The sequence below is a fragment of the Macaca nemestrina genome, chromosome 15 (genome assembly GCF_043159975.1).
Source record: "Macaca nemestrina isolate mMacNem1 chromosome 15, mMacNem.hap1, whole genome shotgun sequence".
NCBI classification, from domain to species: Eukaryota; Metazoa; Chordata; class Mammalia; order Primates; family Cercopithecidae; genus Macaca; species Macaca nemestrina.
Genome location: NC_092139.1, coordinates 106033236 through 106094698, shown reverse-complemented (window position 1 = coordinate 106094698; position 61463 = coordinate 106033236). Strand labels below are relative to the sequence as shown.

The window sequence follows — 61463 nt, the reverse complement described above, 5'->3', positions numbered from 1 at the left end:
GGTCCCTCCAACAGGGCCACCTCGGACTCCTGGAGTGGGGTGCTTCGGGTCCTTAACCGGCGGTACTTCGGGAGAGTACGAGGACCGCCAAGGAGAGGGGCCGGACTCCGTGGGACCCCAGATGGACCAGCTCCCACCCATCCCCTTCCCGGCTCAGAGGAACCCTCTCCACCTGCCCCCTGGGGGGGGCCCACAAAACCCGGGAGCGGATCCAGGAACGGGTTCTGGGAGGAGCGCTCCTGGGGTGAGGAGGAAAACCCGGGCAGGATCCAGGGCAGGAGCGGGGCCAGCAGCCCCCAGCCCCAGCCCCTGCTCAGCGCCGCTGGCCCCGCAGGAAGGGGCCTGAGGCCGGGTTAGGCCGAGGGGCGGGCAGGGCGGGTCCCCGCGGGCCGCCGGGGCTCCCAGGATGGGGGACGCGCGGCCTCCGCAGTGGGGCGCGGGTCACGTGTGAGGAGGGGCGAAAGTCTCGCAAAGCGGGGCGGCGTGCCGCGAGTTGGGAGTTCTCGGCGCGCCGCGGGCGGCGGGAGCTCGGGCTCCCGGGCGAGCCGGGGACGCGGCCGAGGCGGGGGCCGGGGTCCGAGACAGAGGGGGCCGCACGGAGAGTGGGAGGGGGAGAGACAGAGAAGGACAGAGGCCGCGAGGGAGACGGACAGAGACTCGCAGGGGAGAGAGGCAGCGCGGGCAGAGGGAGGCGGGAGGAGGCCAGGGGGCGACCGCGACGGAGACGGAGACCCCGCGGGCAGAGGGCGAGCGGGGCCGCAGGAGGCAGGGAGGCCGGGAGAGGGACGGGGACGCGAGGGCGGCGGAGACCCCGGCGGCGGGAGAGAGACGCAAGAGCGGTCGGGGAGGTGGCGGCAGAGCCCGGCCGGCGGGGGCGGGGAGGGCGACCCCAGGCCGGGAGGCCGAGGGGTCGCGGGGCCGGGGCCGAGAGCAGCGGGGCCGGGAGCGGAGCGCAGGGCCGGGGCCAGAGCGCGCGACCAGGAGCGGGTAACAGCGAGGGAGCGGCGCGCAGCGGGGGGCGGCGGCGGGGAGGGCGCCTGCGGCGGGGGTGGGGGGCGCGGGCGGTGGGGCGCCCCGGGCCCCCGGACCCCCGCGCTCTGAGCCCGTCCGAGCCCGACGATGCTGACGCCGAGGCGGCGCCTAGGGCGCGGCGCGGGGCAGCGCTGAAAGTTGGGCGGCCCGCGGGGAGCGGCGCGGGACGGCCGGGACGCGCGGAGACCCCAAGACCCACGCGCAGACCGAGCGGCAGCCGGGGAGGGGGGCGCGGGCCGGCCGGCCGAGTTCGGAGGCAGGAGGCACCGGGACTCCCCTCTCCGCGCCCGGGACGCCGCCCGCCGGATCCCGCCGTGGGATGTAGCGCTCGCTCGCCGCCTCCCGGACTCTCGTCGGACCCTCCGCCCAGCGGTAAGCCGCGCTCGCCCACCCCGGGCGCTGTCCGTCAGTCTGTCCGTCAGTCTGTCCCGCCGCGTGCGTGTCTGTGTGTCCCGGGCCCGCCGCTCCGGCCCCTCCCGCTCCGCACCTGATCCGGAGCTGGGTCCCGGCTGCCCGGCGCCGCGCGCGCGGTCCCGTGACTCCCCGGGAGCGGGCGGGCTCTGTCCGTCTGGGAGCGTCGCGGTCTGGGTTGTGTACTGGAAAGGGGGAGAGAGGTGGGTGGAAGGGGTCTTGACCTCCTGCCCCGGCCATGACCTTTCCCTGCCTCCACCCACCCCAGTTGTCATGCCGGGGAGCTTCAAGGCAGGTGACTTGTGGCAAGGTGGGGGATGGCGCCTTTCCGCCTCCCCAGCTGCAGCCTCGTTGCAAATGGCCCTGTGATCTGAAGAACGAAATCCCACTTCTCATGTTTTGAGCGCCTGCTTTGCGCCACACGACCCCAGGGCGCAGGGGCAGGGATCGGTAGAGGAGGCACTGCACATTCATAGTGATAGAAACTGTGGCTGCGGAGGGAGGCAGAGGCTGCTTTTTCCTCCGAGTGTAGGGAGCACCCCAAGGCAAGAGAGGTCTCAATGAGCCTCCCGCAGGGAGAACTTCCCCTGCAACCGACCAAATATACCCCCACCAGTGTCAGCCTCCCTGCCCCCTACCCACACTTCTGCCCCCAGTGTCCCCGCTTCAGGATGGAGAGGATGCAGGGAGTTGAGAGGTGGCAAGCTGGGTGGGGTGGAGCAGAGGGTATTAGAGGCAGGGCAGCCTTGCCAGCTGACAGAGCAGGGCCTCAAGAGCAGTAGAATGTTCAGCAGCAGGTTTGGGGGAAGTGGGGAACTCAGGGAGGGAGGCCCAGAGAAGGGTTGGAGCTGTGTGTGTGTGTGTGTGTGTGTGTGTGTGTGTGTGTGTTCGTTCTCCCCCACATCGAGTCCCATGACCTCCATGGCTTCAGGCCTTTTGGGGGCAGTTAGCAGGACTTTAGGGGCCCAAGAGCATTGCTGTCGCTCTGGCTTGGCCTGTGATGAGGGGAGCAAAAGGTGGAACAGGGCAGCTGGGGTAAGAGATGGGTGCAGCATGGTGGGAACAGAGACTGTTGGCCACTGAGCTGACCCATATCCCAGCTGGAGTTGGAAGGGCTGAGCCTAGAACATTCCACTCCATTCTCATTGGGAGGAGGGACTCTTTCTGGGGTTTTCCACACTGGGCAGTGGGTCTTATATGTCTTCCATTCAGGCTCCCAGAAATTGGCTCAGCTGGCTGGGAGAGCAGCCCTCTGGGCTGGTCACTCTCCTCCCAACTGTCAGCTTCCATGTCTGTGGCATGGGGACATCACTCCCTGCCCCAGTGACCTCCAAGGCGGGCCCTGGGCTCAATGAGCAGAGGGCTGTTCACAGACTGGGGAAAGCGCTGGGGAGATGGGAGTAAAGACTTACTTTACCTTAAAAGACAGATGAACAGCTAGTGGGTGGAGGTGGACATGGGGCAGTGGGAATATGGTGGAAATAGAGAGCTGACCAAGGAGGAGTGTCCAGGATTAGAGTGGGAATCTGGGGTACTATTCCTCATGGCCCTTTGGGTTATCCTTGAAAAGAAAGCTCTTCTCTCAGAAAATCCTCTGGAGTGGCTGTGACCAGGCAGAGCTGGTTGAGTTTCTGCTGGGTGACCTTGGGTGGGTGGCTTGACCTCTCTGAACCTCAGTTTCTTCAACTGGAGAACAGGGATGATGATACTGACTTCATCAGGGTGTTGAGCACTTTCCAGACTGTGTCAGGTCTGTGAAAGCCGCGTGCGCCAGCCTGGAGCATAGTAGGTTCGTAGACATTTGCGAAAGAGAGAATGAAGTAGCTCTGGGAGATGCTGTGAGAAGATGTCTTAGCTTAGGATAAGAAGGAAGGGGAGGAGGAACAGTGTAGGCTTACAGGGCGGGCTGCTTCTTAATGTGGATCTGGGGGAGGCGGGGGCGAGTGCTAAGGGGGGTGTGAGGAGGAGGGGGCCCCTCTGCGGGGACCACTGAGTCACGAGGACATGTAAGCGACATGACAACCAGCAACATGGTAACCAGGAAACTAGCGGCGGTGGGAAACAGAGCTGGAGCAGTGTGGGGTGGGGGTGGCGGGTAGGCCTGGCAGCGCTGGGCTCAAGGGGTCCCGGGAGCAGCCAGGCTGGTCCCTCAGAGTGAGGAGGGGAGGCCCCAGGGCCAGGCGAGCTGGGGAAGAGATGGGGGCCCTGAGAGGAGGGAGGGGAGGCACCTCGGGGCTGTAGGGCAGGGGGCTCCTCCTGCACCACCCCAGGCTCCTCTGCTCCTCCACATCTCCACTTTTCATGCCTCTCCCCCTAGGATGCCAAATTTGGCTCACGCAATCTGTCGTCTCTCTTCTGAGATTGGCACCGGGACGAAAGCCGAGTGCATTACATCACCACCGCCGCCGCTCCCCCTGCACGAGGAGAGCAGGAGGGGAGGGCCAGAGGGCCAGGGGCAAGTGGCCAGCCCTCAACTTTCTTTCCTGTCTTCCTGCTCCCTCTTCCCACGTCAGTCCTAGATGCTGGGGGGCTTCTGGGGGTAGCCAAGCAGGGGCTAGAGGCAGGACGTGGGCTCCAGTCTTAGGGAGATCCCAGGACCAGAGCAGAAAGTCAGGTCATGTTGCCAGCCCCCTGTCTGGGTGGAGCCTGGGGGCAGGGGGGGTTGGTTCAGGACCCTGGTCTGTCAGTGCCTTGCTGTGTGACCTTGGGCAGCCCTTTGCCCCATGCAGAGTCCACATAAGTATAGAGAACGGCCGGTCATTTAATATCTTGGTGATTCTCCTGAAAGAAGTTGCCCTTAAGTTCTGCGGCTCTCCTGGGCCCAGAGTAGGGAGCCCTGGATTTCAGATCACCCTCTGTGACCTTGAGCAATTGGCTTCACCGCCTCATGCCTCCATCTCCCCACCTGTAAAATGGGGATGACAGAATCCTCAAAGGCAACAGCTATGAAAGCAGGAGACAGGGATAGAGATAGAGCCTCTGACCCTGAAACAGACACTCAGGGGCCCGTGGATCTAGCATGCTGGCCAGGGGGTGGACATGGTAGAGTGGGAGGGTGCCTGGATTCAGACAGAAGGTTTGGAGCTTAAATCGCTGGTCTGATGCCTTTGTTTTACAAAAGTAGAAACTGAGGCCTGAGGGGAAAGTGGACCCACCAGGGTCACAATGATGGTTTGAGGGTGGAGGAAGCAGAGCTAGGGCCATCGTTTTACAAAAGTGGAAACTGAGGCCTGAGGGGGAAGTGGACCCACCAGGGTCACAGTGATGGTTTGGGGGTGGAGGAAGCAGGGCCAGGGCCTGAATCCAGGGCTCCTGGCTCCCAGCCCCACCTGGAAGCAGACGGACAGATGTCCCTATGTAACACTGTGGCAAGCCCAGACAGGACCCAGGAGCTTCGAGGGCCCAGCTCTGACTTCGGCCGCCTCCTTTCTCCCTTCCTTCTCTCCAGATCCCCTCACCCCCACTGTCCTTGGGCACTAATCCCCTCCCTCTATTGGTCTCTTTGAAGAACTCCTTTCAGTCTCATTTTAAAGCCAGTTTCAGGCAGTCCCAGGCAAGGACAGGTTGGATTTGGGGTTAAGCTGGAAGCTTATGCTCCATTCTAGAAAATTCCCAGAGCTGGAGGTGGAGAAAGATGGGAAGCAGCTGTGGATGTTTTGTCAGATAGTGAGCTCCTCAATCCCAGAGGTATTCAAGCAGAGCCAGATGAGCACCTGCCAGGTGATTCTCGCCTTACGGGTGAGGCCGAATAACATCCCCACTTCCAAAATCCTAGGAGCCTTTGGTATTTCCCAAAGAGGAGCTGGGAAGCAGTGCTCATCACTTCCCTGCTTCCCAGTGAGGAAACACATTTGCTCGCCAGGCACTGGGCTAGGAGCTTTTGCAAATTCCCATTTAATTCTCCATGGCAATGTTGATTTGATGTCCCCATGTTGCAGATAGGAGAGCCACGGCTCAGAGAGTCTGTGTGATTTGTCCAAGGTCACACAGCAAGAAAGCAGAGGAGCCTGGGTGTGAGTTCAGACTAGTCTGATTCTCGGGGGCTGTCTCTGGGGCTTCCCTGGGGAAAGAGTGGAAAACGTTCCTCCCCTGGGCTGGGGCTTGGCAGGAGATGGTCTAGTCGCCCCCACAGCGTGACACCCCCTCAGGGATCCTCTGGCTCCTCTGGGGGCTCCATTCTGAAGACAGATACCACCATGCATCGTAGGGGAGAACTCATTTCATAGATGGGAAGACTGAGGCTCAGAGACAAGGAATGACCTGCCTCAAGGTGCCCAGAGAGTTAGATTAGGGCCAGGCTGCCTGTCTCCTGGCCCAGGGCTCTGTCCCCTGTGCCAGTGAGTGAGGAGGGGCCTTTGGGCTGACGGTGGTGGCATGAGGTGTGAGGTCGGGGATGCAGAGGGCTGAGAGAGGGCTGGCTGCAGGAGGAAAGTTATCAGCTCAGGGCGCAGGGAGAGGGGAGCAGAAGGGAAATGGCACACGTGTTACAGAGCCTGGTGAGGTCAGTGGGACCTGGCTGGCAGGGGAGGGTCTTGGAGACAGCTTCCTTGGGTGGCTCTCTGTGTGACCTTAGGTCAGTCCTTCACCCTCTCCGAGTAATGTCCCCCATCCATGTGAACCTGGGCTGAACGATCTATTTCCACAGAGTAGCTGTGCTTGGGCTGCTGTTGAAAAGCGCTTCTCCCAATGATGAGAGGACTCTGGGTCCTGGGCAAGGGCAGGCGGGAATCCTGGGGGTTGGCGTAACCTTTAAGCCTCCTCTGCGGACTCAGCCCTCCTTGGGGTGTGGGGGATCGCCAGGCACAGCCCTTCTCCTTTTCATCTTTATTTTTCTCCTGTTCCCTCTTCCCCTTGCTACGTGGGCTGATCGCTGCTCAAACTTTTAATTCAGATGGTAATTGAAATAATAATATGGGCTGAGGCCCCTCTGCTTGTGACGCTGCAGCTGGTGGAGCTCGGCTATGAATAGACCTTGAGTCACACACGCGCGCTCCTGCAGGCGCGCACACAGGCGCTCACGGGGTGGTGGGTGGGGTGCAGCATGGGGAGCAGGGGTGGGCTCACGCTCCGGCTTGCTCTGGTCTTGGCCCCCCACTCCCAAAGGTCTTGACCAGTCCTGGCCCCACAGCCCAACACGGGGTCCCTGTCATGAACCTGGAAGACTTTGGACATAGATGGTTCTCATTTACAGAAGGGGAAACTGAGGCTCAGCAAGGGGAAGTGGCTGGCTGGAAACAGGCTGGATTTGAATGGATGGGTTTTGCCTGATTCTAAGACCACACAAGCTGGGAAACTGGTGGGGAGGAGTGCTAGGGTGTGGCCCCTGCCCCTCCCTCTGCACCCCTTGCCCCACCTGCTCACAGCCCCCTCTCAGCCTGCGCGTGCATGCTCAGGCACAGACACAGACACAGGCACATGCGCATGCGCAGGCATGAGGGCTGCTCAGATGGCTGGTGCCGGTGCTTGGTGGCTGGGGTGAGAGCAGTGTTCTTGGGGTATTGCTGCAGGAGGGAGGCTGAGTGCCAGGCTCTGCACTGGGGTTCATATTCATGATTTCACTTAATTCTCCAGCACCCTGGGAGAACCATCACCCCCACTTCTCAGATGAGAATACTGAGGCTCAGAGAGAAGCAAGGATTGGTTCCAGGCCCCTGGGTAGAAACAGCCACGTATGCTTTGTCCTACTGTGCACCCAGAGCCAGCCCCTCCAGGACCCTCATTGGCCACCTGAAGGGAGGCGGGTACATGTCTGCCAGCCTGGGCCTCCCCTTTCCCTCCCTGCAGCAGCTCACCCACTCCTCCCTGTGGCTGCTGGCCGGTCCCTGACCAGCCCTGCTGCCAACAGCTGGGACGTCTGGCTTCAGCAGGCAGGGGAGGGTGAGGTGCTCCAGAGAGACACTGGCAGGTCAAGAGGTCTTTAGGGGCTACCAGGGAAGGGGGTCCTTGGTGTTCCCGACCCCAGCAGGAGCTGTGAAGGGAGAAGGCAGCGTTGTCATGGTGACCTATCAGCTGGGAGCTTTGGTCTAGGCCTGTGCGGGCCCAGTGGGAGGCCCCCAGCAGGGCAGAGGGGAGATGGGGCATGGGAGGTGCAGTTGGGCAGAGGAGCTCCCTGGGACTGGGATGGAGGAGAAGCCCCCACCAAGCTCCACCCAGCAGTTCCTGTCTGCCCCTGCATTGGCCTTATCTCCATTACCTCTCCTGGGAGATGGAGAAACCGAGTCCAGAGACCACCGGGGTTTGCCCAGGGTCACACAGCAATGGTGGCAGAGCCTGTCAACCCGGAGCTGCTCCTGACTCTTCTGTGTCCTGATGGCCCCCAGGGCTGCCGGCCCCTCCTCTCTCTGACACTCCCCAGAACTATGGGGTTTGCGGGAGGGGAGCAGGGTCTGGGCCTCTTTCAGCGCCCTCTCCCAAGAAAATCCCCAGATGGGAGCGAGGGGAAGGGCAGCGGTCCCTGGTCACAGCAGTAGGAAGGGTGGCCTGAGTCAGGGGCCTGGGATCGAATCCCAGCTCAGCCCTCACTGGCTCCGCATGACCTCGGCTAGGCTACTGTTCATCTGGGGGCCTCTCTTTGCCCCTCTGTGTATCAGGGGCCACCCATGGGGATAGGGGGGCGTGTTCAGCCTTTTCCTGTTTTGCCTGTCCTGGGAGAAGCTCATGCGCCAGCGACCTAGGCTGCAGGGATGGGAGGGTTTTTTTTGTTTTTTGTTTGTTTGTTTGTTTGTGATGGAGTCTCACTGTGTCTCTCAGGCTGGAGTGCAGTGGTGCAATCTCGGCTCACTGCAACCTCCGCCTCCCAGATTCAAGTGATTCTTCCGCCTCAGCCTCCTGAGTAACTGGGACTACAGGCGTCTGCCACCACGCCCGGCTAATTTTTGTATTTTTAGTAGAGACGAGGTTTCACCGTGTTGGTCAGGCTGGTCTTGAACTCCTGACCTTGTGATCTGCCTGCCTCAGCCTCCCAAAGTGCTGGGATTACAGGGGTGAGCCACTGCACCCGGCCAGGAGGGTTCTTTAGCTAGGCCATGGGGTCAGGGGTGCGTGTGCTGTGGGGAGCTGACCCCATTTTACTGATGGGGAGATTCAGGCCTAGGTGAAGGGCGTGCCCATCTTCAAGCTGGTGGCAGAGTTAGCCCCTGGGGCACCTCAGGGAAGCTTTCCCCACCCCGCTGCAGCTCCTCTTCCAGCCCCACCCTAGACTCCCCCAGGAGCCTCCCCTCTCCACATAGGCCTGAGAAGCCCAGGACCCTCTGCCCTGTGAGTGTGAAGGTACCATTCAGCCTGGGAGACAGATGGGATGGGGTCGGCAATTAGGGGCTCCTTGGGGCCATACAGGGGAGGTGGTGGGCACGGGCTGGAGGGGCCCTGGCTGGGGGTGAAATGGAGCAGGCAGAGGGGCTTTGGGCATCGTTCAAACCTCGTGCCCATGGATACCCTTCCGCAGTTATCCTGACAAATGGGCCTCAAGTCCCTCCTCACTGTTCCTCACGGGGAGCTCCCCATCTCCGGGGAAGCCCACTCCCGTCTAGAAGGCTCTGCTGATTGATCCCTGCCTCCCTCTGTCCTTCGCCCTGCCTCTGGGGCAGAGAGACCCAGCCTGCTCTCAGCAAGACAGGAGGAGTGGCCCGCCTCCCCCTCCCCTACCCCAAGGCTCCTCCAGCCTCAGTTGTCCCAGGTAAGGCCCATGACTGGGACACAGAAGATCTGGGTTCCTGTCCAGCTCCACCCCTGGGCAGCTGTGGAATCTGGGGCAGCTTTTTCACCTCTGAGCCTTCATCCCCTGCCCCGTAAGGGTGGACTTTTGCCTCTGTTTCTTTCCTTTGTTTTTTTTTTGAGATGGAGTCTCGCTCTGTTGCCCAAGCTAGAGTGCAGTGGCGCAATCTCAGCTTACTGCAACCTCCGCCTCCTGCTTCAAGTGATTCTCTTGCCTCAGCCTCCCGAGTAGCTGGGACTACAAGTGCGCACCACCATGCCGGGCTAATTTTTGCATTTTTAGTAGAGACAGGGTTTTACCATGTGGGCCAGGCTGGTCTTGAACTCCTGACCTCGTGTGATCCATCCACCTCAGCCTCCCAAAGCGCTGGGATTGTAGGTATGAGCCACCGCGCCTGGCCCTTTGTGTCTGTTTCTGAGGGTGACTGGGAAGATCCTGTGAGCCTGTGAGTGAATGAATATGTCACAGCTTGTTGATATGAACTACTTTGTGGCCCAGCCACTCAAGGGCACTGATGGGCCTGATTTCCAGACCCCCATCACCAGCCACTGCTGTGGGGTATCACTTCTCTGAACAGCCAAGCCTTCCCCGGCCCTCCCTCCCCCAGGCCTCCAGAACTGCTTGGGTGGGGCAGGGCTGGCTGAGTGCCAGCCCCGTCATGAGGCTGCAGAGCCTGAGCCCACTTGACCTTGGAAAGGGCCTCTCTCTGGCTGGGCTCCAAGGCTGCCCCCAAGAGATACCGGGTAGTGGCTGGGCAGCAGAGAGAACTGGGTGGGGCAGAGAGAGAACCGCTTGCCAGAGCTGTCCTGGGTCCCTGAGACAACAGGCTAGAGGACAGAGGAGAACGACCAGCCAGCCACGGGAGGGTCTCCGCTTGGCAGCTACATCAGCAGCCGGGCAGAGCCTACTCCTCACAGTCAAGTAGGCTGCCTGAGAACGGGGGTGAGCGCCCTGTCCTGGGAGATGTGTAAGCAACTGCTCAATGGCCTCTGTTAGGGGGGCAGGCGGGGCTCTAATACAAGACCAGGGGAATAAATTGGACCCAGAACCTAAAGAATCCCTGCTATTTGGGCTGCAGAGTGGCAGTCCTGTGAGCTGGGGGGTCTAACAGACTTTTCCCAGTATTTGCCCATTACATCCAACAATTGCCCCCATGGTTGTGCGTCACAAAGCCCGGGGTCCAAGCACCTCCAGTCACAGCTTCAAGACACACGCTGGATCCCGTTTCACAGCTCCTAACCCCCACTCAGGCCAGTGCTTTAAAAATTGCACACAGGTCCTGCCCCATTAGTGGGCTGGGAAATTGATTTAGTGAGTTGCACTACTTGTTTTCTGAAAATGAAATTAAAAAGAAAATTTCAAAATACTATGCATGTAGTGAGGGTAAATACTATTTTGTGACGCTCTTACTTCAGCTTTAAATATATAACCGGGTGCAGTGGCTCACGCCTGTAATCCCAGCACGTTGGGAGGCCGAGGCGGGAGGATGGCAAGAGCCCAGAAGGTTGCAACTGAGCTGTGATCGCATCACTGCACTCCAGCCTGGACATTGGAGCAAGACTCTATATCTAAAAAATAAATATAAAGTACGTTAAAATAACAAACAGGATGTTTGCTTTTACTGCGGATTTTGGTCAAAAAGCTTGAAAGCTACTGTCCTGTATAGAAATCCAGGAGGTGCCCCATAGAGCTCTGATGCACAGGTTCCTATTTCCCTGGATGTTTGGTTCCTAAAGATGTAAGTGTCACGACTTCCAGGATGCTGCTGTCCTGCCCTCAGAAGTAGCCTGTCCCTTGCTCAGTGGACCACCCAGGTCCAGGGCCCCACGCTCCTCCAGAGTCACCACCTCTCCCCAGGGCCTAGATCCCAGGCCGGGCCAAATTCCCTGCTTTCCGCTCAGCCCAGGCCCAGCCCTGCTCTGTCCTTGTGCTCTCCTGCTTGCCCCCATCTTCCTGGGACCTTCTCTCTAGGCCTTTTTACGCACACACACCCATGCATGCACACATGGATGCATGGAGCTCAGCAAAGCAGGTTTGTGACTTACCTGCTTCCCTTCAGCATACAGTAGGTGCTCAATAAATGTTCACTCAATTATTTACAGAGCGCCCTCCGAGGCAAGGCACTCTGCTGTGTTGAGACACATCTGGCACCTGGCAGGAAGGCAGATCCTATGCCAGCTCAGGGGACGTTTAGGGTGATGAATGAATGGATGGATGGGGGTTGGCTGGAGCTGGAGATTCTCTGGCCTGAGGAGCCAATGGGGAGGTGGTCAGAAGTAAAGAGGTGCACGCAGCCCATGGCCCCCCCATGGCAGGCATTCTGTTAGTGACAGTCCCTTGGGGCTGTGGCCCAGCATTGGGTCATGGGCAGGGGCTGACTCTTCCTCCTGCTGTCTCTGGTCCTTCTGAGGCCTCTGTCTGCCGTGCCTTCTCCCACTAGGTCCTGTACACATGTCCCTGCCACCCATCCTTGGGTGAAGCCAGGACATCCTCCCCCGAGCCCCTGACACCTGGGGGACACCTGGGAAGAGAAGCCCATGCTCCGTGGAGGGTGAGGCAGAGACTTGAGCCCTCTGACATCCTGTCCTCTCTCCCCTCTGTTCATGGCCACTGTGCTTGTGTACAGTGACACAGAGGGTCGTCTGGTCACTGCTCAGAGGCCACCTCCACTGGGAAGTTCTCCCTGACTACTGTGTCAAAAATAGCTTCTCCTTGGTCACGATCTGTCACATGGCCCAGTTAGACCCTTCCCAGGAATTGTGACGGGCTGAGTTATCTTGTCAGTCGTTAGATGTTTATGAAGCAGCTACTCTGTGCCAGGCTCTGGGAGTTGGGGTGAAGTAGGGAGGCAAGGTTCCTGCCCTTAATGAGGTTGCAAATGAAACTGCTTTGGCTGCTGAGGGCTGCCAGGAAGATCTGAGAGCTGGATGGGGAGGGCGGGCCTCGGGGCCTCTTGGGACAGGCAGCCTTTGAGTCAAGATCTGAATGGCAGGAATGCCCGAGTGGTGGAGTCTTGGAGAAGAGAATTTCAACCAGAACAGCCAGTGCAAAGGCCCATCGATATGAACAAACTTGGTGCGTTAAAGGGATGGGAAGGAAGGTCTCTTCCGGTGGATGGGGAGTGGAGGGGGTGAGGTCAGAGAGGGCAGGACCTCCCCCGAGGCCAGGCATTCATCCCGAGTGCCCTGGGGAGACCAAGAGCTCTGATCAGGGAGTGATGTGGAGATGGACTGCGGGAGGTGGGTGGAGGCTGTGGGCTGCAATAGTGATGTGGTTCTTTGGGATGGATGACTGGGTGAGGGGATGCATCCGGGGCCCCGAGGTTCACCTGCTTTGGGCAAGCTCCCAAGTCCGCTGTGGGATGATGATAATAGCACCTGCCTTGCAGGTGTGGACCAGTGAGTGCTTGGCCCTCAGTGAACACTAAGTGCGTGTTAGTTATTATCCCACTGTTATTGCGGTTGGGCTTAGGGAAGGCTGGAGAATGACGCCCAGATGTCAGGCCTGAGCAACCTCCTGAGAGGAGTCACAGACTGAGATGGGGAAGGCAGGAGAGGGGAGGACAGGGGCATGGCTTGGGCTTGGCAGTACCGGGTTTGCGATGCCTCTTTACTGTCCAGCAGACATAGGGAGCGGGAGCCAAGTGGGCTTGTGGCTGCCTTGGGGGGAGGCGCAGGCCGGGTGGTATTTTAAGCCACAGGACTGGATGAGATCACAGGGAGGACTGGGGAGAAGGGAAGGGAGGTGGGCTGGCTGAGCTGGGCACGGCACGGTGTAGGGGCATGGAGAGGCCAGAGGCAGGAGAGCAAGGGGCGACCTGGAGAGGGACCCTCAGGCCTGAAGGACTCAAGGAGAAAGACGAGGGTCAGTCCAGAGCCTCCATCAGAGCTGCTGAGAGGGAAGGGGGCGCAGAGGAGCCCTGGAGGGGGCTGAGGGGAGACTAGGAGGTGAGGAAGAGTGGAGAGTAAGTCATCCCCTTCAAGAAGGGCTGCAGGCCAGGCATGGTGGCTCACGCCTGTAATCCCAACACTGTGAGAGGCCGAGGCAGGAGGATCACTTGAGCCCAGGAGTTCAAGATCAGCCTGGGTAACAAGGAGGGCCTGTCTCTACAAAAAAATTTAAAAATTAGCCAGGCACGACGACACACACCTGAAGTCCCGGCTATTCGGGAGGATCGCTTCAACCTGGGAAGTCAAGGCTACAGTGAGCCGTGATAGTGCCACTGCACTCCAGCCTGGGTGACAAAGCGAGACCCTGCCTCAAAAAATAAAAAAAGAAAGTCTTCTGCACTTTACAGTTTACAAACCCCTGCCCACACTGTTCGCCTTGGCAGCATGCCTGTACGCTGGGTGTTATTCCTTCCCATTTTACGGATGTGACTCAGGGAGGTTAAGAAATTTTCCCAAAGCCACGCAGCCCATAGGTGAAGTGTTCTCAGACTTTCGGGGTCACAGTCCTTTTTGACAACCTTATCAATGCTATGACCATTCTCTGGAAAATATGCATGTGTACACATTAATTTTAAAACTCTTCATGTGCATTTCCCCACAGGTAATACGTTCATACGGTTCTAAAATTCAAAAAGACACAAACGGGAATACAGTGACAGTTCTTCCTCCCACCCTGTCCCCAGCCACCTGCTTTCCCTCCCTGGAGCCGCCAATGTCACCAGCTTCCTGGGTCACCATCCACAGACAAGCAGAGACAAGCAAATATGTGTATCTATAAATTTCTTCTCTCTCCTATTTTACACAAATGGTAGCTACTATACTCACCGCTCATCACTGTTGCCTTTTTTTGCTTAAAAATACATCTTGAAGACCTACATTGCTCCTCACAGAGCTCCCTCCTGGCTTTTTCTGTCTGTGTGCTGTGCCATTCGTGGATGGGCATTTGGGCCGCTTCCAAGCGGCGCCGCTGAAGGCAGGGCTGCTCGTTCCCCGCGTGTGAGTCTTGGGCTGGAGTCCCAGGAGGGCCCAGCAGGCGATACCACCCAGTGGCCTCCGCTGGATAAGCGAGGGAGTGGGGCTCTAACTCAGCCCTGACTGTTCCTCACTCCTCCCTGCTCCCGCGCCACTTCTTTAGGGGGCACCTGCTGGGTCCAGCCGAGCATCCCAGGGAAATCCTGTGTGTGTGTGTGTGTGTGAGTGGGGGACATGAGCCCCCATCCCCCAAGGTGCTGGGAGACACCCCCCACCAGCCAGCAGCCCCAGCTCCTGGAGTCTTGTTTGCTGACAGCTGAGGATGACGCAATGGGATGGGGGAGCAGCAACCACCACCTCACCCCCAGCCCCAGCCCCACCCAGGCTGGAGTGCAGGAATGAGGGCCAGATGATGATCACACCTGGGCTGTGCCGAGGTCACCTCTGCCGCAACTTCCCTGACCCCCGCCCAGCACAGCTCCCGGCCCCTCCCCAGCACCTCCCCTTCTACCCGGCCCTGGAGGAGATTTCGCCCTTGCTGCCTGGGGAGGGAGGGAAGCCAAGTGGAGGAGCAACTCTGCTGAGAGCTCCCTGTCCTGGCTATGAGCCAGCCTCCCTCCCCTGCTGCTCCTGCTCTCTGGCCAGTCCCCCTCATCCGCTCCTCAGCTTCTCTCCCATCTGTAGGGCTGCTGGGGCCAGGGCTGAGACACTCTCTCCTTTTCCATGCCTTTGGCCCAGGCGGTCTTGCCCACCCTCACAACTCAACCTGTCACCAGCGTTCACCGTCTCATGCACCCAGCTCTGCCCGCCCTCTCTCTGGAGACTCAGGATCTGACATGGGGTAGACATCTGCATTTGGACGTTCAAAGCCACTGCACACGGTAAACCGTCGCTCCCAAAACCTGGCCCCGTTTCAGTCTTCCGCCACTACTGGCCACTCGACAACCCCCTTCCACCCCTAAACCCTGCGGACTCTTCACTCAGAATGCGTGTGTCCCAAATTCATCTCCTCTTGAGCTCCATGGCCGCCATCCTGGTAGCTCCAAGCTACCATCATGCTCTTCTCACCAGCCTAATACACTTCATCACAGCGACTGGTGCTGCGCTCTGGACAGTGCAGGCTTCAAAAGCTGGCTGAGACAAGGGCCAGGGTGCCACTGGGATTATATTGGGAATGTTTATCTTTTATTCTTATTCATTATTATTATTATTATTTGAGATAGAGTCTCATTCTGTTGCCCAGGCTGGAGTGCAGTGGCGAGATCTTGGCTCATTGCAACCTCTGCCTCCTGGGTTCAAGCGATTCTCCTGCCTTAGCTTCCTGAGTAGCTGGGATTACAGGCAGGCGCCACCATGCCTGGCTAATTTTTGCATTTTCAGTGGACACGGTGTTTTACCATGTTGGCCAGGCTGGTCTCAAATTCCTGACCTCAGGTGATTTACCTGCATCAGCCTCTCAAGGTGCTGGGATTACAGGTGTGAGCCACCATGCCCAGCCCATTTTTTACGTTTTAGGGAAAAAGTTTCACTATGTTGCCAAGGCTGATCTGAAACTCCTGGGCTCAGGCAATCCACCTGCCTCAGCCTCCCGAAGTGTTGGAATTACAGGCATGAGCCAATACACCTGGCTAGAAATGTATTTCCTTTTTTTTTTTTTTTTTTTTTTTTTTTGAGACGGAGTCTCGCTCTGTTGCCCAGGCTGGAGTGCAGTGGCACGATCTCAGCTCACTGCAAGCTCCGCCTCCCGGGTTCACGCCATTCTTCTGCCTTAGCCTCCCAAGTAGCTGGGACTACAGGCACCCACCACCAGGCCCGACTAATTTTTTGTATTTTTTAGTAGAGACGGGGTTTCACCATGTTAGCCAGGATGGTCTCAATCTCTTGACCTTGTGATCTGCCCGTCTCGGCCTCCCAAAGTGCTGGGATTAAAGGCATGAGCCACTGTGCCCACCCAGAATGTTGTATTTCTTAAGCCTGGTGGTAGATACACAAGGCTTTATTTTATTTTATTTTATTTATTTATTTGAGACGGAGTCTCACTCTGTCACCCAGGCTCGAGTGCAATGGCATGACCTTGGCTCACTGTAACCTCCGCCTCCTGGGTTTAAGTGATTCTCCTGCCTCAGCCTCCTGAGTAGTTGAGATTACAGATGCCCACCACCGTGCCTGGCTAGTTTTTGTATTTTTAGTAGAGATGGGGTTTCACCATGTTGGCCAGGCTGGTCTCGATCTCCTGACTTCATGATCTGCCCGCCTCGGCCTCCCAAAGTGCTGGGATTGCACCTCACAGGTCCAAGCAATCCTCTCACCTCAACCTCCTGAGTAGCTGGGACTATAGGCATGCACTACCACACTCAGCTAACATACATTTTTTGTAGAGATGGGGTTTTACCATGTTGCCCAGCATGGTCTTGGATTCATGGCCTCACGTGATCCTTCTGCCTCTGCCTCCCAAAGTGCTGGGACTATGGGTGTGAGCCACCATGCCTGGCCAAAAGGCTTTATTGTATTAGTCCTTATTCCTATTTGTCTTAAATATTTCACATGGAAATTTAAAACCAGACCAGGCAAAGCCTGACAGCCCGCCAGCCCTGAGGGTGACATCCGCAGCCCTTGCCACCTCCTGCCTCTGTGGCCTCATCCTGGTCCACTCACTCCCAGGCTCACTTCACGGCCACAACTTGGCCTTCCTGCAGCTTCTCAACACCAAACTCAGACTTTTGGAACTTCCTCTCCTCTCCTCTCCTCTCCTCTCCTCTCCTCTCCTCTCCTCTCCTCTCCTCTCCTCTCCTCTCCTCTCCTCTCCTCTCCTCTCCTCTCCCCTCCCCTCCCCTCCCCTCCCCTCCCCTCCCCTCCCCTCCCCTCCCCTCCCCTCCCCCCTCCCCTCCTCCCCTCCCCCTTTCCTCCCCCTTTCCTCCCCCTTTCCTTCCCCTTTCCTTTCCTTTCCGTCTTGCTCTGTCGCTAGGCTAGAGTGTAAAGGCGCGATCTCGGCTCATTGCAGCCTCTGCCTCCTGGGTTCCAGCGATTCTCCTGCCTCAGCCTCCCAAATAGCTGGGAGTACAGACGCCCACCAGCACGCCCAGCTAATTTTTTGTATTTTTAGTAGAGACAGGGTTTCACCATGTTAGCCAGGATGGTCTCGATCTCCTGACCTCATGATCTGCCCACCTCAGCCTTCCAAAGTGCTGGGATTACAGGCGTGAGCCACTGCACCTGGCCCCCCTTTCTTTCTTTCTCTCTTTCTTTCTCTCTCTCTCTCTTTCCTTCCTTCCTTCCTTCCTTCCTTCCTTCCTTCCTTCCTTCCTTCCTTCCTTCCTTCCTTCCTTTCTTCCTTCCTTCCTTCCTTTCCTTTCCTTTCTTTCCTTTCTTTCTTACAGTCTTGCTCTGTCACGCAGGCTGGAGTGTAGTGGCACGATCTCGACCTCCGCCTCCCAGGTTCAAGCAATTCTCCTGCCTCAGCCTCCCAGGTAACTGGGATTACAGCCACCACACCTGGCTAATTTTTTTTTTTTTGAGATGGAGTATGGCTCTGTCGCCCAGGCTGGAATGCAGTGGCGTGATCTCGGCTCACTGCAACCTCCCCATCCCAGGTTCAAGCAATTCTCCTGCCTCAGCCTCCCTAGTACCTGGGACTATAGGCTCCTGCCACCACGGCCAGCTAATTTTTGTATTTTCAGTAGAGACAGGGATTTCACCAAGTTGGCCAGGCTGGTCTCAAACTCCTGACCTCAGATGATCCACCCGCCTCGACCTCCCAAAGTGCTAGGAATACAGGCGTGAGCCACCATGCCCAGCCTAATTTTTGTATTTTTAGTAGAGACAGGGTTTCACCATGTTGGCCAAGCTGGTCTGGAACTCCTGACCTCAAGTGATCTGCCCACCTCAGCCTCCCAAAGTGCTAGGATTACAGGCGTGAGCCACTGCACCCGACCTCCTGGAGTATTCTATGCCCCACTTTCACAAAGATACACAGTTCTCCTGACCGACTCCCACTTACTACCCAAGTCTTGGCTCTGCCACTTTCTCACAGAGGCCTTTGGAGGTGCCCATCAAACCGGAGCCCCCTCCTCTGTCTCACTCCATCTTGCACTTTTCCTTCAAACTGCTTAACGCCACGCGCATCCGGCCACCTGGGATGGCCAATGCCTGCCATCCAGTGTCTCTCACCAGCTCATCCACAAGCCGGCAGAGTCCAAGGCCTGCGTCTGGCCCGCAGCTAGCATGCAGTCCATAGTAACTGAGTGAGAGCCCCAGCGAGGCAGTGGGGTGTTGAAGCCCCACCGGCCGCCACTGAGGGAGCTGGGGAGCTGAGGTTGTTCTGGAAAAGAGAAACTTCAGGGATCCACTGACCTTCACATCCCTGTGGGGAAGATGGGCACAGGTATTTGTGGAGGGTGGGAAGCCCCAGCAAGGGCAGAGGCCTGGCGTCAGCAATTCAGCAAAGGGCGCACCCGTGGGTTGAAACAGGTGGCCTCTGGGTCCTCCAGCCCCCAGGGTCTGTGATTTGTCCCTGACAAAGGCCTGCTGGACATTGTGAGGAACTTGCTTGTCAGCCTGCTCCAAGTCGGGGGCATTGCTTGCTTGTTGCCGGCCAAGTGGTTGGGAGGGCCTGGCGGGGTGCAGAGTGGGAGGAATGAGCCGGTTCACCCCCCGCTGCTTCAAGCCCCTGTGGAGCCCAAAGCTTGGTCTCCAGGATTTGGCTGGACCTGAAATCAGGAACCTGGGTCCTGGCTCCAACTTGCCCTGTGATCCAGTTTCTCCTTCCCCATAGGACTGACTTCACAGAACCGGACACGTAGTAGGACTGGATGCTTACTGGATGGAAGCAAGCGTGTGACAGTATTTCTTCGAGACAGGACAGTAGCATGCCTTGTTAGTGTGCTTTGATGCCATTGCCCAGGCCCACATCCTGGCTTTACCACTCATAAGCTGTGTGACCTTGGGCAAGTTGCTGAATCTCTCTGTGCCTTGCTTTTCTTCTAAAACAGGGGTAATGGTAATTTCCTCTGAGATCATTGTGAGGATGATAGGAATCGATCAGTGTAAAGCACAGAGTAAATGCGTGCTCAGTGCTCAGATGCTCAGCCAGGATTTTTGCGATGTCAGAGGGTTGCCTGGTGAGGGAGGGGCTAGGTGTGCCACAGGCTTTCCAGGTCCGGAAGAAGGTGGGGAGGGAGACGACTTTCTTGAGTACCCACCATGTGGCATGCGTTTTTGGGACAATCCACATCAGGCCCTGCAGGTAGGCACTGCGATGTTCCTTTCACCAATGGAGATACCGAGGCTCAGAGAATCCAGTGACCTGCTAGAGCCAAGTGGGACTGAGCCTGATTCCAGCCCAGCTCTGTGTGATCCAGCGCTGCTGTTCTTGTCCACTTGCTCCCTAGTGCGGTAAATGAAGACAAACTGGGTAGGGCCCTGTGGATGAGGCCCAAGCGGGCTCTGGGATGCTGCATCTGAAATTCAGGGGAGGAAATCAAGAGGGAGCAATGTTCAGCCTTGAGTAAAATGCACCTTATCGATCACTTACTCTGGGCTGGGCACGTGGTGTGCATGATCCCATTTATCCTCATTACAGCCTTAGGAAGTCTGCTCTATTATTAGCTTCTCCTAAACATGGGGCATGCAGGGACTAGAGAGGTTAAGTGCCTCGCATAAGGTCACCTGGGCACAAAGTTGTTTGGAGGCTCCAGAGCTGAAGCCGCTGCACCAGGAGGGGCGTTCCTGAGACTCATGAAGAGGAGGGAGTCAGGCCTCCCAGGGACAGGGGACTATAGGACCTGCAGAGGGCAGTGGCAGGTGGGGACCCTGCCACAGTGTCTCCTGTGGCTCGGTCTGTCTTTGGCTCCCCTTACCCTTGGAGGGGTACAGCTCAAAGAGCCGTGGCCCTGGGCTCTTGAGTTCTCTTCCCCCCTGCAAAGCTCCACACGTTGGAGTGGAAAGCCAGTCAAATCAGACCTGAGGGCCTCAGCTGGAGTGGGGACAGACTGCTTGCTCCTCAGGGGCTGGGAAATGGAACAGTGGTGTCAATTCTGTCTATTTCTTTCTTTCTTTCTTTTTTTTTTTTCCCTGAGACAGAGTCTTGCTCTGTTGCCCAGACTGGAGTGCAGTGGCACGATCTCGGCTCACTGCAGCCCCTGCCTCCTGGGTTCAAGTGATTTTCCTGCCTCAGCCTCCCAGGTAGCTGGGATTACAGGCACCCGCCACCATGCCTGGCTAATTTTTGTTTTAGTAGACACGGGGTTTCACCATGGTGGCCAGGCTGGTCTCAAACTCCTGACCTCAGGTGATCCGCCCGCCTTGGCCTCCCAAAGTGCTAGGATTACTGGTGTGAGCCACCGTGCCCAGCCAATTCTATTTATTCCTTCTAGGGAAATCGTCCACCCTTCAGGACCCGTCCTTGGTGCGCTGAGTTATGTCCTGGGCTGTGTCCCCTGACCTCCACTGCCCTGTGCTGGCTTCCTCTGGTGGGATGTTTGCTGGAGAGCCGGCCTCCCCCTCTAGGCCCAGGAGGGCTCAGGGATGGCTGGGGCTAAGGAGACTCAGGAGCATCCCCCATCTGTCACCTGACTCCAAGCTCTGTCTGAGTGCCTTGTTTTGTACACCTTCCCATCTCTCCTGCCGGGGAGCCATGATGGCCCCCCCATCTCGCAGACAGAGGGAAGGAACTTCTGACCAGAGCATGTTAGTGGTGGAGTCAGGAGTGGAAGGGGTTCCCGGCTGCCGGTGCAGCATTCTCGGTCATCAGCAGCTGCATCTTTGTCATCACTGTTATCAACATTAGTTTTTGCACTTTACCTGCAATGTAATAATGCATGGTGGTTGTCATGTTCACAAGGCAGTGGCCTGATGAGGAAGGTACCAGTATCATCATCTCCAGTTTGCAGATGAGAAAACTGAGGTTCAAAGAGGATATGCTTGGAGGTGACAGAGCTGAGACTGAGAGCCAGGTCTTGCCACCCCAAACATATGGGTTTAACCAGTACAATTTTTCATATCAAACGGAGGCCAAGTGCTACAGATAGACAGTGAGGCCTGAGGGCTCAGAGCAGCAGGGTCAGAGAGCCTCAGGGGCTCAGGGTAGGTCTGGAGGGATGGGGAGAGCCTGGGGGTCCCAGGTTGAGCCGGGTGATATGGCAGGAGAAGGGGTCCCAAAGCCAGAGGCTGGGGACCAGGGTGAGCCAAGGACCTGGAACCAGTCAGACTCAAGTTAGAGTTCCAGCTTTGTCACTGCTGCTGTGTGGCCCCCAAGCTCAGCATCATCCCCCAACCCCCCGGCATCTCTGTAGCCTGCAATTCTTCAGCTGGGGAGGAGAAATAACAACCCTTCTTGTTACTGTGGTAGGTGATTAATAAATACTTGTTAAATACACAAAGGATACAGTGATGCTTCAGTGAGAGAGAGGAGGCAGCGCCTGGCATGGAGTTGGCAGAAATTCCCTGAGAGGGGCTGGAGAGAGAGGATGACTGGTTCCTCAGGTCCCCAAGGCTGAGCTCTGTGACCTCGGGCAAGTCACATCACTTCCCTGGTTGTCTCACCCAGTAACAGTCACCTCGAAGTCTGGTGATGGGATGACATGAGATACATGACAGCCTGGCAGACTGGCACTGGCCACTGCTCCCCAGGCGTGAGCTCCCTGCTGCTGTCTAAAGGAGCAGAGTTTCAGGCAGGGCTGGAGCTGCTGCCTGGCTCCGGCAGGGCCTGGCGGAGGTGCCCCTGCAACAGCCATCATGTGTCTGGTCAGTGGCACGGGTCTCGGGAGGAGGTTTGCCCTCGAAGCCTTCCAGGTGCTGGGACCTGCCAAGGCTGCTGCAAGCTGATCAGCGTTTCTTTTTCAAAGAGGGTTGTGGGCAAGGACAGATAAGTTCGTGTCCTAAAATTGTCGGGAAAACCTAAAAGTTGACAGGGTTGGGGTGGTCTTCCTGCCTCCTCTGGACCCCCAGGAGGCAGAGTCTGCAGCCCCTCCCTAATTCCTCGGGATGGGGCAGAATGGCTGGTGTCAGTGGTGAGGCCTGAACTTCCTTCCACAGTTGTTGACTTACTGTGCCACCTTGGACACGGTGCCATGCCCTGTTCTTGGCCTCGGTTTCCCCAGCTGGCTAATGAAGTCTGGACTAGAGACCTGCAGATTTTGGATGTTTACAGCACAGTAAAATTAAAAGAAAGCCAGACGCAGTGGCTCATGCCTGTGATCCCAGCATTTTGGGAGGCTGAGGCAGGAGGACAGCTTGAGGCCAGGAGTTTGAGACTAGCCTAGAAAACATAATAAGACCCCCTCTCTATAAAAAATAGTAATAATCGCCGGGTGCAGTGACTCACACCTGTAATCTCAGCACTTTGGGAGGCCAAGACGGGCGGATCACGAGGTCAGGAGATCGAGACCATCCTGGCTAACGTGGTGAAACCCATCTCTACTAAAAATAAAAAAAATCAGCCGGGTGTGGTGGCGGGCACCTGTAGTCCCAGCTACTCAGGAGAGCAAGACAGGAGAATGGCGCGAACCTGGGAGGTGGAGGTTGCAGTGAGCCAAGATTGCGCCACTGCACTCCAGCTTGGGCGACAGAGACAGAGCGAGACTCGGTCTCAAAAAAAAAAAAAAAAGTAATATTTTTTATTTTTATTTATTTATTTTTTGAGACAGAGTTTCACTCTTGTTGCCCAGGCTGGAGTGCAATGACACAATCTCAGCTCACTGTAACCTCCACCTCCCAGGTTCAAGTGGTCCTCCTGCCTCAGCCTCCCGAGTAGCTGGGATTACAGGCACCCACCACCACGCCCGGCTAGTTTTGTATTTTTAGTAGAAACGGGTTTCTCTGGCCGGGCGCGGTGGCTCAAGCCTGTAATCCCAGCACTTTGGGAGGCCGAGACGGGCGGATCACGAGGTCAGGAGATCGAGACCATCCTGGCTAACACAATGAAACCCCGTCTCTACTAAAAAATACAAAAAACTAGCCGGGCGAAGTGGCGGGCGCCTGTAGTCCCAGCTACTCGGGAGGCTGAGGCAGGAAAATGGCGTGAACCCGGGAGGCGGAGCTTGCAGTGAGCTGAGATCCGGCCACTGCACTCCAGCCTGGGCAAGAGAGCCAGACTCCGCCTCAAAAAAAAAAAAAAAAAAAAAAGAAAAAGAAACGGGTTTCTCCATGTTGGTCAGGCTGGTCTCAAACTCCTGACCTCAGGTGATTCGCCTGCCTTGGCCTCCCAAAGTGCTGGGATTACAGGCGTGAGCCACCGCGCCCGGCCAATAATAAATTTTTAAAAATTAAAAGTCTGGTAACTGGTGTAGCACTGTCACTTCTTCATTTTGCCAAGAAAAGACATTAACATTTTAAAAGCAGTCAGCATCTCCTGTGACCATCACTTTCTAAAAAAATGTTTGCAACTGAAAGAGTCCCAGGATATAAAGGACAGCGGTACCATTGATGTTTTTTTTGAGATGGAGTCTTGCTCTGTTGCCCAGGCTGGAGTGCAGTGGTGTGATCTTGGCTGACTGCAACCTCTGCCTGCTGGGTTCAAGCAATTCTCATGCCTCAGCCTCCCGAGGAGCTGGGATTACAGGCGTGTGCCACCATGCCCAGCTAATTTTTTTGTATTTTTTGTAGAGATGGGGTTTTGCCATGTTGCTCAGGCTGGTCTTGAACTCCTGGCCTCAAGAGATCCGCCTGCCTCTGCCTCCCAAAGTGCTGGGGTTACAGGCGTGAACCACCGCGCCTGGCCCATTGATCCTTCTTAGGCTCATTTTGCCATGGGCTAGTGGCCCACACTGGGGGTTTCAGAAACCTCAGGCCCCACTTCACCAATCCCTCTGGTTCTATCATTTATATGTCAAGCTCTGTGACCTTCAAAAAAGCTGGGGAGGATGAGTAGTCCCTTAATTGGAGGAGGACCTGACCCCAGGGAGAGGAAGAACTTGTTCAAGGTCACATGCAGGGCCGTGGCAGGGGGCCTCCCACAAAAGTAGTTTAATCATAGGGATAAAGCAGACACCTAAACAACCAGGGCTCTTTTTTATTTTATTATTTATTTATTTATTTATTTTGAGATGGAGTCTCACTGTGTCACCCAGCCTAGAGTGCAGTGGCTTAATCTCGGCTCACTGCAACCTCCGCCTCCCAAGTTCAAGCAATTCTCCTGCCTCAGCCTCCCTAGTAGCTGGGATTACAGGCGCCCACCACCATGCCTGGCTAATTTTTTTGAATTTTTAGTAGAGACAGAGTTTCACCAAGTTGGCCAGGCTGGTCTTGAACTCCTGGCCTCGAGGGATCTGCCCGGCCTCCCAAAGTGCTGGGATTACAGGTGCGAGTCACCGCGCCCAGCAGGGCTCTTTTTAAAAAAAATATCACTAGTCAGAGGAGGATGGTACTGAATTGTCAAGGCCTTTTGACCATCTCCTGCCATCGTCAGCCTTCCCCAGGAAGCCCCATGTGACAAGGAAGAGAAAACCTGGCCATCTCTTGGTGGTTGTCACATGAGAACACAATGCCCAGCTCATACCCTTCACTTTTTGGCCAGGCCTTGCACAGGTCAGCCTCGAATTAGCAGCGGAACCTCTCTCTCTTGCTAAAATGGTCTGTGGTGGCAGCAGCATGCACTTATTTGAGCAAGTCACTGCAGACCAAGGGTTTTCAGGGGGATGGGGTGTCCCAGGGGCTGCTGCATGGGGAAGGGTGCCAGGTCTGAGGAGTGCCAGGCAAGCAGCTTTCCTGCTAAGCTCCAGGATGTGCTGGGGGCACTGGGAACCCAAGACAGGACCCAGCACATAGCAAAAGCTCAGGATACCTGCTGTAAGCTGTCGGGGAGGTGTCAGGGTGAGGGGTAAACTATGTCCCCATCGGGCTGCACTGTGGAGCCCAGTGGGCTGGAGGGGCTGGGGAGTGAGTGTTGCCGTTGGGGCTGGGGATTGTGGAAGCTCAGGGTTGACCCTGGGCACTCGCTAATGGGGAGGGGTGGGCACTGCTGGCAAGGGGACGCCCAATCTCTGTAGCCATCAGGGGATCGGCTCCCTTAACCCCAAGGCCCCTCCCATGAAGACATCTCATCTGCAGCACCAGGCGAACTCACCAGGTCAGGAGCCAATCCCACCGGGCAGAGAACCAGGGATGCCCTGGAACCCTGGGCTTGTGTTTGGCCTTGGGCAGGGGCCCCCACCCTCTCTGGAACTCAGTGACCTCACCTGTTGAAGGCCTGGGCCGCCACACCCTGTCCCCTCTGCCTCTATCCTGCACACCTGTGGATGGTGGTCCAGTTTGGACTGGCTGATTTCTTCCCTGCCTTTGCCCCAAAACCCACCCCAGCCCCCTCCAGGGAGGAAGTGGATGAGGAACCCAGGGGTGGGGGTGAGGCCTTGTTCAGGGCTGGCCCACCTGGCCCCACTCTGGGACTCTTAGCAAGTCCTTCCTATCTCTGGATTTCCTTGGCCTCAGACATAAAATGAGGGTCCTGAACTCGGTGACCCTATGCTCCTCCTGTCCTGACAGTCCGCGGTGCTCCTGGAGCCATTTGAGGCAGTGGGACAGAACAGGGGGAATATGTTTAGCAAAGAAAGGCCTCCCTGAAAACTCTATTTATAGAGCAGAAGGTGTGCCTGGTCCCAGAACCCCAAGGTTTCCATCTGGAGCCCTGGCTGCTGGGATGCTGCGGGAGGGGGCAAAGAGGGTCTGAGCCTCCAGCTCTGAAAGGCCAGCCTTGCATTACAGGCCATGCCTGCATGACCTGTTAGGTCTCCAGCATGATATCTCATTGGCCCATTTTCTCTTTTTTTTTTGAGGCGGAGCCTCACTTTGTTGCCCAGGCTGGAGTGCAGTGGCACGATCTTGGCTCACTGCAACCTACGCCTCCCAGGTTCAAGCGATCCTCCTGCCTCAGCCCCCCTAGTAGCTGGGATTACAGGCATATGCCACCATGCCTGGCCTAATTTGTGTGTTTTTTGTTTTTTGGTTTTTTTTTTGAGATGGAGTCTCGCTCTGTCGCCTAGGCTGGAGTGCAGTGGCCGGATCTCAGCTCACTGCAAGCTCCGCCTCCCAGGTTTACGCCATTCTCCTGCCTCAGCCTCCTGAGTAGCTGGGACTACAGGCGCCCGCCACATCGCCCGGCTAGTTTTTTGTATTTTTTAGTAGAGACGGGGTTTCACCGGGTTAGCCAGGATGGTCTCGATCTCCTGACCTTGTGATCCACCCGTCTCGGCCTCCCAAAGTGCTGGGATTACAGGCTTGAGCCACGGCGCCCGGCCTAGTTTTTTGTATTTTTTAGTAGAGACGGGGTTTCTCCGTGTTAGCCAGGATGGTCTCCATCTCCTGACCTCGTGATCGGCCCGTCTCGGCCTCCCAAAGTGCTGAGATTATAGGCGTGAGCCACCGCGCCCAGCCCTAATTTGTGTATTTTTATAGAGACGGGGTTTCTCCATGTTGGTCAGACTGGCCTCAAACTCCCAACCTCAGGTGATCCACCCACCTCAGCCTCCCAAAGTGATGGGATGACAGGTGTGAGCCACCGCACCCGGCCAGCCCCATTTTCAAGATGAGGAAACTGAGTTTCAGAGTAGTCAGTAGCTCGCCCAAGTCACACAGTGGATCTAGGACTTCAACCCAGGACTGTAGGAGCCAGGGAGCTCTTTGGGAACAAGGGGAATAGGGAGAAGAACTCGGAGTCAGGGTGGGTGACCGCGGGGGAGGAGGTGGGGGCAGGGCTCACTCTCCCTGGGCCCGGAGAGGGAGTTTCTCTTGGGAAGAGGCAGGCTCTGAGGCTGTTGATCTCTAAATTATAGCGTTGGCGCGTACCGGTTGCTGCAGCAACCGAGTTGTCCTGAACCGGGGAAGTGTATAAACATTGCCACAGATGCACAATTAGATCAGGAAGAAGAATAGAACAGAAAATAGAAACTTCCAGCCTTATGTAATTCTGGGCCAAAATGTTATTGGGAACCCAGGCCCAGTCCTGGCCCTGCCAGCTGCTGGGGGCAGGGTAGCACCATGTCTTCCCTGGGGACCCAGTGGCAGGGAGGGGTGGAGAGAGGGTCTGTCCTCTACGGCCCGAGGCACATCCCGCCACCCAGTGCGGTGAGGGGCCTCTTCTGCTGCAACAGCTGGGGATGCTTGACAGGCAAATCCTGCCTATCACCAGCTCCTGGGAAGTGTGGGAAGGCAAGCAGGAGGGTGATGGCTTTACCCCAGCGCCTGCTGTCCCCGTAGGTCCCATGAGGTAGGGAGTTTTGGTGCCCATGTTACAGGTGAAGACGTGGAAGCTCCGAGAGGTGAACTGAGTGTGTCCTCCCCTCCTACTCCCTGTCTCCCCGCCATCAACTCATTCATGTTGGTGCCACGCAAGTTTGTATCCACTGCCAGCTTTGTGGCTGGCAGCTGGCTTTCCCTCTCTGAGCCACCCGGGACATGGGAATAGCGATGTCTACAGAGGAGTCAAAGCTGGGGACTCCCCCTTCCTCCACGGGGCACTGGGCAGGAATTTGGGCTCAAGGACTCAAAGCAGCACTGGGAGGGAAGAGTCTAAGAAAGTAGCTCAGACCCAGGTGGGGCTGCGGGTTCCAGTAGAACTTTCTTTTTCTTTTTCTTTTTTCTTTTTTTCTTTTTTTGACATGGGGTCTTGCTCTGTGGCCCAGGCTGGAGTTCAGTGGGATGATCACAGCTCACTGCAGCCTTGACCCCCTGGGCTCAATAGATCCTCCTGCCTTAGCCTCCCGAGTAGCTGATGCCACAGGCATGCACCACGATGCCTGGCTAATTTTCTTATTTTTTGTAGAGATGGGGTCTCACTCTGTTGCCCACGCTGGTCTCAAACTCCTGGCACAAACAATCCTTGCATCTCGGCCTCCCAAAATGCTGAGATCACAGGCATGAACCCCTGTGTCCGGCCAGAAATTTCTCAGTGCTAGAACTCTCCTATATGTCTTCTCTGTCCAGTGTGGTGTGGTGGCCATTGACCATATGTGACTCCTGATCACTTAAAATGTGGCTCATGCAAGGAAGGAGCTATACTTAATATTTTATTTAGTTTTAATTAAATGTAAAGAGCCACAGGTGGCCAGTGTCTATCTTACAGGAGGATGTCCAGCCCCCAAGAAGCCCAAAAGTCCATAGATGGAATCCAGGGAGGGGACCGGGCCCAGAGCCTCCGTGGCTCCCTATGCTCAGGGCAAGCAGGACAGAGGGACAGGGAGGAACTGAGATGGGCCTCAGGAAGCTTCCAGAACAGTGAGCATAGGAGGGCCGGAGGGGCAGTGTTGAGGGGCAGGGACTAGGACCTGTATCCTTGTGGCTTTAGCTTCCTGGTCTGTGGACCCCTATCTCTAAGCTGGGCCGGACTCAGGGGCACTGGCTCAGACCCTGTCATCAGAACCCCCTCCGTTGCCACCCACCGCCTGCTGCGGCAGAGGAAGTCTTAGGTCCTGGTCCAGGCTCACCTGCTTCTGAGAGTCTAGGGGCTGAGTCTGGGTGGCCCTGAGGAGGCCCCTCGCTCCCCAGCATCTCACCTGTCTGGCTTCTCCTCCGCAGGCCCTGCGTCTTCCCAGGTGACCACGCCGGCTTCAGGACATGCACGGACACAGCCGCAACGGCCAGGCCCACGTGCCCCGGCGGAAACGCCGCAACCGCTTTGTCAAGAAGAACGGCCAATGCAATGTGTACTTCGCCAACCTGAGCAACAAGTCACAGCGCTACATGGCGGACATCTTCACCACCTGCGTGGACACGCGCTGGCGCTACATGCTCATGATCTTCTCCGCGGCCTTCCTTGTTTCCTGGCTCTTTTTTGGCCTCCTCTTCTGGTGTATCGCCTTCTTCCACGGTGACCTGGAGGCCAGCCCAGGGGTGCCCGGGGCGGGCGGGCCGGCGGCGGGCAGTGGCGGGGCAGCCCCGGCGGCCCCCAAGCCCTGCATCATGCACGTGAACGGCTTCCTGGGTGCCTTCCTGTTCTCGGTGGAGACGCAGACGACCATCGGCTACGGGTTCCGGTGCGTGACGGAGGAGTGCCCGCTGGCAGTCATCGCTGTGGTGGTCCAGTCCATCGTGGGCTGCGTCATCGACTCCTTCATGATCGGCACCATCATGGCCAAGATGGCGCGGCCCAAGAAGCGGGCACAGACGCTGCTGTTCAGCCACCATGCGGTCATCTCGGTGCGTGACGGCAAGCTCTGCCTCATGTGGCGCGTGGGTAACCTACGCAAGAGCCACATTGTGGAGGCCCACGTGCGGGCCCAGCTCATCAAGCCCTACATGACCCAGGAGGGTGAGTACCTGCCCCTGGACCAGCGGGACCTCAACGTGGGCTATGACATCGGCCTGGACCGCATCTTCCTGGTGTCGCCCATCATCATTGTCCACGAGATCGATGAGGACAGCCCGCTCTATGGCATGGGCAAGGAGGAGCTGGAGTCAGAGGACTTCGAGATCGTGGTCATCCTGGAGGGCATGGTGGAGGCCACGGCCATGACCACCCAGGCCCGCAGCTCCTACCTGGCCAGCGAGATCCTGTGGGGCCACCGCTTTGAGCCCGTGGTCTTTGAGGAGAAGAGCCACTACAAGGTGGACTACTCGCGTTTTCACAAGACCTACGAGGTGGCCGGCACACCCTGCTGCTCGGCCCGGGAGCTGCAGGAGAGTAAGATCACCGTGCTGCCCGCCCCGCCGCCCCCTCCCAGTGCCTTCTGCTACGAGAACGAGCTGGCCCTCATGAGCCAGGAGGAAGAGGAGATGGAGGAGGAGGCGGCTGCGGCGGCCGCAGTGGCCGCAGGCCTGGGCCTGGAGGCCGGCTCCAAGGAGGAGGCGGGCATCATCCGGATGCTGGAGTTCGGCAGCCACCTGGACCTGGAGCGCATGCAGGCTTCCCTCCCGCTGGACAACATCTCCTACCGCAGGGAGTCTGCTATCTGACCTCCAGGCCCGGCCCTCACCACTGCCCACAAGAGCCTCTGCCGGGGGTAGGATGCCAGGACACCCCCTCCCACACTCAGGACAGAGCCAACCCTGGCTCCGTGGACCTTCTGGAGGAAGGTGGGGGTTTCAAAGACTGGGGGACCCCTTCCTCCTGACTCCAGCACCCTGGCCTGGGAAGAGCTCGGCCCAATCAGCCTGGGTTCCCCCAGCACCTACTCCTGGTGGCTCTGGGTCCCCGGATCCACCACCCTTCCCCCACTGACTCTTCAAGGACGTGCCCTCTTTGCTCTCAGAACCTTGGGGAAGGTGACTGGACCGCTGGGTGGGAGACATCTCGGGGTTTCAGGGTGGGCAGGGGGTTAGTTTGGGGAGGGGGGTGCGTTTCTTTTGCATGACTGTGGCCTGTTGCTCATGACTTTCTTTTGTAAATATCTATAAATGGAGACAGATGGAGACACCAAATTCACCTTCTGCCGTTTTTACCTGCCAGACAAGGAGATATGGTCCCTCTCTGTGCACCCTTCCCCACCCTGCCCATCAAGCCTAGCCCCTTCCCCTGCCCAGCTGGCTGGCCCCTTGAGGCCCGCAAAGCCAGCCACCTTGGCCCTTGGATGGTGTTGAGTTTGGGTGCAGAGGAGGGACTCTGAGGGGTGGGATGAGGGAGCATACCTTCCTCCCTGCAGTCCCTCCGGCCCCGGGGCCCAGCCCAGATTGACAATAGAGTTTGTAACTATATATATATATACACATTTGAGACGGAGTTTGTAACCATATATATATATATTTGAGACGGAGTTTCGCTCTTGTTGCCCAGGCTGGAGTGTAATGGAGCAATCTCGGCTCACTGCAACCTCCGCCTCCCGGCTTCAAGCGATTTTCCTGCCTCAGCCTCCTGAGTAGCTGAGATTACAGGCATGACCCACCACACTCAGCTAATTTTTGTATTTTTAGTAAAGATGGGTTTCACCATGTTGGCCAGGCTGGTCTCGAACTCCTGACCTCAGGTGATTCACCCACCTTGGCCTCCCAAAGTGTTAGGATTATAAGCGTGAGTCACCGCACCCGGCCATAACTATATATTTTTAATAAAGTATATGGTCCATTGGGGTTGGCTGGTTGAAGATGGAGGGGTGAGGAGAGACAGTGAGCAAGCACACATGTAATTGTGCCTGTGTGTCATGTGTGTGCCTGTGTAGTATGTATGCCTATGTGTTAGGTGTGTGCCTGTGTGTGTCATGTGTGTGCCTGTGTAGTATGTGTGCCTGTGTGTGCCTGTGTGTTATGTGTGTGCCTGTGTGTTAGGTGTGTGCCTGTGTAGTATGTGTGCCTGTGTGTGCCTGTGTTATGTGTGTGCCTGTGTCATGTGTGTGCCTGTGTAGTATGTATGCCTGTGTGTTATGTGTGTGCCTGTGTGTTAGGTGTGTGCCTGTGTAGTATGTGTGTCTGTGTGTTATGTGTGTGCCTGTGTTATGTGTGTGCCTGTGTAGTATGTGTGCCTGTGTGTGCCTGTGTAGTATGTGTGCCTGTGTGTTATGTGTGTGCCTGTGTGTTAGGTGTGTGCCTGTGTAGTATGTGTGCCTGTGTGTGCCTGTGTTATGTGTGTGCCTGTGTCATGTGTGTGCCTGTGTAGTATGTATGCCTGTGTGTTATGTGTGTGCCTGTGTGTTAGGTGTGTGCCTGTGTAGTATGTGTGCCTGTGTGTTATGTGTGTGCCTGTGTAGTATGTGTGCCTGTGTGTGCCTGTGTGTTATGTGTGTGCCTGTGTGTTATGTGTGTGCCTGTGTGTTAGGTGTGTGCCTGTGTAGTATGTGTGTCTGTGTGTGCCTGTGTTAGGTGTGTGCCTGTGTGTGCCTGTGTGTAAGGTGTGTGCCTGTGTAGTATGTGTGTCTGTGTGTGCCTGTGTGTTATGTGTGTGCCTGTGTTATGTGTGTGCCTGTGTAGTATGTGTGCCTTGTGTGCCTGTGTAGTATGTGTGCCTGTGTGTTATGTGTGTGCCTGTGTGTTAGGTGTGTGCCTGTGTAGTATGTGTGCCTGTGTGTTATGTGTGTGCCTGTGTTATGTGTGTGCCTGTGTAGTATGTGTGCCTTGTGTGCCTGTGTAGTATGTGTGCCTGTGTGTTATGTGTGTGCCTGTGTTATGTGTGTGCCTGTGTAGTATGTGTGCCTTGTGTGCCTGTGTAGTATGTGTGCCTGTGTGTTATGTGTGTGCCTGTGTGTTAGGTGTGTGCCTGTGTAGTATGTGTGCCTGTGTGTTATGTGTGTGCCTGTGTTATGTGTGTGCCTGTGTAGTATGTGTGCCTGTGTGTGCCTGTGTGTTATGTGTGTGCCTGTGTGTTATGTGTGTGCCTGTGTGTTATGTGTGTGCCTGTGTAGTATGTGTGTCTGTGTGTGCCTGTGTTAGGTGTGTGCCTGTGTGTGCCTGTGTGTAAGGTGTGTGCCTGTGTAGTATGTGTGTCTGTGTGTGCCTGTGTGTTATGTGTGTGCCTGTGTGTTATGTGTGTGCCTGTGTGTTAGGTGTGTGCCTGTGTGTGTCATGTGTGTGCCTGTGTGTCAGGTGTGTGCCTGTGTGTTATGTGTGTGCCTGTGTGTTATGTGTGTGCCTGTGTGTTAGGTGTGTGCCTGTGTAGTATGTGTGCCTGCGTGTGTCTGTGTTATGTGTGTGCCTGTGTAGTATGTGTGCCTGTATGTGCCTGTGTGTTAGGTGTGTGCCTGTATAATGTGTGCCTGTGTAGTATGTGTGCCTGTGTGTGTTATGTGTGTGCCTGTGTAGTATGTGTGCCTGCATGTGTCTGTTAGGTGTGTGCCTGTGTAGTATGTGTGCCTGTGTGTTAGGTGCGTGCCTGTGTAGTATGTGTACCTGTGTAGTATATGTGCCTGTGTGTATGTGTGTGCCTGTATTATGTGTGTGCCTGTATTATGCATGTGCCGGTGTAGTATGTGTGCCTGTGTAGTATGTGTGCCTGCAAGTGTCTGTGTGTTATGTGTGTGCCTGTGTGTTAGGTGTGTGCCTGTGTAGTATGTGTGCCTGTGTGTGCCTGTGTGTTAGGTGTGTGCCTGTGTAGTATGTGTGCCTGCATGTGTCTGTGTGTGTGGCCCTTTCTGAGCGACTGACCCTTGGAGGGAACTTTATCACCTGCCATTCTCCTTCCTGCGAGTCAATAGAAGGATCTGGAGTTGGCATCAAAGAACCAAAAGCTTTGATGTCAGAGCTTTGTTACCTAATAGCTGTGTGACTGTCAGTTCTTGGCCTCGGTTTCATCTTCTGCAGAATGGGATTAACCATCCCTCCCGCCCGCGATAATGGGCAGGATAGCCCTGTGTGGATGTCAGCCAACCCTTCCTAACTCAGGTGGAAGGGGGAAGGGCCCACCCGACCCACACCTCCCTACATATATGCAGATCCATACACCGCTGGTAGAGCTGGTGGCAGGACACTGATGGGAAGGGCCCAGGGGCCGGGAAACCTGGTCACAGACTTGACCAAGACAGGCTTGGTCTCTGCTCTCTGTGGGACCTTGGGTAAGTCCCTTCCCTTCTCTGGCTTCGGTTAGCCTATGCTATGTAACCAGTCAGCGCAAAACGGAGAGCAATGATGCATCCTCTGTTAGGGTCCTGTGGGTGGGCTGGGGTTCCTAGCTGATTTCTCCTGGGCTCTCCCGGCAGCTGTGCTCAGCTGGACCGTCAGTGGGCCTGGAAGACCCCCGAAGAACATGTCGGCAGCTGGTCTGACTGCTTTCTGGGGGGCTTTGGTTCTCCTCCAATAGGCTACATCACATTCCTTCATGGCGACTCCGGGCAGCAACCTAAGAGGGCGAAGGTGGAAGCTGCAAGGTTTCTGGAGGCCTAGCCTTGAACTTGGATAACACCGCTTCCACTGCAGTCTATCGGGCAGAGTCCAGGTCACAAGGCCAGCCCAGGTTCAAAGGGTGGGAAATTAGACTCCACCTTTTGAGAAGGAGGCAAAGTCACATTGCCAAGGACATGCGGAGCAGGAGGGAGCTGTGGCCCTAGTTGGTCATCTATCCCAGAACCTTGGAGTTTGAGGGTTCCTCCCACCCGACCTCTATTCTACGGGCCGACTGTGTGCCTTGGGCTGTAAGGAAGCAGAAGGCACCCTTCTGGGTCTCAGGGATCTTCCACACAAAGGTGCCAGCTGCCTCGAGAAACAGGGAAGCAGCCGGCAAGCTTGCCTTGTGAATGACCACGTCTCACCAGCCCCAGCAGTATAGCTGCCGTTTGGGTGAATCACTGTGCACCCCGTATGCTGCGCTGCTGCAGAAGGAAACTGGAGACCTCTTTCCTGGAGACGGAGCCTCGTTCGGGATCCAAGCCTCCCAACAGATAACTCATAATGTCTCTGATTTGCATAACACCTTTCACGTCCTTGGGTTCATTGAACTCTTACGAAACTCCAAGAGGAAGCCAGGACAAGGATTATGGCCTCCTTTTACTGATGAGGAAATAAATGGTGGCCCAGAGAACCAGGGAACTGGCTGGAAACAAAGTGAGGACAGTCAGAGGCCCGGGACCCTGCTTTTCCTTCACTCCATCCTCTCCCAGGTGGGGGCTCAATGAGGGGGAGAGGCTGCTTCCTTTCCTCTTCTGCCCCCTCTCAGATTTCCCAGAGTGCACCTGTGGTCTTTGGGGGCCCCCCTGGAAGAGCCTGTGGGGGCCGCTCAGCAAGAAAGAAATTCACATTCTGGAAGGACCCCTGGTCCTCTTCTGTCAGCTGAGTACCCCAGGGTCTCACTCCTGACCCTGGAGGCTCATGAGAGATGTCCCGCTATCCAGCCCCGCAGGCCCTGGGTGGGTCTCGCCAGGTCTCCCCGGTCCTCCCTCCACATCCCCAGGATGCCACGGCTCCCGGGCTACGAGCAGTAACTGAAGAGGACTCAGGCTCAGGTGCTCCCAGACTCAGAAGCCTCCACCTGGAGCACATCTTCGGGGATGTCCACCCTCCTCTAAGATATGCGAGAGGCCTGGATGCAGGGTGAGGAAGGGGTACATGTGGGGTTACCTCAAAGAGGGCCCGTCATCCACCATCCAGAGCAACATGGGGCGTTCCAAGGTCCCTCCAGGCCCTTCACCAGCTTGCGGCTTGCTCATATGCTTGTGGTAGTTGCTCTTTTTGGAGGGGCCTGGTCTCTCTGGTCACATGCAAGGTGACCTGTGGCAGGGTCACACAGAAGAGGCAAGTGAAAGCCCAAAGCCAGGACTTCTGGAGTGCCAAAGGTCAGCTCCAGTGTGGGCACTGGGGGAGAGGGCCATGAGGTGCCGAGAGCCCGCAGCTGCAGGGAGGCTCCCAGGCCTGGCTGCGCTGCAAACTCCTGCTGGCTCAGCTCTGCTTGGGGCTGACTCACCTTCCCTCTCCCACCTGTTCCCCTTTCACAGCCCTCCCACCTGCCTCCCTCCTCGTGCAGCTCCTCTGATCTCTCACTCCACTCCGGCTCCTGCGGCACTGACATGGGGGGATTGCTGCGTCTGGGGGTGTAAGAACCTTAGATGTCACGGAGCCTAGAATTGCGCACACGGGCGGGCTGAAGGAGCCGTAAAGTGCTGCCAAGCCCTCCTCATGCCACACCAGCTTCCCTGCAGAGCCAGGGTAGGGAGATCCCTTCTGCCCTGCCCTGCCCTCTCTTCCCCACTTCGGTCACAGCCTCTGGGGGAGCAGGAGTGGTGGGCGGGATGGAGAGAATGACGAGGGTATCATGCATGCAGAAGAAAAGGAGGAAGACAGGGAGGGAGGAAGAGGAAGAAAGGGAGGAAGACAGGGAGGGAGGAAGAGGAAGAAAGGGAGGAAGACAGGGAGGGAGGAAGAGAAAGAAAAGGAGGAAGACAGGGAGGGAGGAAGAGGAGGAAAGGGAGGCAGACAGATAGGGAGGAAGAGGGCGGGTCTAATGGGAGCAGAAACCCCACCCTCATCTGGCCACGCCTGCCGGCCTGCCTGGAATCCCACAGTTGAGACCTAATCCTTGTAGATTCACCATGGCTTCCTTCCCATCAGCTTCTGGAAGATTTATCTTCTTTATGAACTCAAATAGCTCATAGAAGAATAGAGAAGAACTTAGGAGGCATCCAACTCAGCTATTTCACCTCATCGCGTTCACCCCCATCTTTGTTAGACCCCACGACCGCAATCAGAGGACTGCTTCCTGCGTCTGGCTTTTCTCATTGCAGTTTTTTTCCAGGTATTGACTTTTCTGGGTATTGATGGATTCTACATCTTTTCAATTTTTTTTTTTTTTTGAGATGGAGTCTCACTGTGTTGCCCAGGCTGGAGTGCAATGGTGTAATCTCGGCTCACCACAACCTCCACCTCCTGGGTTCAAGAGATTCTCCTGACCAGGCATAGTGTCTTATGCCTGTAATCCTAGGACTTTGGGAAGCCGAGGCGGGCAGATCACCTGAGGTTGGGAGTTCAAGACCAGCCTGACCAACATGGAGAAACCCTGTCTCTACTAAAAATACAAAATTAGCCGGGCATGGTGGCACATGCCTGTAATATCAGCTACTCGGGAGGCTGAGGCAGGAGAATCACTTGAACCCGGGGGGTCGGAGGTTGCAGTGAGCTGAGATCGCGCCATTGTACTCCAGCCTGGGCAACAAGAGTGAAACACCATCTCAAAAAGAAAAAAAAAAAAAAAAAGAGATTCTCCTGCCTCAGCCTCCCAAGTAGTTGGGATTACAGGTGCACACCACCATGCCTGGCTAATTTTTTTTGTATTTTTAGTACAGATAGAGTTATGTCGACCAGGCAAGTCTCAAACTCCTGACCTTGTGATCTGCCCTCCTCAGCCTCGCAAAGTACTGGGATTGCAGACGTGAGCCACTGCGCCCAGCCTTCAGTTTTTAATGACTATAGAATGTTCATCAAATTGTACAGGATCAAAAATTATAGACCATTATGGATCATCAAGGCAACCCCTCATTTACAGAGACAGAAACTGAGACCTGGAGCAACGCAGTGATGAACATCTTTGTTCACTGTTTTTTCTTCTTGTGCCTGTTTGCATAAGCTGAGTACAAGTTTCAAAAGCTAACAATTCTGGGCTCTGTGTGGCAGACTGTAGAAATGCACCCTTCACTCAAGCCTGTAATCCCAGCACTTTGGGAGGCCGAGATGGGCAGATTACGAGGTCAGGAGATCGAGACCATCCTGGCTAACATGGTGAAACCCCGTCTCTACTAAAAAAAATACAAAAAGCTAGCTGGGCGTGGTGGCAGGCACCTGTAGTCCCAGCTACTTGGGCGGCTGAGGCAGGAGAATGGCATAAACCCGGGAGGCGGAGCTTGCAGTGAGCTGAGATCCGGCCACTGCACTCCAGCCTGGGCAACAAAGCGAGACTCTGTCTCAAAAAAAAAAAAAAGAAAGAAAAGAAATGCACCCTTCAGTCTTCGAATCTTTCTACAAGGACAATGTAGACCTGGGTCCCAGGAATTGGAAAGTGAAGGAGCTTTAAATCCAATATCCTGGCCGGGCATGGTGACTCACACCTGTGATCCCAGCACTTCAGGAGGCCGAGGCGTGTGAATCACGAGGTCAGGAGTTCAAGACCAGCCTGGCCAACATGACGAAACCCTGTCTCTACTGAAAATACAAAAATTAGCCGGGCGTGGTGGCGTGGGCCTGTAATCCCAGCTACTCAGGAGGCTGAGACACGAGAATCACTTGAACCTAAGAGGCAGAGGTTGCAGTGAGCTGAGATCATGCCACTGCACTCCAGCCTGGGCAACAGAGTGAGACTCGGTCTCAAAAAAAAAAAAAAAAAAAAAAAAGAGGAGCTGGGACCTGATGACCTCCAGGGTCCTGATGTGCCTGACCACCTAGAATTTTGTTCCTGTGACCTTCAGAAGCTGGCAGGATGTCTGGGGAAGAAGTGAGGACAGACAGAATGGGCACTTGGCAAAATTGGCCAAGCCTAGTTCTGCCCCTCCCCCAATCACTGGCCACCCCTTACTCCACTTACTGCCTGGAACCTGGCAGGACATTCCTCACACAGCCCTGTGGGAATCCCACAGCCAGAAGCAAGTGCCTGGATCCTGGTCCTGAGCTCACACGCCGGCCCCACCCACTACAGATTCTAAAGGGCATCTCCAGGTCACACAGTGAATACCTGTTGGGCACCTTCTGTGAGTAAGGAAGGCCCTGTTTTAGCAGAAAGCATTCAGCACTGAACCAAACCGACAAAGATGGAGCTGGGACCTGGGCCCCCACCCTTCAGCCCTGGGCTGAGTCCTGAAGCTGGCCTCTGGCCTGGGCCCTGCCACCAACGCCAGGTGGGACCATGGGCAAACACCTGCCACTAGCTGCTCAGGCTTGGGACAGCAGCCAGGGCTCCTTGGTCATGGTTGCTGGAGCTGTCTGCTGCAGTTGCAAGGGCTTTGTAACGGGGCAGGTAAGCCAGAGCCCCTGCTGGGTGGAGGTTGCTGTCAGCTCTCACAGTACCCACAGCGAGAAGGAGGCCAAGGAGAGACCCTTGGTTGTCCCTAGTTCAGAGGAAGAGAGGGGAGGGGAGGGGAATTAGAGACATCACACAGGGGCACAGCCACAGAGCCCTATCCAGAGCCAGGCTCCTGACCCCCTGCCTGTCACCAGGGTTACCTTCTGGGATGTGGCCCCTTGGGATGAGGGTCTGGAGGCCAGCACCTGCCCCTCTGGCCTCCTGGGGCTCCTGCTAAGCAGGGCAGAGGCTCAGCTCACTGTCCTCCCCTTGCCATCCCTGGAACCTCCCCCAGGCCTATCTGAGCCCCTCCTGCCTCACCTCCCCCTGGGGCCTCTGTCTACACCTGGTGCAGGGCCTAAGGGTGAGTGCACACAGGCAGGAAGGGTTCAGGGAGAGGCGACAGAGCTGTGAGGATGGAAGGGATATTACACACTGATGTGGGAGGAGGTGACAGGGACAGGCTGTGACAGAAATGAGGAGGGAGAGGAGAAACACAGAAGAGACACTGAGAGAGTCAGAGACAGAGAAAGACAGAGAGACAAGGGCTGAGAGAGGGAGGCCTACTGAGAACCAGGGGCCAAGAGTGAGTCCGAGGGAGGCAGAAGAGAACATGAAACAGATCAAGTGGAGTTCCAGCAGAGGAGGCACTGGCTTGTGGATCCGGAGACACCACACTGAGTCACAGGTGGACAGCAACAGTTGTCGGGGCACAGAGGGAGGGGAAATGATGGCCTCCCACCCCCTACAAGGCCTGGCATGTCTGTGGGGAAGCAGCTGGGCGCTCAAGGACCCCAGGATGGCAAAACCCTAGGTCCGCATGCAGCCAGGCAGAGAGGAAGGTGGGCGTTAGAGAAAAGGAGCTGGGGCTGAAGAAGGGATGGCCCCAGCAGAATGCCGGGGGGCGCTGAGTGGCGGGGGAGCTGCACGGGAAAGCCAGAGGAGGCTAAGGAGATGCAGAGACCAAGGCAGCCCAGCAACTACGGCAGTGGCTGGAGCTCCTGCTGAGGCCTTGGCCTCCGAAACCCAAATCGGAGAGAGGAAGGCCAGGCACGGCGGCTCATGCCTGTAATCCCAGCACTTTGGGAGGCTGAGGTGGGTGGATCACCTGAGGTTGGGAGTTTGAAACCATCCTGGCCAACATGGTGAAACCCCGTCTCTACTAAAAACACAAAAAATTAGCCAGGTGTGATGGCAGGCGCCTATAATTCCAGCTACTCGGGAGGCTGAGGCAGAATTGTTTGAACCTGGGAGGCAGTTTGCAGTGAGCCGAGACTGCACCATTGCACTCCAGCCTGGGCAACAGAGTGAGACTCTGTCTCAAAAAAAAAAAAAAAAAAAAAAAATGGAGATGAAGAAAATCCAGAGGCTGCAGGGGACAACGAAGCCCCGCTATGTGTGTGTTGGGGGCAAAAGACAAGCCTGTCGCCAATGCCAGTTCCACTTGGCAGCTGTGTGCCCCGAGCTTCCTCTCTTCTTCTCTGCAGATGGGGACACTGATGTCTGCCCTGTGGGCTGGAGCAGGCGGCGACTCTGTCCCAGCTGTGAGATCTCCTCCACCGCCCCTGACTCCTACCCTGTCGGGCCCACCCCCAGGCTCTTATCACCACTGGAGGGGAATCTGAGCAATCCCCTACGATCAGGGTCACAGTGAATGCTGCACTTTCCAGGGGACGGAGCCCCTTACTCTCTGATTTCTCATTTGACACCCCCATCTGCCCTGTGAAGGGGGTTCTGTGATTCCCCCGTTGTACAGATGAGGAGGCTCTGAGGGGTGACATGTCTTGTCCAAGGCTTTCTGGCCTTAAGGTTGAAGACTCTTCAGCCTCTGCACCGTGGCAGAGGCGGGCTGGGAGGAGCGTGAAGCTGAAAGGGGGTCCATGGCATGGGTGGGGCCATACAGGGGGCTGGGCCAGGTGAGCAGGTGAGGACGACACACTAATGACCTGGGACCTTTTCCTGCAGGCAGTGGGGAACTCTGGGCAGTCTGAGAGCAGAGGAGTGGGTGACGGATGTGGCATTCAGGAGCTGCACGTGGCAGCTGAGTGGCCTGGAGCAGGGACTGGGCAGGGACGGGAAGCCGGCAGGCCCGGGTGGGCAGAGTGGCAGCCTGGACGGGGCCAGCCTTCTCACAGCCTCTGCCAGTCCCCAGGTGTCTGAGGCTGCTGAGGGACACTGAATGGGGCAGCAGGAATAGGAGGGGCCACTTTTGGGGTTCTGAAGCCAGTCAGGGAGGACCTGGGAAGCTGCCAGAGGCACCTCAGTGGGGAGAAGGGCGCGAGACAGATGAATGACGGGCAAATGGCAGGCGAGAGGAGGGAGGATATGGACAATTGAGCATGGGGACAGCAAAGGTGGGGCCGTGGAGAGGATGGGCCAGGTTGGTCACAGCCCAGTCACTGCAGAGAAGGAGGGGGTGCGGAGGGGGCCACAAATGGCCTTGCCACCTCCTGGCAGCCAAAGACCAGCTTGGGGGTTGGGGGGATAATGAAATCAGGCTTTGGCTTTGTTGCGTCATGAAGGTGGCGGCAGAAGGGCAGGGCCTGGAGCCCGCAGCCTGGGTGAGGGGCCCAACCATGCCGTCCCTCTCGGGTGGTCCTGGGCCCAGCGACTTCCCAGCCCTGGGCTTCAACTGTAAAAACGGGGTGATAACAACAGTCCCTCTCTCACAGGGGCGACAACCTGCAACTACGTGGCATCGTGACGTGGATCCACTGCAGCATGGAGCGGGGTTTGCATCACGAAAGACGCTCCTCCTCTTAGCCTGGCTGCAGGCGGGCCTCACTGGGAGACCTGGAGAATGGGTTTGCCGGGCACCTGGCCGCGGGTGGGCCTCACCGGGAGACCTGGAGAATGGGTTTGCCGGGGAAGGCAGGCTTCGAAAGCCCCGGGGCATTGCAGCGCCTCCCAGCCCAGCTCTCCGCCAGCCTCCCCACGGGACATGTCATAAACATCAGAGTTGGATGGGCCTTGGCCAGGCACGGTGGCTCACTCACGCCTGTAATCCCTGCACTTTGGGCTGCCGAGGCAGGTGACTCACCTGAGGTCAGGAGTTTGAGACCAGCCTGGCCAATATGGTGAAATCCTGTCTCTACTAAAACAAAAATTAGCTGGGCATGGTGGTGGGTGCCTGTAATCCCAGCTACTTGGGAGGCTGAGGCAAGAGAATCGCTTGAGCCTGGGAGGCAGAGGTTGCAGTGAGCCGAGATTGCGCCACTGCACTCCACCTGGGCGACAGAATGAGTGGCCCCATCTCAAAAAAAAAAAAAAAGTTTGATGGGCCTTTTGGGACTGTGGTCCTATCTCACGGAAGTACGCATGGGGACACTGAGGCCCAGAGAGGAAATGGGCTTGCCTGCGTTTGGGCAGTAACTCAGACGCCCACCTGAGGCTGGAGCTTCCCAGGCCTGCCTTCTTGGCTTCAGGCCTATCTGTGAGAAGGGGCAAGACTGCGGCCTCCTGTGGGGTGGGACGCAGGGCCTCACTGAGCCGTCACGCGTGCAGAGGGCCAGGCACCCGGCAGGTGGTCAGGAAACAGCTGCTCCTTCTGCCTGTCGAGGTCCCACTCATGCCCACTGCTGGGGTTAAGAGCATATCTCAGGCGTCATCTAGACCTGGCTGAATCCGGGCTCTGCCCCTTGCTACTGACTGACCTTGGAGAGGCGAGTTGGCCTCTCAGAGACTCATCTGTAAGATGGGGAAGCCCCAGCTCCTACCTCACACGGCTGCCCTGAGGACGGAGGGAGGTGATGTTTTGGGGCCCCCAGCCCCTCAGCAGCCACGGTCCTCTCCCACTCCTTGGCCAGCGCCCTCTGCCCCAGGCCGCACTCACAGGGCCCCACCCCCTGCCACTCCGGCGTAGGGGAGGGCCTGCCCTCGTACAGGCTGAAGCAACTTCTCACTTCTGGCAGGGAAGTGACTCCTGTTTGCCTCAGGCCCCCAAAATAGAGTCCTATTTTAGCTTCCAGCTCCTCCATGGGGAGGCCCAGAGTGCAGCGGGAGGGTGTTCGCTGCTGAAGCCTGCACCAGCCACCGTCACCCGCCCTCCCGCGCCCTGCCCCGCTCCGCCAGGCACTGCCAAGTGATGTGCTTGGGCCTCTCCTGCCTCCTGGTAACGTCCCTGTCACCCAAAACCTTCCACCAAAGCCTGGGCTGCCTGTTCCTCCTGGCTGGGTTCCAATTCGAATTCCAGTCCAGGGTCTCCATTCCCCCCGACTCACAGGTCCCAAGACCATCGTGCATACCAGAATCTCAGCATTCCCCTTCGCAGGATTCAGATTAGGTCACCTGGGCCCACTGGCCAGTCCATCCTTCCACAGCCCCATTCCAGGGAAAACAGAAGTTCTTCCAGGGGCAGAAGGAGGGAGACAGGACTGCTAAATTAGAACTTGAGCCATAAAATGTATTCGTCCAGCTCCACAGAACCTTCCCCCTGAGCTACCCATGCCTTCCCACTCCAGAGGCTTCCCACCTGCAGTTCCCCCAGCACAGAATGCCCTTCATCATCTCCAGCTGGGACTGGACTGCCGACTGCCCAGGTCCAGTCATGCTCTTACCCCCTCTAGGGACACTAAAGAAGGACGTCCAAGCAGAGACAGCATATACAAAGTCCCCTTATAAAAGAGGGGGCTGGACCGGGCCCAGTGGCTCATGCCTGTAATCCCAGCACTTTGGGAGGCCAAGGCAAGCGGATCACCTAAGGTCAGGTGTTCAAGACCAACCTGGCCAACACAGTGAAACACTGTCTCTACTAAAAATACAAAAATTAGCTGGACGTGGTGGCAGGCACCTGTAATCCCAGCTACTCAGGAGGCTGAGGCACAAGAATCGCTTGAACCCAGGAGGCGGAGGTTGCAGTGAGCTGAGATTACGTCATTGCACTCCAGCCTGGGCGACAGAATGAGACTCCATCTCAAAATAAATAAAATTAAATTAAAAAGGGGGCTGCCATCATCGGGCAGGGTGTTTCTGGCTTCCGGAGGAGGTAGGGGGCTTTCAGCCCTTTGCCACATTTTACAAATAAAAAACAAAGGCAGGCTGGGTGCAGTGGCTCACGCCTATAATCCCAGCACTTTGGGAGGCCAAGGCGGGCGAATCATGAGGTCAGGAGATTGAGACTATCCTGGCTAACACGGTGAAACCCCGTCTCTACTAAAAATACAAAAAATTAGCCAGGTGTGGTGGCGGGCCACTGTAGTTCCAGCTACTTGGGAGGCTGAGGCAGGAGAATAGTGTGAATCTGGGAGGCGGAGCTTGCAGTGAGCCGAGATTGTGCCACTGTACTCCAGCCTGGTGACAGAACAAGACTCTGTCTCAAAACAAAAAACAAAACAAAACAAAAAGGCACAGACAAGTGAAGTAGCTTGCCCAAGATGATACGCTGGTCAGTGGGAAGGCTGGAATTTGAGCCCTGTCTGTCTCCAGAGCCTGGCCCCCGCATTGTCATACTTGCCTCTAGCAGGCGCTCAGAAGATGTGCATCGGTGCCATTCCAGGCTGCTAGGCTACTGCTCACCAACCGTGCCTCTCTTGGCGTATCGCCTCACTTAGCACAGCTGCTTACCTGTAAGAGTGGAGCCAAGCCTTCCTTTCTGGTGGAGGCAAGGGGTTGTGAGGAACTCCTCAATGATCAGATTCTAGATTTGGTGAGTCAATGTGAGGTGCAGATGGATGGGAGGGTGGGAGGCAGACTGTGGGCACAGAACTGGGGTTGCAGGCAGGTGGAAGGCTGGAGGTGCTTTGGCTGCATTCCATAGCACAAGACCACAGTCAGCAGCTCCTCTGCTAAAGGGGAAGCCAAGTAGGGTGCGGAGGTGCACACCTGTAGTCCCAGCTACTCAGGAGGCTGACGTGGAAGGATGACTTGAGCCAGGAGTTCGAATCTGATTGCCCCGTGAATGTCACTACCTGCCAACTTGGACAACATAGTGAGACCCTGTCTCTCTAGAAAAATACAAAATAGAAGGTGAAGACAAGACTCAAGCAAATCTCCCAAGGCCTCTGGGCTCCAGGCTCCCAGCCCCTAGGCCTCCAGGCAGGTTTCCCAACTGCTCTAGGCACCAGAGTCCCACCATCCAGCCACCCTGGCTAGGCTTGAGTCCCATGCCTGTCTCGAAACCACCATTACGGCCGGAGGACCACTCTGACTGGCTAGGCCTGAGCTGGGGGCATGGAGAGGCTTCTGATCTTAATGGGGACACTGGGGGTCCTGGCTGTGGGCCCTGGCAACCTTTAGGGAGGGGAGGGGAGGCCAGAGGGTCTGAGAGCCCAGGAGGGGAGGGAGGAAAAAGCCGTGGGTCGGGGGTGGGCGTTCAGGAGAAAGTTCATCCGAATCCGTCTAAGCCAAGGTCTGGTCAGAAGGCAGCGCAGAGCCCTGAAGTCAAGGTCCCACTCTGCTGGGCCGGGTAAGGCCACACCAGACCTTGGAGGCCAGGCTTCCCCATCTGTCAGATGGGGGCAACAGTCATACCAACCTCACGGGCTGTTAAGAGAGTGCAAAGAAGCGTAGGCATTTAGCTCAGCACCGGCAGCTGTTATTTTTGTCCTCATCTCTCAAAGTTCGCCTCTCAATCCCAGGCACGCACTGACTCTGGCTCGGCACCAGACAGTTGGCAACGCCCCTTTGCAGCCGGCATCTGCAGGGAGGCACAGGTGTCCCGTCTACAGGTGGGAGACCAGGCCCAGCAGCCCGAGGTCCCTCAGAGGTCAGAACCAGGACCTCACCCAGAACCCCCGACTCCAAACCCGGATCCTCCCATGGCCGCAGTGTTGGCCGACTTGGATTAGGTGGGTTGGGTGGGGGATGCGCTTCTTTGACTCTTTTCCCTCCTGTCACAGAGGGACCAGAGTGACCTCATTATCCCCTCCCCTGGGAAGTGCACCCCAGACAGGCGGTTACTAATTATTCTCGCCTCTCCGTGGGCCCCGGCGGGCCCCGGGGTCCCTGCTCCACAGCGCCGCCCGGTGGCCGCCTCCGGAGCTGCGGGCTGCTGCGGGCTGCTGCGGGCGGACTGGCGCGGCCCCCGCGGAACCCCAGCACCCGGAGCCCATCTGGTTCCCCCGGCTTCAGTCCTTGCCCCAACACCCGCCCGCAGGCTTCACACCTTCCTGCCGCGAGCACCCGGGGGCCCCTGACTCCCCCGCACGCGTCTCCCCATGCGCGCCACCGCTGCCGCCAGCAAGAGTCACCACGCCCGTTTCTCAGGTGTACAGGTCAAGGCTCTGGAGGCGAAGTGACTCCCAAGGTCATGTGGCCAGGACGGGACTGAAGGGCCTTGGGGCAGACAGCGAGGAGTGGGAGGCGGAATTGGAGTCCAGGTATGACTTTGTCCTCTTATTTTCTTTGGCACACCGGAGTCTGCAAAGTGAGTTTCACAGACACCATCCAGCCCTGCACTGCTCCCAGCGTGACCCCCGGGCCACCCGGATCAGCCTCCCCGCTGCGCTGTCCAACACAAAAGCCCCGACTCACACTGCGCACTTGAAGTGTGGCTGGTGTAATTGAGGTGTGCTGTGAATGTAAGATACACACCAGATTTCAAAGACTTAGTAGTAAGAAAGATTGCAGCCGGGCGCGGTGGCTCAAGCCTGTAATCCCAGCACTTTGGGAGGCTGAGACGGGCGGATCACAAGGTCAGGAGATCGAGACCATCCTGGCTAACACGGTTAAACCCCGTCTCTACTAAAAAATACAAAAAGCTAGCCGGGCGAGGTGGCGGGCGCCTGTAGTCCCAGCTACTCGGGAGGCTGAGGCAGGAGAATGGCGTGAACCCGGGAGGCGGAGCTTGCAGTGAGCTGAGATCCGGCCACTGCACTCCAGCCCGGGTGACAGAGCGAGACTCCGTCTCAAAAAAAAAAAAAAAAAAAGACTGCAAACTATCTTTAAATTATTGGTTACTTTTTTTTTTTTTTTTTTTTTAAGAAATGAAGTCTCCCTCTGTCGCCCAGGCTGGAGTGCAGTGGCGCGATCTCTGCTCACTGCAACCTCGGCCTCCCAGGTTCAAGTCATTCTCCTCCCTCAGCCTCCCGAGTAGCTGGGATTACAGGCACGCACCACCATGCCCGGCTAATTTTTTGTATTTTTAGTAGAGAGGAGTTTCACCTTGTTGGCCAGTCTGGTCTCCAACTCCTGGCCTCAAGTGATCCTCCTGCCTTGGCCTCCGAAAGTGCTGGGATTACAGGCGTGAGCCACCATGTGCCTGGCAGGTTACATTGTTTAAATATAATATATCTGATATATTTGGTTAAATAAAATATATAATTAAAATTAATCTCGCGTTTCTGTTTACTTTTTAATGTAATTGCTAGAACATTTAAATTGATGTGATGTGGATCATTTTGTGGCTTACATATTGTAGGACAGGGCTAGACTCAATTGGCAAAAGGTGCCCACCCCTGACATCCTGAGATGGGTCCTGAGATCTGCATTTTAACAAGCTCTCTTCAAGGATTCTGCAAACTACCAAATCTCAGATTGAAGCTCCAGTTAATAACTGTAGGCCGGGCGTGGTGGCTCACACCTGTAATCCCAGCACTTTGGGAGGCCGAGGTGGGTGGATCATGAGGTCCAGAGATCGAGACCATCCTGGCTAACACGGTGAAACCCTGTCTCCACTAAAAATACAAAAGAATTAGCCGGGCGTGGTGGCAGGCGCCTGTAGTCCCAGCTACTCAGGAGGCTGAGGCAGGAGAATGGCGTGAACCCGGGAGGCGGAACTTGCAGTGAGCCGAGATGGCGCCACTGCACTCCAGCCTGGGCCACAGAGCAAGACTCCGTCTCAAAACAAATAATAATAATAATAATAATAACTGTAGGCCAGGTGCAGTGACTCAGGCCTGTAATTCCAGCACTTTAGGAGGTCGAGGTGGAGGACTGCTTGAGCTCCAGAGTTTGAAAGCTATATATATATACAAGGAAATATAATATATATTGTATAATAATAAAATATATTTTGTATACTTATTTTTAAAATCATTAAAATTTTTATTTTAAAAATTGACATAAAAATTATGGTTATTGTACACAACATGTTGTTTTGAATTATGTATGCATTGTGGAATGGCTAAATCGAGCTAACTAATGTAGGTGTCACCACATATTTATTGTTTTATGGTGAGAACACTTAAAAGGTACTCTCAGCGGCCGGGCGCGGTGGCTCAAGCCTGTAATCCCAGCACTTTGGGAGGCCGAGACGGGTGGATCACGAGGTCGGGAGATCAAGACCATCCTGGCTAACATGGTGAAACCCCATCTCTACTAAAAAATACAAAAAACTAGCCAGGCGAGGTGGCGGGCGCCTGTAGTCCCAGCTACTCAGGAGGCTGAGGCAGAAGAATGGCGTAAACCCGGGAGGCGGAGCTTGCAGTGAGCTGAGATCCGGCCACTGCACTCCAGCCTGGGCAACAGAGCAAGACTCCGTCTCAAAAAAAAAAAAAAAAATGTACTCTCAGCAATTTTCAAGAATACAATACATTGTTATTAACTGTGGTCACCATATACAATAGATCTCTTGTACTTATTCCTCCCGTCTAACTGAAATTTTGTATCCTTTGGATCAACATCTCCCAACACTCCCACTCCCTCTGCCAGCCTCCGCACAACCACCATTCTCCTCTCTCCTCTCTCCTTCTGTGGAGTTCAACTTTTTTTTTTTTTTGAGACAGAGTTTCGCTCTTGTTACCCAGGCTGGAGTGCAATGGCACCATCTCGGCTCACTGCACCCTCCGCCTCCCGGGTTCAAGCGATTCTCCTGCCTCAGCCTCCTGAGTATCTGGATTACAGGCGTGCACCACCACACCCGGCTAATTTTTTATATTTTTAGTAGAGACGGGGTTTCTCCATGTTGGTCAGGCTGGTCTCAAACTCCCGACCTCAGGTGATCCGCCCGCCTCGGCCTCCCAAAGTGGTGGGATTATAGGCGTGAGCCACCGCGCCTGGCCAAGTTCAGCTTTTTTAGATTCCATAGTATAAGTGAAATCATGAGTACTTGTGTTTCTGTACCTGGGTTATTGCAGTTAACATAATGTCCTCCAGGTTCATTCACGGTGCTGACAGCGACAGGACTGTCTCTTTTTTTAAGGCTGAATAGTATTCCATGGTGTATATGTACCATATTTTCTTGATCCATTCATCCACCGATGGACATTTTTGGTTGTTTCCACAGCTTGGCTATTGTGAATAAAATTGCAATGAGCATGGGGTGCAGATGTCTTTTTGACATACTGATTTCATTTCCTTTGGATACACACCCAGTAGTGGGATTGCTGGATCATATGGTAGTTCTATTTTTATTTTGTTTTTGAGGAACCTCCATACTGTTTTCCATAATGGCTGTACTAATTTACATTCCCACCAACCATATGCAAGGATTCCCCTTTCTTCGCGTCCTCTCCAACACTTGTTACGTCCAAGATGTATTTCTAAAGCTCATTACCTATATAATTTCATTAAACAAAATATTTTTATAGAAAGGACAAATGACCTAACAAATTGCAAGGAAATAAAAATAAAAGAGATGGAGTAGGAACCTATAGATTGAATGAAATTTAAGAGACATTGAGGCCAGGCACAGTGGCTCACGCCTGTAATCCCAGCACTTTGGGAGGCCGAGGCAGGCAAATCACCTGAGGTCAGGAGTTCAAGACCAACCTGGCCAACATGGTAAAACCACATCTCTACTAAAACTACAAAAGGTAGCTGGGCATGGTGGTGGGCACCTGTAATCCCAGTTACTTGGGAAGCTGAAGCACGGGAATCATTTGAACCTGGGAGGCAGAGGTTGCAGTCAGCCGAAATCATGCCACTGCATTCCAGCCTGGGCGACAGAGTGAGACTCTATCTCAAAAATAAATAAATAAATAAATAATACTAATATAGAGAGAGTATAAAATATTATACTCAAATATTTACAAATTAACTTACGTAACATATGAGATTTGCTTCAAAATAATATGGAAAGAGCATAATCATGTTGATTTGGTGTATACCTAAGCTGGTTGATGGGTGTGTGGGCTGGGGGGCGGTTATTTTATACTATTTTGTAGTTTTGTATATGTTTAAAAGTTTCTGTAATAAAAATATTTTTTAAAAATAAGAAATTGAGTCATTTCTCACTGAGGCCAACTGGTAGATTAGAAGTTATTTGATTCAGATTAGAAGAGGGGGAGGTGCAGTGAAGAAGAAGGCCGGGTGCAGTGGCTCATGCCTGTAATCCCAGCACTTTGAGAGGCCGAGGCAGGCGGATCACTTGAGGTCAGGAGTTCGAGACCAGCCTGGACAACATGATGAAACCCTGTCTCTACTAAAATACAAAAAAAATTAGTTGGGAGTGGTGGTGTGTGCCCATAATCCCAGCGACATACTCGGGAGGCTGAGGCAGGAGAGAATTGCTTGAACCCGGAAGGCGGAGGTTGGAGTGAGCCAGGATGGCAACACGGCATTCTGGCCTGGGCAACAGAGTGAGACTTCGTCTCAAAAAAAAAAAAAAAAAAAAAAGAAGAAGAAGAAAAAGAAGAAGGGGAGAAAATAAATTGTTTTTCTTTGTCTGGAAAAAAGATTAAAATCAGGCCAGGTGTGGTGGCTCACACCTGTAATCCCGGAACTTTGGGAGGCCAAGGCAGGCAGATCACCTGAGATCGGGAGTTTGAGACCAGCCTGACCAACATGGAGAAACTCCATCTCTACTAAAAAAAAAAAATACAAAATTAGCTGGCCGTGGTGGCGCATGCCTATAATCCCAGCTACTCAGGAGACCGAGGCAGGAGAATCACTTGAACCTGGGAGGTGGAGGTTGCGGTGAGCTGAGATTGCGCCATTGCACTCCAACCCAGGCAACAAGAGTAAAACTACGTCTAAAAAACAAAAACAAAACAACAACAACAACAAAAAAGATTAAAATCAAAAGATTTTTCATTATATTAATAACAGACAAACTAGGCTTCAAGGCAAAAGTATTATTAGAAACAAAGAAGGAATATATAACTCCAGGAAGATAAAACAATTCTGAACTCTTATACACCTGATAACACAACCTCAAACTATATAAAGCAAATCAAGGAGAAGCTAACAAATCCATTATTCTAAACAGAGCTTTTTTCCTTTCCTTTGATAATGCTGGTGCCAATATAATTAGAGATTTTATGACAAACATTCAGTGACTGACACATCAAAAAGATGAGAGAATCACTAAGGCTATAGAAGATATAAACAGGGGCCAGGTGTGGTGGCTCACGCCTGTAATCCCAACACTTTGGGAGGCTGAGGTGGGCGGATCACCTGAGGTGGGGAGTTCAAGACCAGCCTGGCCAACATGGAGAAACTCTGTCTCTACTGAAAATACAAAATTAGCTGGCGTGGTGGCACATGCCTATAATCCCAGCTACTTGGGAGGCTGAGGCAGGAGAATCATTTGAACCCGGGAGGCGGAGGTTGCGGTGAGCTGAGATCACACCATTGCACTCCAGTCTGGTAAACAAGAGCAAAACTCTGTCTGAAAAGAAGAAGAAGAAGAAGATATAAACAAGATGGATATTCAATATCGTTAGTAATAAGGGACGTGTAAATTAAAGCTGCAGTGGGTTGGGATTTTACTCTCACTGGCTTGGCAGATATTATGAAATTGAACGGTTTCAGATTTGGCAAGGAAATGAATCAGTGAGAACTCTCATCTGCTTTGGGCAGGAGTATGAACTGGTTCAAACTCCTTCGAAAATAGTTTAGCTTTGCCTAATAAAGTTGAACATGTTGCACACACAATAACTGAGCAATTCTCATCTTACACTGATTATTTAAGGAACACATATGTGGCCAACAGTAAGAAAAAAGAGAAATACAGCCAGGCGTGGTGGCTCATACCTGTAATCCCAGCACTTTGGGAGGTTGAGGAGGGTGGATCACCTGAGATTAGGAGTTGGAGACCAGCCTGGCCAACATGTTGAAACCCTACCTCTACTAAAAATACAAAAAATTAGTCGGGCGTGGTGGCGGGCACCTGTAATCCCAGCTACTTGGGAGGCTGAGGCAGGAGAATCACCTGAACCCGGGAGGTGGAGGTTGCAGTGAGCCGAGATCACACCATTGCACTCCAGCGTGGGCGACAAGAGTGAAATTCTGTCTCAAAAATAAATCAATAAATAAATAAATAAGAGAGAAAGGAGGAGGTGCAGGCATAGAGATGTACAGGGGTATAATTCAGGTGTTAGCAGTTTTTATGGGTGGTGAGTACATGGTATCTCTATTTTTTTTAAATTGTAGCTCTTTTGCATGCATATCTTACAATAAAAATTCTGTCTATATATTTGCATATATCATGTCTGTAGTTCAATGCATAAGAGGTCTGGAAGGAGACCCCAGACTGTTCACAGTGGCTCTTCCTGGAAAGTGTTATTGGGGCACAGGTGCATTCAAGGAGGAGACTCATATTTTACCCAAATATTCCTGGATGGTTTTAATGTTTTTACAGTAAGTGCATATGACTTGCATAATTTCAAAGACCTAATTACAGCAAGTGAAGCAAAACAAAACCTAAATAACATTCACTTGAGATGAGCGAAAATGCCACAGGGACATTTTAAGAGGCAGGTTGATGGGATGGAAAGAGCTGCCACTTTCTGGCGAGTGATGGGACCTACCTGAGGCTCAGTTTCTTCATCTGTAAAATGGGCCCAGTGGGGTCCTGTCTCACGGAGTCCCTGGAGGACTAGGGAGAATTAGATGGGCAAGGGGCCTGCCTCAGCGCTGGGTGCTCAGTGGATGTTTAGGAGGACACAGAAGCACTGAAAAGAGGGGGACCTGGCCAGCTGCAGAGGCTCACACCTGTCATCTCAACACTTTGGGAGGCCAAGACAGGTGGATCACCTGAGGTCAGGAGCTCGAGACCAGCCTGGTCAACGTGGCGAAACCCCGTCTCTACTAAAAATATGAATTAACCAGGCGTGGTAGTGCACGCCTGTAATCCCAGCTACTCCGGAGGCTGAGGCAGGAGGATCCTTTGAACCTGGGAGGTGGAGGTTACAGTGAGCTGAGATTGCACTATTGCACTCCAGCCTGGGCAACAAGAGTGAAACAGTGTTTTGGGAGTTCAGAGGAGGGGGGCTAAAGATTGTGAAACTGGGCTGGACATGGTGTCTCACTCCTGTAATCTCAGCACTTTGGGAGGCCGAGGCGGGAGGATCACTTGAGTCCAGGAGTTTGAGACCAGCCTCAGCCACATAGCGAAACCCTGCTTCTACAAAAAATACAAAAATTAGCTAGGCATGGTGGTGAGGGCCTGTGGTCCCACCTACTCGGGAGGCTGAGGTGGGAGGATCACTTGAGCCCTGGAGGCAGAGGTTACAGTGAACTGAGATCACACCACTACACTGCAGCCTGGGCAACAAAGTGAGACTCTGTCTCAAAAACAAAGCAAAACAAACAACAAAAAAAGCGTGGGACTGAGAACAAGCTTTCAGCTCTGGGGTGGAGGAGGTGAAGTGCGTGTGCCGGGCCTTGGGGGACTAGGAGGAAGTGGAGATGGGGTCAAAGGATGACACATTTGACTGGGGCTAGGAGGTGAGGAGGACAGGGTTAGTCCAGGCCAGCCAGGTCTGGGTGGGGGCAGTGCTAGGGGAGGGCGGGAGGGGAGAAGCTTTGCTCAGCACCCAGCAGAAGTGAGGAGAAGGACTAACAGGCTTTATTTGGAACCAGGGAAGTCATGCAAATATATGCAAAAGATCATGCAAATGAGCCTGGCTGGGTGGCCGGTGGGAAGAGGACCCAGCTGGCGATTTTGTTCCTAAGTGTGGTCCAAGGCCACCTGTGACAGAATCACCCAGGAGCTCATCCTGCCACCCGCAGCCCCACTGCTTCCTCCCTTTGGGGCCGCAGCCCAGGCGTCCACATGCCCAGGGAGCTCCCGGGTGATGACTGACTTCCGCATTCATTCATGGACCTGTGCATGGCGATGCATTATAATGATACCACATTATAATATATAACACAGACATTCAATCAGAAAAGTACGTCTCCCTCCCACCCCCATTCCCAGACTCAGCCCCTGGTGCCAATTCCTGTGTGTCCTTTTTTTTTTTTTTTTTTTTTTGAGACAGTCTCACTCTGTTGCCCAAGCTGGAGTGCAGTGGCGTGATCTTGGCTCACTGCAGCCTCCGCCTCCCAGGTTCAAACAATTCTCCTGCCTCAGCCTCCTGAGTTAGCTGGGATTACAGGTGCGCACCACCAAGCCCGGCTAATTTTTATATTTTTAGTAGAGACAGGTTTCACCATGTTGGCCAGGCTGGTCTCCAACTCCTGACCTCAGGTGATCTGCCTGCCTTGGCCTCCCAAAGTGCTGGGATTACAGGCATAAGCCACCGTGCCTGGCCCTTTATGTGTCCTTCTGGAAGCTACTCTATATACATTCCTGGTGATTCAGCCTCCGACTGTTCAGATCCACCACGTCTTTGCATCTTAGGGAGATGCCTCTGGGTCACTCTGAAACTGAACTGTCACCCATACATGTCTGTATTCACTCACTCAAAATCCCTGAGGGGACTGCTGAATGCAGGGCCCACGCCAGGCACAGGGGAGACTCCGCTTTGCCCTCAGGAGCTCACAGGAGACGGAGAGCCATTCATTTACGAAAGGCAGTAGCGCAGTTGTTAGAGCCCCACCTCTGCAGTCAAGATGCTGGATTCAGCAAGACCTCTCCTTCCCTCAGGATAGTAATGGTACTTGCATCTCAGGGCAGCAACGTCATGGTCAAGAGGCTCACGCAAGCGTGAGAGCAGGGCAGTGTCTTCAATAAATGCTGGTTTCCTTCCAGAAAATAAGACTTTGTCTAGAGCAGACGCAATGGGGTCAGCTTTTTGAACATTCGCTGGCCAGGCTTGGGGCCAATCGGTATGAGCTGCTGGTGGCAATCAGGGCTTGTTTTCTTTTCTTTCTTTCTTTTTTTTTTTTTTTTTTTTTTTGTCGCCCAGGCTGGAGTGCAGTGGCGCGATCTCAGCTCACTGCAACCTCTGCCTCCCAGGTTCAAGCGATTCTCCTACCTCAGCCTCCCGAGTAGCTGGGACTACAGGCACGCCCCACCATGCCTGGTTAATTTTTGTGGTTTTAGTAGAGACAGGGTTTCACCATGTTGGCCAGGATGGTCTTGATCTCTTGATCTCGTGATCCACCCGCCTTGGCCTCCCAAAGTGCTGGGATTATAGGCACGAGCCACTGTGCCCGGCCGGGCTTGTTTTCTTGTCCCGCTCTCAGGCAGAGCTCTCTCAGGCTGTGGTTCCAGTGTGCTGGGGCCTGGGTGGGCAGCTGTGACAACAGCAGAAGGTCCACAGCCCTTGGCCTGTGTTCAGGGGCCCCAAGGGGTGGGGGAGCTCGGCAGTCTCTCCTGTGCTCACTCTGAGTCTCTCTAAACCAGCCCTTACCTTCAAGGTCTGCCTCCTCCAGGCAGCCTTCCTAACTGCTTCAACCAGAAGGGGAAGGAGAGGACATGCTCACCGCCCGCTGGGCTTACTAAGTACCTGCTGCTGGGTCCAGCGCTATGACATTAAAAAAAAAAAAAATCTAATTTAATCCTTCCAACCCTTATGGAAGGAGGCATTTCACACCCACAGGTGTGGCAACTGAGCCTCAGAGAGGTGAACAGACTTGCCCAAGGCCGCCCAAAGAATCAGCCTCTATGCGGGCTCTGAGCCTGCCCTGTGCCTGTCTTTGGGACTCCCGCCCAGAGATCCTGAGCCTCTCAGCAGCAAAGTCCCAGGGACTATGGAGGGACCAGGATAGTTGGACTCCTGTCGGCAGGGATGCTCATCACTGGGTGACCTTGGTGACATGGCCTGCTCTCCTTCCTCCCTGGAACTCGATGATCTCATCTATCAAATAGTGCCTGACCTGCAACCCAGGGAAGCTGGGAGCATGTCTTGTCTATACCTCCAGTCCCTCTAGGCCCCTCCCCCGGCCTACACACACTTCTCCAGCTCATAGGGCGCCAAACAAGCTCAGCAGCCCCCGATTCTCCCCACCAGGCACCTTCCAGTCCCACAGCCCCCATCTCCTGGGCCAGAGTCCTGAGCATGCCCTTGTAGTCTTCCTTTTCTTGCCCCCACATCCAGTCACCAGGTCCTTTAGCTTCTCCCAACAAAAGGCCCCAGCTGGCATCTGTCCCCACCAAGCTTTGGGCTCCCCACAGTCGGGCTCGGGTTGGCTGAGCTCAGAGAAAGTCAGCTGCAGGACAGGTGCACGGCTCAGCAGCAGGTGCTGGCGGAAGGTGCTGACCCTCCTAGTCGGCTCCGCCTGAGACACGGTGGGAGTCTTAGATCACTTTCAAATCCACACCAAGTGGAGGCGATGTGCTGGATGTGCGGAGCGCAGGCTGGCTCCAGGCTTTCCTGTTCCTGGCTCTGCCGCCACCGGGCACGCTCAATTTCTTCCCCTCACATTCACCCAGAATGGGTCTATGTCCAGCCTGGTGGGGACCCTGCCTGGGCTGGGGGCTTGTCTCCCCACCAAAGAGGAGACACAGCAGGTACAGGCTCCAGCACATGGCGGGGCTCAGAATATCCCCGCTGGATTGAATGTGTGACTTAAGTGCATAGAATGAGAGGCTCCTGGAAGGGCGCAGTGGCTCACACCTGTAATCCCAGCACTTTGGGAGGCTGACGTGGGCAGATCACGAGATCAAGAGATCGAGACCATCCTGGCCAACACGGTGAAACCCTGTCTCTACTAAAAATACAAAAATTAGCTGGGCGTGGTGGTACGCGCCTGTACTCTCAGCTACTCGGGGGACTGAGGCAGGAGAATCACTTGAACCCAGGAGGCAGAGGTTGCAGTGAGCCAAGATGGCGCCACTGCACTCCAGCCTGGGCGGCCTCACCTGTTGATTAGCGGGATGTAGAGGCTTTCTAGTGCTGGCTTCGGATCTTGTCACTCCACTATCACCTTTGTGGTCTCCAGTGTGAGCCTCTAAACTATTTTATTAAAATTACAGAATAATAGGTTTTTAAATCAACTTGCTTTTTAAAATTTGAACAATTTGGCCGGGCGTGGTGGCTCAAGCCTGTAATCCCAGCACTTTGGGAGGCCGAGATGGGCGGATCACGAGGTCAGGAGATCGAGACCATCCTGGCTAATAACACAGTGAAACCCCGTCTCTACTAAAAATACAAAAAACTAGCCGGGCGAGTTGGTGGGCGCCTGTAGTCCCAGCTACTCGGGAGGCTGAGGCAGGAGAATGGCGAGAACCCGGGAGCCAGAGCTTGCAGTGAGCTGAGATCCGGCCACTGCACTCCAGCCTGGGCGACAGAGCGAGACTCCGTCTCAGAAAAAAAAAAAAAGGCCAGGCGCGGTGGCTCAAGCCTGTAATCCCAGCACTTTGGGAGGCCGAGACGGGCGGATCACGAGGTCAGGAGATCAAGGCCATCCCGGCTAACCCGGTGAAACCCTGTCTCTACTAAAAAATGCAAAAAACTAGCCGGGCGAGGTGGCGGGCGCCTGTAGTCCCAGCTACTCGGGAGGCTGAGGCAGGAGAATGGCCTAAATCCGGGAGGCGGAGCTTGCAGTGAGCTGAGATCCGGCCACTGCACTCCAGGCTGGGCGACAGAGCGAGACCCCGTCTCAAAAAAAAATTTTTTTGAACAATTTTATTATTTTATTTTTGAAACTGAGTCTCACTCTGTCACCCAGGCTGGAGTGCAGTGACGCAATCTCAGCTCATTGCAACCTCTGCCTCCCAGGTTTAAGCGATTCTCATGCCTCAGCCTCCTAAGCAGCTGGGATTACAGGTGTGCGCCACTACGCCTAGCTAATTTTTCTATTTTTAGTAGAGATGGGGTTTCACTGTGTTGGCTAGGCTGGTCTCAAAATCTTGACCTCAAGTGATCCACCCGCTTCAGCCTCCCAAAGTGCTGGGATTACAGGCGTGAGCCAGTGTGCCTGGCCTGAAAAATTATATTTTAAAAGGAAACTTCCTATCCCTTCATAAGTGGAAACCAGTATTATTAACTTGCCACATATGGAAAGTAAAAGTGAAAAGAAACACAATGAAGTCAAACAAGGAGTTTCTATTCTAGTCAGGTACTCCTGCTGGTCAGTGCTGGGCCCAAGGCCCAGGACCTGCCTCTCTGGCTTTTGTTTTGTTTGTGTTTGTTTTTTAGGAAGACAGGGTCTCACTCTGTTGCCCAGGCTGGAGTACAGTGGTGCGATCTTGGCTCACTGAAACCTCAAACCCCCCAGCTCAAGCAATCCTCCCATTTCAGCATCCCAGGTAGCTGGGACCACAGGCATGCACCATCACGCCCGGCTAATTTTTGTATTTTTTGTAGAGGGTTTCATCATGTTGCCCAAGCTGGTCTGTAATTCCTGGGCTCTAGTGATCCGCCGCCTCAGCCTCCTGAAGTGCTGGGATTATAGGATCACAGCTGACCTCTGCCTCTCTGTTGACGAGGTTGATGAGAAGGTGCTGTAGATGGCTAGCACTCGATGGAGACCTCCTGACCCCATCAAAGAGAAGGGGAGAACACAGGAAGCTCTCCCACTGTGTGGTCAGGGCTAGTTCCAGCTCTGTTCCTGGGCCTTGGCAGGGCCTGGAGACACCTTTGGGAGGAGGAGTTCCAGCTCAAACTCCTGCAGTCGGGGGGATGGAGAGAGGGGAGGCTGAGCACATCCCACCTGCAACCCGAGGCTGGGCCCAATGCTTTGAATACCAACTTAATTAATCTTCACAACAGTCTGTGATGGGTGTGTGTGTGTGCGTGTGCACATGCGTGTATGCCTGTACGCCAATTTCTTGCTGAGAAAAAGAAGGCTCAGAGAGATTAAGGCACTCGCTGGATTCCACGGCAACCAAGCCCCTGGAACTTCTCTGCCAGGTTCCCAGTGCCTCGCTGTTCTCAGGCCAGCGCAGAATTCAGCCCTGGGCTGCACTCCTCCAGGTGGGGCACCCGGAGCACTCCCAACCACCTGTTCCAAGGACACCGCCTCCCAGAAGGGTCCCTGGTTTCCCTTTGGAGGTGAACTCGTTCAGGGCACTTCTCGGGGTCGCAGGCTCAGGTGGCCAGGGCAAGCCTTCTCCCCATGGGTGCTCCCCACGTCCGCCCTGGGCTTGGCAACGAGAAGCAGCCCCGCCCCGCGCGACCAGGACCCGCCTGCAGCGCCCGCGGCGGCCACAAGGGGGCAGCAGGCAAGCGCCGCCCGAGTTCCCGAGTCCCCACCTGGGCTGGACCGCAGGGCGCTGGCGGGTGGCCTAGCCCCAAGAGCCTCAGTTTCTCTGTCTGTATAATGGACTAGGCTGTCTGCCAGTGTCTTTTTCGTCCTAGCAATCTGACCCCAAGCGAGCTTTATTAACAAATAGAAAAAAGAAGACCTGAAAACAAATAGCCGGGCGCGGTGGCTCACGCCTGTAATCCCAACACTTTGGGAGGCCAAGGCGGGCGGATCACCTGAGGTCGGGAGTTTGAGACCAGCCTGACCAACGTGGAGAAACCCCGTCTCCACTAAAAATACAAAATTAGCCGGGCGTGGTGGCACATGCCTGCAGTCCCAGCTACTCGGGAGGCTGAGGCAGGAGAATCGTTTGAACCCAGGAGGTGGAGGTTGCAGTGAGCTAAGATCCTGCCATTGCACTCCAACCTGGGCAACAGGAGCAAAACTCTGTCTCAAAAATAAATAAATAAATAAATAAATAAATAAATAAATAAATAAATAAAACAAATTTAAAGGGGTGTTTGCTGGGTGTCCCTGATGGCAGAGTGGGGTCCCACCCACCTGGGTCCCAAAGAAGAGTCCAGGCCCAGATGGAGACCAAGAGCCAGGAGAGGACCATGAGTCTCCTGAGGTCACACCTGACTCCCAGCCCAACTCTGGGCCAGTGGAAATCCCCATGTATAGATGGGGAAACGGAGGCCCAAATGGTAAGGGGACTTGTCCAAGCCCTCACATGGAGGATAGGGCAGAGCCGAGCCTGGGACTCTGACCCACATGGTCTCCGGGGACCTCCCTCTAGGTCTAAGGACTTAGCAACCCCTTCGCTCGTGTTTTTTGGATTATTTATTTATTTATTTATTTTTATTTATTTATTTATTTTGAGGCAGAGTCTCCTGTTGCCCAGGCTGGAGTGCAGTGGCACGATCTTGGCTCACTGCAATCTCTACCTCCCAGGTTCAAGCGATTCTTCTGCCTCAGCCTCCTGAGTAGCTGGGACTACAGGCGCCCACCACCATACCTGGCTAATTTTTGAATTTTAGTAGAGACGGGGTTTCACCATGTTGGCCAGGCTGGTCTCGAACTCCGACCTCGTGATCTGCCTGCCTTGGCCTCCCAAAGTGCTGGGATTACAGGCATGAACCACTGCCCTGGCCTGTTTTTTGGATGTTTGATGGAACCAGAACTGGCAGTCCATTCTGTTTATGGAGCCATGCACACAGCAGGAGGGAGAGGCTCCAGTGGCCCTGGACTTGGGAACAACCCTCGCTTCATCACCCTGCCTGAGGGTCTACCGTAGCCAGCACTGGGCCTTCTGCCCCTTTCACTCCAAGATCTCCAGGCTGACCTTCACCAGTCCCTTCCATCCTCCTCAGGAGGTAGGGACAAGGCTGGGAGTGGCCTTTGCAGCCCCTGAGAATGAATACTGTCCTGCATACACAGCCCAGTAGCCACGAGAGGCAGACAAAGATACTGAAGGTCAAAGAGGGCCAGAGGCGGGGCCAGAACTTAAGCCTCCCTCTCTCCAGGCCTGTCTATACCATTGGGCTGCCCCCTTCAGACCTCCGGGCAGGAAAAGAAGAGAGAGGGGATATTCGCTGAGCTCCTGCCTTGAGCCTGGTCCCGACCTGGGGTGTTTGCCTTACTGGCCGTTCCAGCCAGCGTGGGAGGCTGCGCTATCATGCACCCCACTGACGGGTGAGGAAGGCGCTGTGGCCACCAGAGGAGTGAGCAGACTGGAATTTGAGCCAAGGTCTGCTCGGCTCCCACACCCGGCACTGAGCTTCAGGTCTGACCTGGCTCTTGGGCAGGGGCCCTGCAGGCCGCCTCTCTGTGTGGCCCCAGAGTCCAGAGAGCAGCAAGGAGAGTGGCCTTCTAGGGTGACCTGGGCAAATGAAGACACTACCTGTGCCTCAGTTTCCCCAGGCCTCCCCACTCACAGCACAAAAAGAAACACTGAAGGGGGCCCTTCAGCCCACCTGGGTCCCATGTTCCAGTGTCAATGTTGGGGACAGCCTGGGGCCCGGCCTCAGGCAGGCTGTGTGAACAGCTTTCCCAGCTGGGAAGTGAGAGCAAGACTGGGAAGGCCATTCAGCCACTGGATCTGGGCCCATGTTGGGGGGCCAGTGAAGGAGGCGCACCAGGCTAGTCTTCCAGGAGCTCCCTGGTTGGGGGGACAAGGAAGGACACAGGCAGGGACAACCAGGGCCACATTTAGGGCCATTGTGAGGGACAGGGATGGGGCTGTTGCCATCACAGTGACAGAGATGTGGTACGCTCCTGGCACCCTACATTCCAACCCAGGCCGGTCCCACCTTTGGCAGAGGGTGGGAAAAGACATGATCCTGGCTTCCAGAGACTGCCCTGGTCAGAGAAGGACATCAGCAGGAAAGCCAGAGATTCCTCCTTCTCTCCATCATCACCATTACCATCATCCTCATCATTATCATCGCCATTATCACCATCATCACCACTGTCACCATCATCATCATCACTATCATCATATCATCACCACCATCATCATCACCACCATCGTCACCACTGTCACCGTCATCATCATCATCACCATCATGGACTTCAAAGAAGTTCAAAGAATTTCCTCCTCTGGCCAGAGTGAATCCCATTCTGTGGAAGCAGGAGACTGGGTGGGAAGCCCTGTGGAGGCTCCGCCCATGTTTGGGTTCTGGGCAGGGATCTGGGGACAGGCGAGGCCTAAGGCTTATTGCAGAAATTCTCTGCCTGGAAAGACAGGACCACTCCTTGGAGGAGGCAGCCTGTCCTCTGAGCTCTCAGGAAGGAGCTGGTTGTGTGGTTCCCTGTAAGTTCTGGAGATGGGGCGGGCAGTTGGGGGAGCAGAACAGTAGTGTAGATTTATTAATAGTTAGCG

General features: G+C 55.2%; 1 protein-coding gene across 2 annotated transcripts; it reads left to right on the top strand.

Annotated features, from left to right (window-relative positions):
- Positions 1 to 1265: 1265 nt before the first annotated feature.
- On the top strand, positions 1266 to 31184 carry LOC105464451 (potassium inwardly rectifying channel subfamily J member 4). Of its 2 annotated transcripts, none has more exons than XM_011712373.3 (2): positions 1266 to 1404; positions 28582 to 31183. In XM_011712373.3, the coding sequence occupies exon 2, from the start codon at positions 28621 to 28623 to the stop codon at positions 29956 to 29958; it is 1338 nt and encodes a 445-aa protein (XP_011710675.1). In that variant the 5' UTR covers positions 1266 to 1404; positions 28582 to 28620; the 3' UTR covers positions 29959 to 31183. The 2 variants fall into 2 exon arrangements, with proteins under 2 accessions (XP_011710675.1, XP_011710676.1); XM_011712374.3 differs by lacking the exon at positions 1266 to 1404 and adding an exon at positions 25064 to 25141 and having other exon boundaries at positions 28582 to 31184.
- Positions 31185 to 61463: the final 30279 nt, after the last annotated feature.

What these genes read in the sequence shown, in the direction of transcription:
- LOC105464451 (XM_011712374.3), top strand. Translation starts at nt 28,621, where the DNA reads ATGCACGGACACAGCCGCAACGGCCAGGCCCACGTGCCCCGGCGGAAA.